The sequence below is a fragment of the Alnus glutinosa genome, chromosome 14, assembly GCF_958979055.1.
Source record: "Alnus glutinosa chromosome 14, dhAlnGlut1.1, whole genome shotgun sequence".
In the NCBI taxonomy this organism is placed as follows: domain Eukaryota; kingdom Viridiplantae; phylum Streptophyta; class Magnoliopsida; order Fagales; family Betulaceae; genus Alnus; species Alnus glutinosa.
Window position 1 is genome coordinate 2,004,624 of NC_084899.1, and position 56,040 is coordinate 2,060,663.

At 36.3% G+C, this 56,040-nt stretch overlaps 8 protein-coding genes across 12 annotated transcripts; 3 read left to right on the forward strand and 5 right to left on the reverse strand.

Annotated features, from left to right (window-relative positions):
• Positions 1–6,316: 6,316 nt before the first annotated feature.
• On the reverse strand, positions 6,317–7,674 carry LOC133856484 (transcription factor MYBS3-like). The gene is made up of 3 exons (XM_062291520.1): positions 7,312–7,674; positions 7,004–7,200; positions 6,317–6,917 (listed from the first exon to the last, which is right to left on the reverse strand). The coding sequence occupies exons 1-3, from the start codon at positions 7,613–7,615 to the stop codon at positions 6,519–6,521; spliced, it is 900 nt and encodes a 299-aa protein (XP_062147504.1). The 5' UTR covers positions 7,616–7,674; the 3' UTR covers positions 6,317–6,518.
• Positions 7,675–14,929: 7,255 nt separating this feature from the next.
• LOC133857280 (probable acyl-[acyl-carrier-protein]--UDP-N-acetylglucosamine O-acyltransferase, mitochondrial) lies at positions 14,930–18,575 on the reverse strand. Of its 3 annotated transcripts, none has more exons than XM_062292485.1 (10): positions 18,491–18,575; positions 18,277–18,365; positions 17,389–17,513; positions 17,172–17,280; positions 16,554–16,646; positions 16,332–16,448; positions 16,158–16,241; positions 15,732–15,836; positions 15,554–15,637; positions 14,930–15,476 (listed from the first exon to the last, which is right to left on the reverse strand). In XM_062292485.1, exons 1-10 carry the CDS (start codon positions 18,570–18,572, stop codon positions 15,357–15,359), a joined length of 1,008 nt encoding a protein of 335 aa, XP_062148469.1. In that variant the 5' UTR covers positions 18,573–18,575; the 3' UTR covers positions 14,930–15,356. The 3 variants fall into 3 exon arrangements, with proteins under 3 accessions (XP_062148469.1, XP_062148467.1, XP_062148470.1); XM_062292483.1 differs by having other exon boundaries at positions 15,551–15,637; XM_062292486.1 differs by lacking the exon at positions 16,332–16,448 and having other exon boundaries at positions 15,551–15,637.
• Positions 18,576–19,817: 1,242 nt separating this feature from the next.
• Positions 19,818–25,730, reverse strand: LOC133857277 (inactive protein kinase SELMODRAFT_444075-like). 2 transcript variants are annotated; one of them, XM_062292480.1, is made up of 9 exons: positions 24,959–25,730; positions 23,822–23,976; positions 23,631–23,725; positions 22,348–23,387; positions 21,851–22,011; positions 21,593–21,669; positions 21,366–21,513; positions 21,001–21,150; positions 19,818–20,277 (listed from the first exon to the last, which is right to left on the reverse strand). In XM_062292480.1, the coding sequence occupies exons 1-9, from the start codon at positions 25,134–25,136 to the stop codon at positions 20,242–20,244; spliced, it is 2,040 nt and encodes a 679-aa protein (XP_062148464.1). In that variant the 5' UTR covers positions 25,137–25,730; the 3' UTR covers positions 19,818–20,241. The 2 variants fall into 2 exon arrangements, with proteins under 2 accessions (XP_062148464.1, XP_062148465.1); XM_062292481.1 differs by having other exon boundaries at positions 24,984–25,120.
• A 6,063-nt stretch (positions 25,731–31,793) lies between these two features.
• Positions 31,794–36,449, forward strand: LOC133857279 (protein EFFECTOR OF TRANSCRIPTION 2-like). Its single transcript, XM_062292482.1, has 3 exons — positions 31,794–32,054; positions 32,446–32,814; positions 34,948–36,449. The coding sequence occupies exons 1-3, from the start codon at positions 31,962–31,964 to the stop codon at positions 36,151–36,153; spliced, it is 1,668 nt and encodes a 555-aa protein (XP_062148466.1). The 5' UTR covers positions 31,794–31,961; the 3' UTR covers positions 36,154–36,449.
• Positions 36,450–40,632: 4,183 nt separating this feature from the next.
• On the forward strand, positions 40,633–42,361 carry LOC133857632 (serine acetyltransferase 5). Its single transcript, XM_062292909.1, has 2 exons — positions 40,633–41,118; positions 41,610–42,361. Exons 1-2 carry the CDS (start codon positions 40,753–40,755, stop codon positions 42,099–42,101), a joined length of 858 nt encoding a protein of 285 aa, XP_062148893.1. The 5' UTR covers positions 40,633–40,752; the 3' UTR covers positions 42,102–42,361.
• Positions 42,362–43,803: 1,442 nt separating this feature from the next.
• Positions 43,804–45,506, forward strand: LOC133857357 (pentatricopeptide repeat-containing protein At2g15690, mitochondrial-like). Its single transcript, XM_062292598.1, has one exon. It carries the CDS (start codon positions 43,889–43,891, stop codon positions 45,362–45,364), a length of 1,476 nt encoding a protein of 491 aa, XP_062148582.1. The 5' UTR covers positions 43,804–43,888; the 3' UTR covers positions 45,365–45,506.
• A 337-nt stretch (positions 45,507–45,843) lies between these two features.
• On the reverse strand, positions 45,844–49,508 carry LOC133857358 (mitochondrial carrier protein CoAc2). Of its 2 annotated transcripts, none has more exons than XM_062292600.1 (7): positions 49,053–49,508; positions 47,522–47,607; positions 47,223–47,430; positions 46,823–46,949; positions 46,536–46,591; positions 46,334–46,456; positions 45,844–46,248 (listed from the first exon to the last, which is right to left on the reverse strand). In XM_062292600.1, the coding sequence occupies exons 1-7, from the start codon at positions 49,209–49,211 to the stop codon at positions 46,111–46,113; spliced, it is 897 nt and encodes a 298-aa protein (XP_062148584.1). In that variant the 5' UTR covers positions 49,212–49,508; the 3' UTR covers positions 45,844–46,110. The 2 variants fall into 2 exon arrangements, with proteins under 2 accessions (XP_062148584.1, XP_062148583.1); XM_062292599.1 differs by having other exon boundaries at positions 46,536–46,720.
• A 2,967-nt stretch (positions 49,509–52,475) lies between these two features.
• On the reverse strand, positions 52,476–54,693 carry LOC133857256 (thiamine phosphate phosphatase-like protein). The gene is made up of 4 exons (XM_062292452.1): positions 54,419–54,693; positions 54,208–54,329; positions 53,893–54,094; positions 52,476–52,980 (listed from the first exon to the last, which is right to left on the reverse strand). Exons 1-4 carry the CDS (start codon positions 54,560–54,562, stop codon positions 52,720–52,722), a joined length of 729 nt encoding a protein of 242 aa, XP_062148436.1. The 5' UTR covers positions 54,563–54,693; the 3' UTR covers positions 52,476–52,719.
• Positions 54,694–56,040: the final 1,347 nt, after the last annotated feature.

The following is a 56,040-nucleotide window of genomic DNA, read 5'->3' on the forward strand; positions in this document are numbered from 1 at the left end:
AAAATGGCTTATGATTCTCATCTAATCAAACCATTTTTAGTCGTCCTCTCACACTTCCGGAAAGGTAATTGTAAGAGAGTAATGCTAAAAGGTCCATTTTGTGTCATTCTAACAATGATGTAATTTTTAAAATCACAAATGAGCTTGTGATTAATCACTATTAAATTTTGATCAAATGATAATTTTAAAAGCCACCTCATTTTTTAATGGACATAAGAATAACCCATGAAGCACTTCTAGAATATATGATTCCTTATATTTATGCAGCGACAGATATTAAAAAAAGGAAAGAAATTTCTTACAAACCGGTTTGTTGAAAATTTCTTACAACTCACATATAAAATTGACATGTGTCCATTAACATATAAAAAACACATGCTATTTAAATAACATGTGATTCTTATATTTTTTTTTTAATAGCTTTAGTAAAAAATTATATACTTTTAGTATGTTTAAAGGAGATATAATTTTTATATGTAAATTGTAAAATATTTCTTATAAATTAATTTGTAAAAAATTTCTATCCTTAAAAAAAAAAAAAAAAAAAATATGGCATGGAGGAATAATGGCATGAAGACAAAATGAAGAGCAAAATGGGTGGTGGAACAAAGCATTGAAGATATATTTCACGTGCCTATTTTGTCTGTTTTGTCCGGCCAACAAGGTGGACCCCACCAAGAAGGCAATCAAAAGAGTGAAGAGTGGTCCCCTTTCTTCCTCAAAAAGCGCCCAACAAAAACAAACAAATGAATGGCAGGCCTGAGAGCCCTGAACCTCAGGCTTTGTCTTTTTTACTGCTTTTTCCCACCATTAATTAATTCTATCCAATTCTGTTCAAAAAAAAAAATAATAATAATTCTATCCAATAACCTTTTACCATAACCTTCCAACTTTGATGGTCGACCTAGCCTACAAATTTATTTATTATTTTTTTCTTTTTTGAATTTTGGAAAAAAGAAAGGAAATTAATACTTACTTTAGTCATTTTGGATCCTAAAATGGGGACATTGCGACTTCAATAATAAATTGGGGGGAGAAATTGAAAAAATTAAAATATTGAGGGATGTTATAAAAAGGATGATATTTAAAGGGGGTAAATATAAATTCCCTTTGTCTTAAATCTTTCCATCGTTTTAAGGAATGAAACATGTGTGGACAGTAGTGTCTTAATTCTTGGAAATATGTCTTGTTATGACATTAATATTTGATATAGACATAACTGCTTTTTTTTTTTATTCCGTTAAATTATCACTTATTATAAAAATTTAAGTTAATAAAAATTAATTAATATTTTAACATTTTTTTTCATATTTAAACTCTTTCTTAATAAGTAAGGCCCAAAATATAAAATTTTGAGCCTTACTTATTTATATATATTTTTTATTGTAATGGACACGTGTCGATTTTCTATTAAAAATGATGTGACAAACTAACAGAATCTGTTAACTTGGTGGACGGAAAACGGGTTTAAGGAGTAATTCGTAATTATAGTTTACCACAAAGACTCTCCATGAATTTTTTGTACCACATAAAATGATTTGTAATTTAGGCCGACCCTATAAACTAATGACGCAATTATCCCTATATGTAATTTGGGAGCAGAATTTGATTCCTCAATGGGAACATATAGATATTGTTTTTTTTTTTTTTTGCCTTTTTCATTAATGCTATAATTAAATAAAGTGTTAGTCAAGCCTACAGAAAGTAAAACCTCATCAATTAAACCTTAAAAGAGGGGAGAAATCAATTTTTTCAACATAAATAACTAGTTTTTCTTCAAGGATAATGATTCAATGCCACCTAAATATACAACTTTTCACCACCTTGCCTATGTGGCAAGGTGGTCCCTCACAACTTTTTGAGTTCTTTTATTTTTTAAAAATAAATTAAAGTGGGGGACCACCTTACCACATAGACAATGTGGTGGAAAGTTGTATATTTAGGTGGTAGTGAATCACTACTTTTTCTTTAAATTGGATCAGAAGAAAAATGAAAAAAAAAAAAAAAAAAAAAAATTGATGATGATAAGGATGATAAAAAGTAGAAAAAAGAATATTTCGATTTTAATGTCCTAAATGGAACAAAGTTTTATCTTGCACACAATTAATGTGGATATTAAATTGGATATACATGGTCATATGATCCAAATGAGTATACACCTCAGCCGATAGTTACAGATTGTAACGCAGGCGTACAATGTTTGATGAAAGGTCACTGTATTTTAAAAGTGGCCATAAATGTGACAAGTCTTATTCCTTCATCCAAACATGATTCAAAAACAAAACCCTAGAAAATACCAAGATATTTTCTTTTGTGTCGTATACTATGTAATTTTACCCATAGCACCCGTAATGGAGCCGTACATAGTCAAGTGAAATTTAATCAACAAAATAATTTGATTTATGGACAGTATCATCATTGTGGTCAAGATTGTAATTCAATAGGAATTATTACGCATAGAGGGATAGGTCCTCGTTTAGGTGTTCGATTTTTTGAAATCTGAATTCAAATATAATTTAGTGCGTGAATTTCAAGGCAAAAAAAGTTGTAAAAAGATAATTGGATAGTTTGACTTTCTGAGATAAAATCTGATTTATTTTTTAAAAACACAAAAACTGTAGCAAATAGAATCATGATTCTTCTTGTTCCCAAACATCGATCCTTAAGCATCTATACCATAAAATCCATTTTTGACGGAATGAAAGAGACATGGATATTAATTAAATGACTGGGAAAGTAAACTTCAGCCCCTAAACTTTCGCTACATTTTCATTTTATACTTTCAAACTTTAAAAAGTGGTATATATGTGCCTCCTGTACTATCAGTACTACATGTCAAATTAGACACTTGCATTTTTTTTGCCCAAAATACCGTTGAAGTTATTAAAAAATAAAATCAAAAAAGTTTGAAAAATAATTAAGGAAGCTAATACGAAAAAGGCCACCCTTTTTGGTATTTTTAGTTTTTTCTCTCTTTTTGTTTAATTTTTTCGAATGATAATTTTTTAATAACCTCAAGGGCATTTTGGACAAAAATAAAAATAAAAAAGTGTTTAATTTGATATGTGGTAGTAGTTCAAGAAGCTTGATGTACTTTTTAAAGTTTAAAGGCGTGTATATATATATATATATATATATATAATTTTTAGAGGCCAAAGTATAATTTTGCTTTAAATATGATTAAATAAAAAAAGAAAAAGAAAAAGGAAAGAGTTTAACTTTTTAAGATATCAGCTTTAACGAGAAGAAGATATCTCTTCCTCCCTGCAGAGCCGTGTCAGTGTGTCAGTGGCTTTTCCTATTTTAGAGAAGAAGACGCGTAGATGGTGAGACGTGTTTGCTTCACAGCACATGAACAAAAAGCTTTTTATTGCTTCGTTATCTTCTTCAATTCGTACAGCTACAGCCTGCAGTGAGAATGCCAAAAATGTGTCAACTTTCTGGTCACACAGTTTAGATTGTCTTCTTTATCTTGTTTTTGGTTTCCTCTGGGCTCTGGGTAACTCCAAATTAACTTGATATCAGGTTTCAAGATTCTGTCCACATGCAGAACAAGAACAAAGAATTTCATAAATAGTGAGAGAAAAAATGTTTCCGATCGAGTTACTATATATAATTGATTGAACTTTTAGAACATTCAAACTTTGAAACACAACATGGAAGATTTTGTCAGAAGTCTATAGTAAATGACTCCCGGCCAGTACTGCATTCATCAAGTCATTCTTTGATTCCGTTGAATTTGCGGTTTCAAACACTCATAATTTTACATGAAAGTAAATTTTGTTTTGTGCAATTTAAATTCTACATAAAAAGAATTAATTATATGTAGCTCAACACAAAATATAACATGTGTTAAAATTAAATGTCTCATAACAATGATAAATTTTACAAGTTATTTGAAAAAAAAAAAAAAGAATTAAATATTTAAATATAAAAAAAAAAAACCATTTAAGTTTGTCGCCTTAGGCCTCAATATATATTGAGCCAGCCTTGGTCACAACCTTTAACTGTGATTATGTGATAGTCTTCAACTGTGATTACGTTACAAATTTCAACTGTGGGTAAGTGATAATCTTCAACTGTAATTTGGATTCTTGAACTTCTTATATACTCTAACATCCCTTCAAACTCAATGTGAAAATTTGTAGAATCTTGAGTTTGTTTGTTTGTTTGTTTGTTTTTCTTTGAAAACTTGCCGGAAGACTACAACGAATGGTTGAATCTTGCTGTAAACCACTAGGGGTGGTCGAATTTCGCTGCAAAACACCAAGGGACGGTCGGATCTCGCTGCAAACATCACGGGATGGTCAGATTTCACCGTAAAACACCAAAGCCGACAAGAGAATAAAGGGAAGAAAAATAAAAAATTAAAATCTATAGGATCGAACACTGGCGTTAGCCTATAGATAATAAATAAATAGATACAAAAAATTACGTGGCTCGGTTTATGACTTACGTCCACAGGATAAAGCTCAAAGTGCTACATGTTACTCTTATTTCTTTGAGTGATGTTTACAATATAACAAGTGCCTATTTATAAACCGTCACGTCCCTTTTCAACCAAACCCAAACGCTCTGTTTCTCTCTTCACCTAGTTTTTTTCTTCTTGTTTTAGTTGGATGAGGGAGGAGGGAAGGATCACATCTCTTCCCTCGTCCAATATTTTCTTTCATTTTTGTCTTTTATTGTTTTTATTTCTTTTTATAACAGAGGTTTCTCTAGTCCTCATCTTTGATGAGGTTTTAGTCGTCGTCTTATACGACTTATCCCACCCGGAATTGCAACTACGGTGTTTTGGCTTCTCCACCGCGTCGTTCTTGTTCGCCGTCGTCCTCCCAGTGTTGGTGGCTGGTTCTTAGATTTGGTTTTTTACGAGCTAAATTTACGTTCCTAAGATGGTTTATGCCTCCCATGTGCCTCACTACCGTGCTCATCAACACCCCAGGTACTCAATGCCGTCGGATTTTCCTCCATCAGCCGTCCACGCGTGGATCCTTTACTCTGGCGCATGGATCTCACGTGTCGGAGATATCCGCTCTGCCAGCTTCTGTTATTGTAGTTTTTTGGATTTTATTGCTGTTTTTATGGTTTTTTTTTTTTTTGTTATCTTACTTGGGTTATTGTCTCCCTTAGGAGAGACTATTGTATTTGAATTTGTGTTGGCGCTTTTCTTTTCTGTAGTTTCAGTTTCGAACTTTAACAATGTTTTTACCACTTCAGCCTCCTTCGGGTGATTGTTGTTGATCCCAAGTGGGGTATATATAGGCTTGTCTTATTCTGTACCTCTTTAGCTTATGAAACGACATTGTGCGGCCCCTTAAAAGGATCTGGTCATTTATTTGTCATATTTCCTACTTTTTGTATATATTTTAGCACCGTTTTGGTTTGTTTTAGGTCTATTGTTGGGGAACTAATTCCTTTTTCTTCTCTAGGATCAGTCACTTCTTCTTCCTTTGGGATTAGGATGGCAAGGATCCCCTATGTAAACTTTTCCTTAAATCAATTAGAAAAAAAAATGTTCATATTTATAAGAGAATTAGATAATATAGATAGATTTTAACTACAACTAGGTAATTGTAGTTAAGTGATAGATTTCAATTGTAGCTATGTCACAGTCTTCAACTGTGAGTAGGTGATAGTCTTCAACTGTAACTTAAATTCTTGATGTCCTGATATACTCTAACGGAGAAGGCACAGTGCGAATAAAATGCAAAGTTGAAGCTACAATCCAGATTTTGAATGAACTTATATAGTTTGAAATTACAGACAAACATTCCAACCCCCAAATACTAAGATTCCAACTTCTAATTTCCTTCCATATTTTAATAAGCACTAGAATTTTATACTCAATTATTGGCAAGAGTGGGGAAGTTAAAGAACCTTTATTCTTGAGTTACTTTGGTTCTTTCCTTCATCTGTCACTGTTAAGACAGCTAGCAGCCTAGCACTACAAGGAAGTGAAATTTGTGGCAAATATTGCAAATTACTGCTTGAGTTCCATGGACAGAAGACACAACAGTGGTTAAGAAGTAAAATTAATGGAGCTCTTTGGAGGTGGTGTTAAAATCACCATTTATCCCAAAATTTTATGCAGAAATGATAAATTTAATCATTTAAATTAATATTCTAATATTTTCCCTTACGTGTGAGCTCAAATTCTCCCTCAACAAGTGAAACACGTCGAATATTTAACTGAAATAAGGGTGAATGGCATGAACATGTTCCAGCTTAGAACCTTTGTTCTACATCTGATCGATGAACAATATAAGAGATGCTAATCTGTCTGAGCCTGTAACTAGAATAAGAGAAAACTACATAATCCAGTAAAGATTGTTGACTAGTTTTCATAGTGGTATCATTATAGATCTATTTATTCTGAAAGAGGAAAAAAAGGGACAATTTCCCATTAATTAAGATGTACAAAACTATACTACTAATACCGTGAATGACATGTTACTTGATCCTCTTCTGATATCATTTGCATAATCACTTCCATGGATTACTATCCATGAATGTGTTCAGGTAACACTAACAGGGCCGAAAAGAAGGGGTGCCGGGGAAGATTTATTTTGTTCCGAAGGTCTTGGAGCCGCAAGTGTAAGCTCTAGATTAGGTGCTGCAATGGGGGAACTGGATTTTGCTTCATAATTTGAAGCTTTCAGCTGGGAATCAAACAACCCATACAGCCAAACAGGTACGTTCTGCTTGTGAGAAGAAGCTAATTGAGGACGGTCAGTTTCCTGGTTATCTGATTTGATATGTTCAGAGGAAGAACTAAGGCCTAGCAGAGGCAGAGTGGTGTCATGGTGAACTTCACGTTGAGAGTTGTATTGAGCAGGACCCGGATGATCATCACTTGGCTTGGAATTAGAACTTGTAGCAGAAAGACCTGACATGTTGATTTTGCTGCTCCCAATCTGTCATGTTCAATAATATATAAGAAAATAAAAATGAAATAATCCAAGGAAAATCTTTATATTAGCTAAAGAGAGGATCCAGGTACCATGTCAAAGAGGCTTGAACGTCGCTTCTTCTTGTTAAGGCTTGCTTGTCGAAGAAAATATTTCTGAGCATGGCTAGCAACTTGTGTTGGTGTTCTTGTTGTTACGTAGTGCCTGGAGATTCCCCTCCAATCACCCTTCCCTAGCTTGTCAAGCCCGAGAAGAAATGTTCTGTGCTCCTCTTCTGTCCATGGAACTCCTAAACCAAAAAATATATATATAAGAGATTGGTAAAGATTCTTGTAAAAAGGAAGAAAGAACATGTTCTTGGGAAAATTTGAAACAATACTAGGAAAGATATCAAACTTACCTTTTTTCCTCTCTTGGGGTCGGCCGATGAGACCATCAGAGAGATAACCAAAAGCTGTTCTATCAGAATTGTCATCGAGGGAAATTCTGGATGAGGACAATGATGAAGATGGGGATGATGATGAGGATGATGATGGGTACAAGCAATCCATGCTAAAACTTTTCTTCATGGCAACTGCAGAAGGTGAAGAGAGGTCAAGTTGCACTCCAAAGAGCTTAAGACCACCAGAAAATGTCCCCCTGTAAGTTGTGCAAGTCCTCGAATTATGGCCTACGTTTCCACAATGTGAGCACTTTCTGCCCATGTTCACAGGGACAACCTCAACTTCTCACAGAGAGAGAGAGAGAGAGAGAGAGAGAGAGAACACAAAATGACTAATATGTTTGGTTGTATATAAAATGATGGGTAAAGGTGGGGGCTGCACACTAAGAGGAGATGATTGGATGGACATAGTTTATTGTTGGATATTTTTCCAACTTGTGTTCTAAACAAAAAGAAATAATATATAATAAAGTAGACCTCCTCTCCCTGATATCTTTCTCTCTAGAAAGCTTATCTTACACGGGGTGGGTTTTTGCCCTCTGGAGTTATACAGGGTATATTTTGTCCTCTGGAGTTTTCTAGCATCCTACATTCTGTAGATGGGGACGCTTCCAATTTACTTTTCATCAATGCATTGCATCTATTTGATATAGAATAGACAGGTACTTATCTGTATTAACAGTTTTAGGATAATTATTTTATGATATTTTCATACTATATATTGATATTTACAAAGGAATAGGGGTTAGGTAGATAACTTGAAAAGAGAGAAGAAATATCACAGAAGTGAGAACTTTGGAAAGTGATGTTGATCAGCCAAGACAACTTTCATGGGAAATTCACTACAACTATATATATATATATATATCCATATTCCATGTTAATTATATAAAGATAGGACAAAAGAATATCAAGAATTAGCTTTGAATTTTCAATCTTGTTCTACCGAAGACCTTGGAAAGTCAATACAAATCCGTAAGATTTAATGCAGAATTCCAAAGAAAATCTTCAGAAAGTAAACACTCAAAAGCACAGATTGATTGATGATCAAAATAGTTGAATTCTCTAGCAAACTTGGGATCAATAACCCATCATTTTGGATCTTCCATATAAGTATTCACACTATAGGATTTAGATCTTGTGCAATAGGGTAATCCCGTTTGATAGCCCACCCAAATAAATGGGGGTGCAAACAAGTCCTCATATAGACTACCCTATTGCATTATTGCACGGGATCCCATCCTAGAGCTATTTGGATTGTTGGACATCTAGCTCACATCATCGATCTACTATACTATATTTATATTGTCCAAGAGGAAAAATACTAATTTATATTGTATTAAACTAGTGTCATTATTTAAATATATATATATATATATATATATATATTATGGTACTTGGGCAAAAATATCATTGTCATAAATAGTATCTAGGGCTGAATAGAGAGAGGAGAAGAGTATATTCCCTTTCCTACGTAGGTAAATATTACACATAAATAATCACAGCAAGTTTGGTAGATACCTCACCCAATTAGTTTCTCTTTGGCTAATGTTATGTTATTATCATATTGGTCAACCTTTTGAGGATGGGTCATGGGTCTCATATCATTGCATCTGGAAGCCAAGTTTAGGAATATTTTAGCCTTTCTCTATGCTTGAACCAGCAAGCACGCTCACCTGGCCAGCTATATTACTTCAGGCTCATTTGGGGTTTAAATTTGGGCTGTCCGGCCACCTACTTACTCGGACAATTGGGTCTCATATGAGCTCTCCAGAAGTTAATGCATATATTTTATTATGCTAAATGTACAATCATTTTGATTTCAGTTTTGTGCAAATATTTGCTTATGATATTGTTGAAATCTAGCTACACGGTCAATTCCACGCAAGGAAGACCTGAAATTACTTTCAAATGTCTTAGAAGCATGCCGGAATGAGTCGGCGAAGAATACGAATGGCTTAGAGCTCTCAACCGACCTAGATATCAGAAGTATCTCCACTGGCTCACCCCCGACAAGCCTCTAGTATGCTAAATGTACAATCATTTTGATTTCAGTTTTGTGCAAATATTTGCTTATGATATTGTTGAAATCTACACGGTCAATTCCACGCAAGACCTGAAATCACTTGAAACGAATGTCTTAGAAGCTTGCTAGGATGAGTCGGCGGAGAATACAGATGGCTTAGAGCTCTCAACTGACCTAGGTATCGGAAGTATCTCCATCAACTCACCCCCGACAAGTCTCTAAGCGATTCGTTCTAATGATATATTTCAGATCTTCTTTGGCATGGAATTGGTCTTGCAGATTTCACCATCATCATTTAATATGTAAGCTGAATAGCTGGGTGACCATGAAGGGACTTGAATATATGAATAACGACCCAATTCATTAAACTTGGTGAACTTTCTAAGAAGTATAGTGTGTCATGGTCTTTGGTTATGTTTGATGAACCTCGATCTTCTGGTCCTTCGAGTATCAAGAAATATGGAATTTTGTCTTTGGACCAAAGTCCGTGGGTATACAAAGACCTTAAGGTTTCACACTGTCGACCACTTCATAGTTTCTAGCACGACCAAACCAAGATCTCTCATTAAGAGTTAAAAAAGCATGAATGTGAGGTCAAATCTTATTTATTTATTTTATATATATATATATATATATATATATAATTGGGGGAATTGGAGTTAGAAGAAGAAAGAAGACTTCTTACGAGACTTGATGCAGGCCAGTTTTCGAGGCAGGGTCCATCATAATAAAAATGTCATATATTGTCAATATCGGGTGAATACAATTTTGGTGGTGTTGGTAAGCTTATTCATTTATGACTACTATAAAGTCATATTTCATGACAATTTTTCAATTGTAACATTTACAAGGTCAAAACGAGCTCTAAAAAGAAATACAAAAACAATTCTAGCTCAAGAGGTTCGGTCGATGCGTCAGTCCATCCCCTAGAGCTAGAGGCTTGGTCAATGGACAGTTGATGGTCCTTCGATCGAGTGCTATAATTGAAAACAACCCGAGACGTTCAATCGATAACTAGTCGAAGCTCGTTCGACCGTGGGGCTTCATCGCAAAGTTTCGTTTGAACGAGACTTTTATCTGTTTGAACACAACTCAATAGTTTCGTTTTATTTTACTTTTCAAGTAGGTTCTGCACTTATTTTTCTCTATAAACTTACTAAGCCACAGTTTATAATATATTTTCTTCAGTTTTCAATAAGAAACACTCTAGGAGTATTTTTTTTATCCCTTTTTCCTCAATTCCTTAATTTGATTCATGGTTTTGAGAAAACTTGTAACTTGTATGATTGTTAATTTTGCGACCCACTACACTGTGCTGCACCAAGACTGATTTCAAAAGAGATACATATATGATGTGCTAATTATGCATTGTGTGCTAAATATATACAAAAATTGATTGCAATTTTGTTTTGTTTTATTTTTTATTTTTTATTTTTTTGTTTTTGGAAGTTGTTTCCACTCAAGCCCAAAAGTCAAAAACTTTAGGAGAAGCAAATGGGCAGAAGTGTACCATTAATTTGCTGAAGTAAAAAGCACTTCACCCTAAACAAGTGTTAGATCACCTTTCACAATTTCATAATAAAGTAGATCACTTTATACTGGCCATGCTTGTTAGGTACAAATATATATAATTTAGTTCACATTACGATTCATATGCTTTCGCATAGGATGATCTCACCATTTCAAGTTTTTTACTTTTACTACCCACTGCTCATGCATTGCTAGTCTCCCTAATGCAATCCACAATATTATTAACCATCCACATCTTTTCACATTAGGTAAACTTGAGAGTAGGTGTTGGTGCACCAGCAAATAATTGATAATCATGAAACTAACCAAACGACTCGGAGTAAAACCGTCGTATCTTTTTACTTTAGGTAAATTTGAGAGTATGGGTGTACATATAGACGGATATTAACTACCTTCATTCTGCGGATAGCGGTTTTAGAGTATAAGAATAATAACAATATCCGCATACCTTTATATATATATTTCACGTGTAATATTTAGATAATTTATGTTTTTTATGTTGTAAATTTATATTATTATTATTATTATTATTATGTTGGATTACTAAATTTTTTATTTTATTTTATGTTTGCTGGCTTGATTGTTATGCTCATTAAATCATGGATCAAAAAATAAAAATATGATCTTTTGTTATCTCAAGACACGTACAACTCTTGACCACCTTGCCCATGTGGCAAGGTGGTTCCCTAGCTAGCTTTAAGGTTTTTTTCTAGAAAAAGAAAAAAGAAAAAATGTAAAAGTAAAAGTTGCAACGTGGGCAAAGGTGGTTAGGAGTTGTGTATTGGGGTGACAATGTATCATATCTCAACAAAAATAAAAGTGTTTCTTGTGACCATTGATTACCATAAATATTTTGATGTCATATACATCATCTCCTTTTATTTTTTTCTCAGTTCTACATGTTTTTGGTGTTGTATGATATTTTCAAAACAAGTTCAAAGGACTAAAAATTGGTCTAAATTATTTTTAAAAGCGCTTAAAATAGGCTAATTACCTAGTTGCTGATAGTGGATAATAACCGCAATAACAACGCGGATGCGGGTGCAAATATTGCAAATAACTGCGCGGATATCCACATGTACACCTCTACTTGAGACTTGAGAGGCATTGGAAATTTGATTTATAGTAGCTAGGGTGGGCAATTTGGGTTGGACCCGCGAACCTAACACGAACACGGCACAAGATTACAGGGTTAGTGTTTAGGCTAAACGAGTTAGCGGGTTGGCAGGTTGACTCATTTCCTAACACGATTATAAACGAGTTGACCCGCCAACCCTTTTAGTAATCGGGTCACCCACCAACTTGGGGGTTGACGGGTTCAACCCGTTTGCTTATTAAAAATTTATATGAAAAAAAAAAAAAAAAAAAAACCCATAATAGTAAACTGCATGTAAAAGTGTAAAACCGGAACCCTAAATTCATTTTGTATTGTTCTTCGCCAAGCTTGTAGTGCCTCTGTGCCTGCACGCCTTCAGCCTTCGTCTCCCCTTGCCAACCCACACCGTCATCTCCAACTTGTCAACAGCTGCTTCATCGCTCAAATGCTCCTAGAGACCATTCGATGCAAATATCAAAAACATGTCATGTGGTTTTAGCTTCGGATACATTATTAAGGGTTCTGCTGTCATTACAAGCTTAGAATCATATACACAAAATTCATTACCAAGAAAACATAAAAGTAAACACAATTCTACTTTGAAATTTTTTTAAAAAAATGTCGGGTTGTATTGTGTCGGGTTAATATGACCCGCTTGTTTAATCGTGCCGGGTCGTGTAACCCGATAGTCTAGTCGTGTTGTGTTCGGGTTACTAGTTTCAACTCGATTAATAATCGTATTGGGTTTGGATTAGCTTAATCGGGTTGGCAGGTCAAACTAGTTGACCCGAACCCGACACGTCAACCCAAATTGCCCACCCTAATTTATAAGGTTATAATTTCCTATTTCATGCAAAAAAAAAAAAAAAAAAAACACAAAAACAATTCTAATTCCAATGTTTACTTGTTCAGGACGAGTTGTCAATGAAAATTCGAAAATCCTGTTAAAAAATCTGGCACGATATTCGCTCGAGCAAGTTTGCATCTATTTTAACGGAGGCTACGCCAGAGAGAGAGAGAGAGAGAGAGAGAGATTTCTCGGTTTCTCCTATTTTTTAGGTTTTATAAAAGAGTTGTGAGTTTTATATATGCAGATTCAGCTTCCAACTACGTTGTGTTGCATCACTCCTATGTCTAATATCTTCCCAAAAACTATTCAGATATAAAATATTAGCAACCACAGGGATCTAGTCTTTTGGGTAACATGAAAAGGGGGCAAATCAATTCCACATTCAAACTGAGGATCTCAAACACTGGAGATTGATTGTATATTTACTTATCATATCATATAATATTAAGTTTACTTAATTAGCATCAGTGTGCCACTAATGAGAAAAAGAAAGATTGCATCACAGATCATAACCCGGTATTACTTATTACAACTACAATTGTTGAGGAATGTCCAATGTACATGCACTCTTGGCATCTTTCATTATAATATCATATCATTCTCAATAATGTTGCAGCATCGACAGTACTGCAACAGAAGGTTTTGTTAATGGCCAAACTACACCCTTGTTGTTGTCATTCTACAATCATCTCCCTCCTCCTTCGGTCCGACGGCCGTTAACAACTTGCAACACTCCAATCCCATATTGAGAAGATGAATAACTTGTGAGTAGATTATGAAGGAGCTCGTTGATACTTTATAAGTAATTTCAAGGAGCTTCAATTATAACTTGACTGGTTCTTTTAGAGTGATAACTCATATGTAGCTCTGAATGGTTACACAACTAATCATTTTGATAATGGAAAATGAAAAATTAGTTCTTGAGTTTTGATGGGTCCTTAATTAATTAATTTTTTTTTTTAAAAAAAAATAATATTCTCTCGATCTTAATCACTTTAAAAATTACTCGTTCTCTTAGCGTTTCCATCCAAATTATTGGCGAAGTTTCTATTGCATCCGCCAATCGCCAAAGAGTTTTTATGTGTGAGACTAGCCAAAGAGAGATTCTTTTTATTATTATTATTATTATTATTATTATTATTTAAGAAATTTAAGGACTAGTTTTTAAATGTATCAAAACCCAGAGACTAATTTTTTTTTTTATTTTCCCTTATGATGTAATATAACGCAACTGGTCCTTTTTAATATCCCAAACACACCCTTTATTCTTATTAACTAAATTCTGGCGAAAGAATAATTAAGTGTCAAATTCATCTGCGACTTCTGAATGTTGTGTCCTCTTATATATATTAATTGGCACAAAGAAAATAGTTGGTGAAGTCATATTGATACTTTGAATTTGTTTTAACTTCGTACATCATGCCTTATTATAATACTTTATGCCACAGAGAAGTGACGTTCTTTTATTTATTATTATTCTTATTTTTTATTATTTTTTTGAAAAGAACAAAGAAGAAGCGACTTTCTAACCCTACAAATAGGTGTCATTCTTTGGTCATCCTTCTTTGGGTCAAAGTAAAAAAGTATAAAATTTAGGAATTTAGAATTCTTTATTAAGACGAGAAAACTCGCTGCATTAAACAATTTTGGAATCTGTAAAAAGTCAGAGCCACTCTTTACGCCAAATCTTTTTTCGAAATTTCTTCCAATCTAATTTAGAAGAAAATTCTGCTCATTTGAGCATATTATTCATTTTAGTAATTCGACTTAAAATATATTGGTGGATTGAAATCGTCACGAAAGCATGTTGGTGATTACTTCTTTGTTACTTCTTTGCAGTATATGCAACAGAATATACTAAATATACCCCCAATGGCAGCAGATACATAGATGAATCTTTGAATTGTGGTGAATATCCAGTTTAAGTCCCAACGAAGCTATTTTCCAAGTCATAGGCATTGAAGAATGAACAATTAGAAGATGAATCTTTGAATTGTCAAATAAATCACTAACGTAGAAAATAGATTGAAAAGGTAAGAACACCATTATTAAAATATGTAGAACAATCAAAATGTCAAGAACAAGGAGAAATAGATCTACTTCCACAACATGCGGGTGCTTTAAGGTAGAATTCATATAGGTACATCACTTTCTTCTGGTTTAATCTATTTCTACTTTCTACCTAATAGTTTTGCGGCTGCAACTTTCCTTCATATTACAGCCTTAACTAATGCAAGAATTGTTCTAAAAGATAAAATGAACCGCGACAGATTCAACCTTCAAACAAAATCAACCTAAAGCTACGCATGAAAGTTGTCGCAACACAGAATAGTTGACAGCAGCTTTTGCAAACAATAGCTTAACGGCAGAGGCCGCTAAGAGAATCGGTCCAAACCACTGTTTTCACTACAATCATGCAAAAGGAAAGGAAAAAAAAAAACAAATTGCATCACTTTATGACTAAACAGAATTGGGAAACCAACACTCAGTAAAGCATGCTTTCAAGAGCCACTCCAATGTCTGAACTTGCAAATTCCACGACGGTTTTCCGCAAAAGAGTCGCGAATAGACTGCATCATGGAACAGACAGCAGGAATGTGAGCCAATTCTTCATGCTGCTCCTGCAAAATGATTTAGCTTCATTTTAAGTGTAAGCTTTAAGTGAGAGACAGAGAGGAAGAGAAAGAGGTAATACCACTTCGGCAAGACGCTCTTCCAAACCATTTGAATTCACATCAACGGGCATGAATATCTTTCTGTAAGCCATTCTCAGGCTATTTATCTAAACATTTGCGCAAAGGAATAAACCAGCTCTCTCAAACAATGTTAATTTATAACTTTAAACCATGAAAATCAAATTCTACTTTTATGCGAACCTCTGCATATGTGAATCCACGACGCCGAAGACCCTCTAGATTCAAGCCACGAAGCTCAGCTCTTTCTCCAGCTACCAACATGTACTTCGGGACATCTTGTGAAACCTTTTGGCACATAAGACAAAGAAATTAGATTTTCATGGATAATACTTAGCAAAAGTAATTGATCCAGTAAGATTTTGAGGGCTATGTAACATGGACACTGCCACTTCAGCTTTTTTGCAGTGCTCAACACATCAATATGAATGTGCTAGACACCCTTTCTGGAACTGACACTGGCCTGTGTCGCAGTTTAGTCAGCCTTGAAGTCATTGTGCCAAAGAACTCAAGTCCATGTGGGCACTAAAGCCCATGCCAGTTTCCTTGTTACACAAAGTGAGAAGGTATTATGACAACTCAAAGCTTATTATGAGAACATGATCATACCACAGAACCCCCACCAATAAAAGAGAAAGAACCAACACAGCAAAATTGATGAACAACGATGGCACCTGCAGTGTGGGCATAGTCCTACATTTGGAGCAGATTAAATTCTAATTATATAAAACATTTGAGAAATAACACTATACAAAGATGTTAAACTACGCACAAAGGACTTACTTCCACCACAACATGGCCTGCTAGAAGAGTATTATTTGCAAAAATATTATTGTTACCAATCTTGCAATCATGGGCAATATGACAAGATCCCATGATAAGATTGTTGTTGCCAATAACCTGATTATATCACGCTAGTTAAAATATGAAGTAATCTAAATTTAACACACAAGTTTCTAATCTTGAAAAAGATAAAATAAATGAGCCTCAGCCACCCCCTCATACCGTCTGATCATTTGACTTCGAAGATCGGTGGATTGAGGTATGTTCTCTGATGTCATTGTTGTCCCCCACATCAAGGAAACATTCATCCCCTGGCTAAACGATAGACACATAAATAAGACTGGTAATCCTGTACACAAAACAGTCATACATGTATTTAAGTTATGACTGTTATACATATTATTCAATACATATGAAACATAGCTTAAAGATGATGTTTCTCATTTAATCATCTTTGGCCATTTTCTTTCATTTCATTCTTTCTTTTTTTTCTTTTTTTCCTGAAAACCAAACAGAGTGCATGAGAAAGTCATATTAGTGAAAAAATATGAAAATAGCAGAACAGCATACCAAAATATGCAATATATTATCGTAAAATAAAAAAGTAGGAGGGTCCTTGGTTTTCAAAAACAGTTTTAATGTAACCTATTTGAAACAGTTTTTTTTTTTTAATAATAATAATAATAATTCCGAAGAGATGATAATACGATTCATAGACTAAGCCACATTCAAGGAGAGCAGTGAATCAAGTTGACAATACAAATTTCCATAACAGCAAACATCTGGTTACCATCACAAGTTGAAACAGATAAGTTAGCATCAATGCCACTAGAAACTAACCTTGTACTTCAAGTCTTGGCTCTTAACACCAACCACAGCATGGTGCCCTACAATATTATTGCATCCAATGACCGTTCGTCCAGGAAGATCATCACCAACCACGGCACCACTGCCTGACAAATTTAAGCATGTAATATAATTACAGCATGGAAGAACAAGACGAAGCATGCATCACCGCAACATAAACACAAAACGCTAAACAATCATCAAAACTCACGTCATCAAGACACATCGCTCCCCCAATTCTGTATTTCCAAATACATGGCTCCCAGGATACAATTGACAACCATTCCCAAGCCGTGCAGAGGATCCAACGGTGCAGAAAGGACCAACCGAAACACCCTGCATCATAAAACATCACTCTTTACGTACCCTCTACGAATCATTAAGCAGGTAAACAGCCAACCAATCCAATTGCTAGAATTTCATGGCTTTATACATAGACTTAACCCTCTATATATTAACACTTATTAACTAAGAACTAAGCAGCAGATTCAGCTCAACGCAAATTTCAATTTTGAGTACTATTACTACACACGGTCTGACAATCTAAGCTCTATATAGCCAACAGAGTATTTATCAAACAAAATTGCATTTGAAGTTCAAATCATTAACACAATAGTTTTTTTTCTTTTTTGTTAAAAAAAAAAAAAAAAAAATTAAGGACATTTTGTTAAAATATTAATTGCAAATAATTAAATTTATTCTTTCCTTTCGGTATAAGCTTTTATGTAGAGTGAACTTTATCTGCTAATTCACTTTCCATTTCAATTTCATATTCCACGTGATTGGTCGTACTTACTTACATCTCTCCTATTCTTATTAAAGGGAAGCTTGAATCCACGCAAGGGAGAGTATTAAAAATTAATTATAAATAGTTAAACTCAACCTCTCTTACCCGCCGCTTAAGATTTTGAAATAAATATCGATTTAACAACTGTTCCAGTAGAGCATTCGAATTAGAACGGCATTTTCTACTTGGTTTCCTAATTCCAAGGATGAAATCTAAAAATCTGACACAATTTAGATTTAAAAAGAAAAACAAAGAAGGAACAAAAATTGGAGTGGAATAAGAATTAAAAGGTGAAACAATAAAAAGTAGTACCCGTCCGATCACAGCATTAGGATGCACGATTGCCGAAGGGTGAATGAAGCTCTCCAACGCTTCCGCTTTCTTATCCTCCTCCGCCAAATCTTCGCACAAAAACACAAAATCAAAAATACACATTTATTATGTTAGTCTCTGCGTTCTCGAGTTGTATAGCAGAGAAACAAGCATTCAAACCAGTGCGAGAGAGAGAGAGAGAGAGAGAGAGTACAGGTGGAGAAGCGGCGCAGAGAGAGTGAGGAGAAGCTGAGAGACGAGCGAAAAGGATTGCGAAGTTTCCAGAGTGAAGACATGGTGTACCTCCCAGCGCGACTTCACTACGAAGCTGCTATCTTATAGGACGCGGGTTGGTCTGTTACGGGTTACCGGGTCAATCTGGAGCGTTCGATTGTTGGAGTAAGTGCTTGATGTACGGCTAAAACAGGAGGGTCGTCCGATCACGAAGTTAGACGTAAAATGGTCAGAAATATTTTACAACTATTATCATTTATTATTTTAATATCTATCATATCTTTTACTATATTTTCAAAGACAGATAGACATCAACATGACAAAATTTTTAATTTATATAATTTTAAAATTATAATTTGAGGAAAAGGGTTATAACTTATAAGCAACAACTACAAAAAGTTCAATAGGGATGGGTAAATCAACAACAAACCCAAACCAAATAAGTAGTGCTAAAATTGTAAACAGGAAAAGAAAAAATAATAACGAAAGAAGAAAATTGGTGTTTTTATGACCCCAAAGAGGTCATAAAAGTTTCGGTCCCCTATAAGTTGGGCAAAAGCTAAGAAATAGGCTGCAAAAGGCAGTATAGGTGTCAAAACAATAAAATATAGGGCATGACGTTCAAGAGAGCCTTCCACCCTACTTAAATTACTGTTAGGCTGAAATTACAACAACCTCCGAAAGGAAGTTGATGAGGAGAAAATACTGCAAAAATTAGAACAAGGCATACTGTCAAGGAGTAAAACACTCCAAGAACAAAAGTCTCATCCATAGAGGATTTAAAAAAAAAAAATGATATGATATGATGGTCATGTATCACTCATCACGGTTAAAAAGTCAACGGAACGAGTATGGAGAGTCATTTGATAAGAGTATGAACCTTAGAGTGTGATTCCATAAATTTTACATCTTAAAAAGTGATTAAATAAAATACGAAACCTCATAGACCACTTGAGCATTTTTCCCTATAAGAAATGGTTACTTTTAGCATTTGTTTAATATGATAGTATAGGTAATAATAATTAAAAACAAAAAAACAAAAAATATATGGTTAGATTCATAACCCATAACAATTTCTTTCGATCTAATTTAGAGAAAATCTTTGTTATCTACAATTAACCCCAAACAATCTTTGTAGTTCTTTTTTGGGTAAAACGAATTTAATGTTACATTTAGGCTACTTTTATAACCTCTTTGCTCAATGGTAGGGTTCCTAGGGGATAGAAACTAAAGAGACCTCTATAGTTGAAAGAGTTGGGATACACCCAAAAAAATAAAATAATGAAAAAAATAAAGAACTAAGCAACTTAGAGTAAAAGATACATTTCCTCACTACCAAAAATATATGAATTAATGTCCACAAGGGAATTTGCTAACCCTCCACCCCTAACAAAAATTCAAAAAAAAAAAAAAAAAAAATTGGGGGGAGAAAAAAAGGATGTCATTTACATTTTCTCGTATCCTCACAACTATACAGCCATAATTCCTACTGTAATTCTGTGTTCAAGTAATATAAGAAAGGCAAAGCAATTTAAGTCTTGCTATCATGTGGACTGTCTACAAATGGTGTCCTTCCACAAGAAACTCCCGCTCCCTCCACTCTCTTTTAGTTGTGCTGCCCTTCACTCTGCAGGAGAACGTCCTACTAAATCTCTATTGTAATGCTGCTCCTTCTCTGGTCAAAACTTTCCCCATGCTGTTTCCAAGAGGGGCTGAAGTGTGCTTCGTTGATTACATGACAATGTCACCCTCCAGCATTCGAAGCACCTACAAGCGAACAATGTGCACAGAAAATAAGGAAACCACATATGAGGAACATATAGTCAGGGGCGGAACCAGGATTTGTGCTATTAGGGGGGGGCGCTATAAGCACATAGCATTCAAAACATATGGGGGCAAAACTAAAAGAAACTACTTTCACATTGGGGGAAAAATCAAAAGAAAACTTTTGGGGGGACGAAAAATTAACTTGGGGAGGGGGGTTTGCTCATAAGAAATACGTACTTTAAGGGGTTTTTTTTAAAAAGAAAAATTGGAGCCCCCACACTTACAATTCTTTGGGGGACAGTCTTAGGATGGTAGCTCTTGGGGACCGTCTTAGAATGGTGGTGAGGGATAATATTTAAAAGCACTATTCAAACAGGGAAGATCTGATAGGGCTCAATATAGGAGAACAACTAGTACCACGAGGTTGCAAGTTAAAGATGGCTGTAGCAAGAATTTGCATGAGTAAATTTCTTCTTACATGATTTTATCTGAAGCAAATTAGTCCAGATGGAGATTAATGGGGCTTTCGGGCATAATTCTAGAAAGAACACTTGCAACCATTACCGACTTGTTCAAGAAATCACATCAATTGTAATACCAAGGCAGAGAGAGCAGCAAATAGTTTCTTCTTAAAGGATCATCAAGTAATATGACTTAGAGCATAAGTAATGCTTATTTTGTATGTATATAAAAGAGTTTGAATAAGAAGTCCAAGTCTCCAACCTGAGACATGCGAGGTCTTGAATGGGGATCCCGTCGGATGCACAAGGAGGCACATTGCAGCATGCGATAAACCTCATGCTCTAAGTAGCACTTCCTTAAGCATGGATCTACCAGTTCATGAATAGCTTGTTTTTCTAGCAAAGGTCGTGCCTGCTCCACATTTGAAACATAAGCAATGACCAAGGAGAAAACTAAAATTAAATTTATTCTTGTTTGACAAAACACGCGTGCAAAGACCCAGCAGGGACAAGATAAAATGGAAGACAATCTGTTTGCCTCTTAACTATTAGATGTTAAGTATCTTCATCAAATATTTTATTTATGATGAAGTTTTACAACTATATAATAGCTAAGTTAGCTCGTACCCATTCAGTGAGGCACTGCTGGCCTTTGGGCCGGTTTATGTCCATAACTTTCCTCCCTGTAACAAGCTCCACCAACACTACCCCAAAGGAATACACATCAGCTTTTTCTGTGATTTGGCCACTTTGAGCATATTCTGGAGCCAAGTACCTACACAGTGCCATGGTTTCTTTTATCATTGTTTGCAAAAAGCATAACCAAGAAGAAAATAACTGTTGTCTGGTTTTACCCAAATGTTCCAATTACTCTTGTGTCCACCCCCATGTCTCCATCTGGCTGCCACCTTGCCAATCCAAAATCTCCCACCTACAGTCCACATATAGCAGTCAGTTGGCACATGTTCTATTGACACATAAGCAATTAAAAGCACACCGTTGACAGCTTATAATTTGAGACAGAAGACACAACACTCATCAAGGAAAGTATACAGCTGGTATGGGTATTTTCAGGTCTTTTTTACTAAAGAGATTTCAAGAGCATGACATACTAATGGTTCAAAATCATGGGTGAGAAGGATGTTGTTAGGCCGCATATCGCGGTGGACAATACAACCGACTCTACATTCCTCATGAAGGTATCTCAACCCACGAGCTGCTCCAATTGCAATTTTTTGTCGTGCAGACCATTCTAGCAGATTTTGATTTCTTCCTGCAAAATCCAAACACCATACTTACTTAGAGAAGTGGCACCACGCGCACACAAAAAAAAATTCAAGCTCTGAACGGCTGAGTGTTGTCAGTATATTATCCACACTTCTAACAAAAGTGTATCCATTTACAATTTGGACTTCGAGGGTCAGTTCACATGCCAAAGCTTTTGATTTGATTAAACCAAAGGCCAGAACTAAGTTTTCCGACATAAAACCTTAAGTACAGATGAAATTTTTCCACACAACAGAGATGCTTGCTATTCACATCATAATAGAATTACCATTATTGAATGTTACTAAGTTACTAAAAAAAATAGGGATAGGGAAAAATTTACCATAAAGATGAGAATCCAAAGACCCATTGCAAATGTATTCATAGACCAGCAATCTTCTTCCATCCTCCACACAGAACCCAATTAGCATCACAACATTACGATGCTGTGCGCAGCTTAAGACCTCAACTTCTGAGCAAAATTCTAGATCACCTTGAGAACTAGCCAATTTGTGTTGCTTGACTGCAACAACCCGGCCATCTGATAAGACACCTCGATGTACAGAACCAAATCCACCTTCAGCCAAAAAATTGACTTGTGAAAATCCACCTGTAGCAAATTCCAGTTCGGCAAAACTGAACCACCTTGGAGGATTCCCGAATATAGGTGCCTTGTGCTGACAGATAGAACACAATGGAGGAGGGCCGAGAGGAAGATTTCTGGATAATGAAATTGCTTCTCTTACACTTTTGCGTAGGTCCAGATCAAGCCTATAATTCAGCACTCCAGTACGAGGATCTTGATCTAATTTAGACAATTTCTCCAGCAAAGCTTCAAATGTGGAGGCTAGAACCTTCCCCTCGTTTCTTTGTGAACCTTCCACCATGTGTTTCGAATATTCACTGCTGGACCTGAGAATGTTTGCCATCCATGGATGGAAATTTGAATTTGTGGAACAAGTACTCATCTTTTCACTATCTGTGTCAGAGTCACATTCATCCAGATTTTCATCTTCTTTAGTGGTAAATTGAAGATCACCCTTTAAGCTCCCACAAGTTTCGGAAAGGAAAAATGGTGAAGTCCCTAGATCTGAGCTAGATATTGATGACGTTCCAACATCAGTTGTAGTAAATGGTGACTCATGGTCTGGACTACTTGCAGGAGTAACAGCTGGTCCTCTAATCATATTCAATTGTTCAAACTTGCTTTTCAGATTTTCTGGAGATTTTTCTAATTCAGATGATAATGCACAAACCACTTCAGATTCCATCTTTGTCGAATTTACCAAATTTAAACGAAGAACCTTTGGCCGAGATTGCTTCATAACCACAAGATTGCATTGCAGCTCTTCCATGCAGTATTTCTTTTCATTTTTCAATCGTCTGTCCAAAATTCCAAAAAATAGTAATTGAACAAAGAGAAGATATAGAAGGAACCCATATAGTGGGATTTTTTTTCTTTCAAAACACATAAGATGTTTAGTCAACATCTTAAATTGAATCAACATCTTTTGTAAAATCAACAGGCTATGTTCATGTGTAATCCCCCCAGGTTTAAACGGATGCCTCAGGATGAGAAACAGTATAATATGTCATGCTAGAATACAAGGTGCATATATTGATTACTTATCCAGTATAACCCAGTTTGATCGAGCTCTCTTGGCCTCAGCAGCTACCACTCCACATGGCGAGCCACAAACAATCTTTATCCTGACTTTTATCTGCGAAGAAAAATCAGGGTATGAAATACATTAAACTAGACATGAGGTGCATGGAATTAATCGCTGACAAGAAAATCAATGTACTGGACCACCGACCTTCTCTGAGTCATAAACATCATGGAGTTGAAGCACCATTTGAGAGCATGAATCTGCAATATCATCCTTCTGGTCTAAACGGGTTCCTGTCAGAGACCACCAGTGACCAATGGTGCAATCACTGGTGAATCTTGAAAAGCCCCAAATCCTTTTACCTGAAAATGTATAGCTTTTCTCATCAATCATCAACATTTACTCCCCAAAGTCAATACAACAAGGCAGTGAAAAGTGAAGAAATAAAAAAAAAAAGAGGAAAGGAATAAGACAAAATAAGAGAATGAACAAACACCCTGCATAAATCATTTAACTATGCTGTATATATAGCTGCCGAATATGCATAATTCATTTAACTATGGATAGTATAATTTTGCTAGCCTAAATTCAACAACGCTTAAAATTTGTGAAAGCACCTGCATCGAACACTGGGGGGATGTGATACACAATTGGCGAGCCCAAGGAAGAGAGATCATATAGGCAAGTTAAGTTGAAGTTCTCCATTCTACTTCTTTAAGAGGTTCGTAAACTCAAGGACATCTCAAGATGAACGTTCAAACATGCTGTGCTATATAACCCTCATTTTAATATATTATTAGCATAGGTCAAGAACAGCTCGACACCAACAATCCAATCACTCCCTATTGACTGTAAGAATAGATTGTTATCATTGTCTTATTTCTTAGATTTTTCAAGTGACCGTAACAAAACCAATTTTGCTTTAGTCTTGAACTTTAATGCCAATGAAGTGAAAAAAGCAAAATGTGCTGCAACTTTCTCATGTCTGACAACAACAAAAATTGCCCAATACCCAGATGTTATGACTATTTTTTTCCTAGAAAAAAGAAAACTAAAGATTTTATACCCACTAAAATTCAATGGCAGATTAAAAGTATTTACGCTAGGAAGGACCATTCAATTCTATAAGATGTAATTTTGAATATAAGAGAAGTCCCCAACAAATTTGGCCAGGAAGCAGAAGCACAGTAACCAGACAGTTCAAAAGACATATCCACCTACCAACAATAAATCATAAATCAAAAGGCAAGAACAGAATTAAGTTCACAAAACCAAACAAAAGGCGATATAACAACAACTCATCAATACTTCGATTGAAAAACAAAGCAAGACTCTGAAAGTTACTTGAGGGATGAGCAGGAATAACCACCAGCAGCTTAATGCAATCTCCAGGTTGAACAATATGAGTCAAAGCCCACAACAAAGCAGTCTTTGGAATTTCCTTTGATGCTTTAACAGCAACCAGCACCAGTTTCCCACCCACATCTGAGGAACCCTTTTGCTCACCACCCTTCTTTTTCATATTCAACCGGCCAACAAAATCCTAACTCACACCACCTTCACCACACACTTCTGGCTCAAACCCAGAAGAAATTTGTTTCCTTTTTTGCTTGGTCTTCTAAACCCACATGAAATTTTCTCGATCAGATGCCACAAAGTTCAGGAAAAGAACAAACTTTGAACAGCAGAAAGTTGCATAATCACTGCAATGACTAGTAAACCAGAGACAAGTGTCTCGGAAAGCAAGAAGCTTTTGGGATGCTCACATGGAAGGCTGAACTGAAAAAAAAGAAAAGAAAAGAAAAATAGTATAGAAGACACGCACTTCAAGATACACTTTACTTGCAGATAGCTCCTTCCCTTAAAAGGAAACGTGAAACTCCAACACCTTTGGGTTCAGAAAACCCACAACAATTTTTTTCAAGCACCAAGTTTTGGTCATGGAAACTGAACCCCACTCAAGTCATAAGGAATGCATGAACCATAGAAAAGAATTAAGATGAGGTGGTGGCAGTGATAAAAGAGATTCTCATCCAGCTTGTGCTAAACAGCAAGAGAGAACCGACAACGAAGAAAGCCAAAACAAAGCGATAGTTTTTTCTTTTTTTTTTGCACGACCAAAAACAAAGCCATTAAGTGCGAAATCAGATCAATGATTGGAGCTCTCTCTCATCATTAACCCATTAACTGCTTCATGCAGAGGCATAATTATTAATTATAAAGCTTTACTTGGACCGTCAGTATCATCCCCTAAAAAAAAAAGATTCATTGTGGCTTTTGGAGAAGAGGAAATGGATTGTACTTAAAATAATTTTTTTTTCTTTTTTTTTTTTTAAAAAAAAGAAGGGCTAGAGCTTTAAGGTAGAATGTTGAGTTAAAATCTGATTTTTATTTTTATTTTAAAAAAATATTATATATTTAAACACCATTAGGCATTAACAATCGTTTCACGTATGTTTTTGTAATTTTTGAATGTTTTTAGGTATTTTGCTTCTAAATTAGAAATTAGTTCTAATTTTGTCTCTAGGGAGTCTTCGTACACTTTAACCGCTATAACTAGACCTTTGGGTCCCTTTTTTTTTTTTTTTTTAATGAATGCATGTACTCTTTGTTGAAAACAATCATTTCACCTTCCACAGCCAAAGCAAAATACAAATTACCGGCAACAAAACTTGTTAATTTGTTACTATTTTGATGGTTTGAACTCCTAATAAGCAACCCTCTCAAGCAAATGTAGATGCAAGTGCCATGTTATTCTAATTGAGTGGTGACAAGGTGTGGGGTTTTATCATTCGTAGGCTTGTTCTTTCCCTGCTGCCTATTGGATTTCCCAGCTTTTGTTTCACTTTGATACGGCAAAACTAACAATACCTGCAAACACCCACATTGAGACAAAGGGCCTATGGCTGTACATGTTTAAAAGACCCTTTTACTATGCCAAAATATCTTTGCTTTATGTCCGTTGAGTGGTCCATTGTACCAAATCGAAGAAAAAAAATTAATTTTCTCGTTAATTTTAATTTGTATAAAAATTGCATGTTTTAAAGATAAAGTTTAGTTTAAGAGATTGAAATAAAAGGAATTCTTTTTCGACTTAGTCTAAAAAAAAAAAAAACCTTTGTCCCTAACAAAATACCAAATTTTTAATCAGGGACGGAGGCAAAAACTCTCATAGGTAAGGGTTAGGGCTAAAAAAAATTATTGGTAAGAGCCAATAAGTTAAATTTTTATTTTTTGAATTTTTATTTTTTATCTTATAATTTTTATTTTTAGAATTGAGAGGAGGTCACGGCCTATACCATCCCCCTAAATCCATCCATATTTCCAACTAACCATTATTAAAAAATGTTATTTGCAAACATATGTTTTTCTCATTTATATTAATTTTTTTTTATAAAAAAAAAAAAAAAAACAATTAACTATGCAAATAGCACTGTCCTTTAACCAAGTCAACTTCTTTAGTTGCCACTTACACGTACAAGCCAAAAATTATAGACTCTGGCTCTTGGGATTTTTTTATTATCTATTAGTATACCTGCGAATTAAAAAAAAATAAAAATAAAAAAGACTGTAAAATTTGAAATTTGTGACACTTGTAGTCTTGTGCCTTGAAAAGGCACATGTACTCCAACGAGAATGGCTGTTAATAATTCTTGAAAGCCATAATACAAAGTTAAAAACAATGAAAAAGTGTTCCTGTAGTTCTTTGTGCTTTCTTATCTTATCAAATCACTATCTAAAGGATTGAATTGTTATCAAACAACTCCCTATATATATTTCCCTTTCATTGAATTTTTAATGGGGTTAGAGTGATAAGTAGCTAACCAACCAATCATACCATCAGCTAACTTACCACACACGCCAGTCTTTCTGAATGATGGTTGATTCGGAAAAAGATGGTTCAGAAATAATTGATATGATTATCTAAACTCTACTCCATTAGACGATTGCTTTCTCATGGCTCGAATATATCGGGACGTTAGGATACACACAAAGAGGTTACAACTCTGCCGACGGGTCCAAACTAAGAACCTTCCAAATCCAAACAAAGGGACAAGAATAATTATGGTTATGGGTACCACCCAAAAATAATTCACTTCCTTTGTGGCTATATGACAAGATGAAACCTATTCAATTGTTGAGCTTAGGTATGGGACCTTCCTAAGCCTAGCATTCAGATAATTTCTTTGCTTAGTGGGACCTAAAATGCGACCATAAGCAATCAGTGCCTTCTTAACCAAAACCCTTTTCTTTTCTTTTTTTTTTCTTTTTTATTTATTTTATTTAATTTTTCCTTTGTTACGTCTCTTTCTACTTCTTTTTTCTTTTTTCCTTTGAAGGAAATCTGATTCTATAATCCAATTTTATTGGATTCCATCTGCCAATGTTCACTGTGAACAGACATTGAAACATCGACCAGAAACGGTCGGATTCAGAGGCTGGCCCCTAGGCAAACCCACAAATCTGTCGGTACTGAAAATATAGACGCAAAACTCATTTTCAAACTGACAATATATCTTTTAATTTTAATACCTTCAAATAATTAAGATAATTAGGTTTAATCCCTAAAATGTTTAATTTAAGCTTAGTTTGTTTTAGCGTAAAATATTTTTTGAATTTTTTTTTTTTTTTTTTTTGTGTTTGGTGTAATCGAAAATATTTTTGGTTTCATAAAAAAACTTTTTTAGTTTTGTAAAATGGTTTTCGTTTGAGCTTTTCATTCTCAAACCGTCAAACCACATGCAAAAATTGGTGGAAGTCGCCGATTGTTTTCGGTCGTCGCTCGAAAATTATTCTCAAGAAATTTCTTGTTTCCTAAAAATAATTTTGTTAAAAATATTTTTCGACAGATAACACCATAATATTGTAGTAAAATGTATCATATAGGGATTTTGACCATGAATCTATTAATGCTATATGACTTATTACCACCTTTGAACTTTATTAAATCAAGGCATGAGATCAAGGTTTTTTTTTTTTAAAAAAAAAACTTCACAAACAAGTTACCACTTATTTTAGAAATTAAAATAAATTATGAAATTAATTTTTTAATTCCTATTATAATAATAATTTTATGCATATTTTATTTTTATTTATTTTATCTCAAAAAAAGAGAAGAAAATATAGAAAAACCAGCATATTGAATAGCTTCTTCTTTTCTTTTCTTTTTTTTTTTTTTTTTTTCTATTCACATATTGAATAGCCTTGGTAGATCATTCAACCTTCTTAAAGTTTATTGTCTACATGTGACCCCATTCCTTATGGATAGAGATCTTCTGATATTGAGATTAATTCCTTTCTTTTATATATTTTTGCTCTTTTTTTGTTCATGAGTATGTGACTGTGAGAGGGGCTCCCTTGCTGAGCAGGGAGTTGTGCTCGAGCAGAGAGTCCACCTGTGAGGCCTTTTACGCAGGCATAAACTCCTTTGCGCAAGCCGAAAAGCCATTCTCACACTTTCTCTATTATTACTCCAATCCCTTTTCTCTTTGATCATGTAATAACAGGGGATAGCTAGAGATGCATTCCTTATAGCCTAAGGAACTGTAACCTTTACAAGAAAAAGAAAGTTCTAGTGCATCTGCTTTCCCTCTTTTGATTATATATATATATATATATATATATATATATATATATATATTTAATAAAAAAAGGTTGCCTTTAATGAGACATGGCCAAGTAAAGGATAAAGAAGCAACACAACAGGGTACTTTTGTGGTCGCTTAACTCTTTCAAAAGCTTGCATTTTCAGCCGTGTGATGAAAAATGAATGCAGTGCAGCAGAAGAGGAGGGACATGGGCATTTCAGAGTCTTTATCTTTAACAGTAGAGAAATTATATAAATACATTTCTTGTACATTTCGTTTTCAAATTAATTATTGGATTTATTAAGACCTACGTATATTGGATTTTACCCCCTTTTTATTTTTGGGTTTTGCACCCCCCAAATTTTTTTTTTTCAATTTGGCCCCCCATATTCACAAGCTGGGTCCGCCACTAATGTTTTGTACGTTGTTCCATTATATTGAATATACAATAACAAACCTAGCTATGTGAGAACCTAATAATAGTTCAGAGATATCATCATAAAACATCAAACTCTGAATATTAAATATAGGTTATAATATATACATCTCATCACGTATTGAATGGAAAACAAAATTTTGGTCTGTCGAGATTTCCATGGAGTGTCCACTTTTAGGCTTGGACCTCGAAACGTACTCTTCCCATGCAGTACTAGAAGCAGGCTCTAGGTATTGAACATACGTCTTAGAATAAGTGTCACAGCCGCGGCATGCATGGTTAATTGCCTTGGTACGTAGCAGCATGGGTATATATGCCTTCTTAGCATAGGCATAGAGAAAAGTATGTTGTGGGCTCGTGTTGCGCTAGCTGTACGTTAGTTTGTTGGAGTGGTCCGAGTGGACATGGTCTAGACTCCAGCCCCTTGTGGGTTGCTCGAGCGGTTGAAGGCACAGCTTTGTTGGTGTGTGACTCATGTACGGTTAGTGTGCGTGGCTTCTTTGGTGTGGCCTGTGTGTTGGCTGGGAGTGCGGCCCAGCCCCTTCGCGGCCTAGCTTGTTGAGTTGGCCCTTGCGCTGCTGGTTGCCTGCAGACAGTGACTTGTGAGGAAGCACTAGTGTTGCATTTTGTTGTTTCCCTTGTAAAGCCTTGGTGGTTAATTGAGTACGTGTGTGATTTTGACCAAGGGCTCCATTGTGGTCCAGTGTAAAAGCTGGGAGGTGTTGCTGCGGTAAAATACATGTATGTCGGAGGTAGATAAGTTGTACAATTTCATGTATATATGGTCTACAAATGTGGGCTCAGCTCGAGCTGCGTACGTAGGCAAGGGGTCCGAAATATCTTCCCTTTGCCATGGTATTCGTGGATGGATATTGATGGAATTGCGCCAAAGAAAAGATGATGGGGACAAGAAGAATCGATCCCAAGTCGAAAGACGACGCAAGGAAAAGGAGGAGGGTGAAGAGAAAAAGCCAAAGCTGAGTTGCTTTATCGATCTGCAACCGATACTATCGGGCAATGGGAGTGCCCAAAGAATCAGAAGCTGAATGCCCTTTGCAAGGGTCTACCCAACAACATAATATTATTTTTTTCAAAAGATTATACTATTTTCGCATAAACACGTTTAACTGTTGATTGAGTTTTGATGGGTTCATGACATAATGGCTTTAAAGTGAATTGTGTCAAGAAGTATGAATACACTTATAAGCACATTCTCATTTTCATATTCAGGAGATATGAAACGTTACAACCTTGTCACTTAAGGAAATTATCAAGAGGAGTCAGATGGGAACCTTATGCCAGAGTGAACTCACTCCAACTTCGAACCGAAACGCCTTTAGATTGAGCTTATGTATGTTCTTGTGGAAGCCAACTCCATAAGGTTTTCGGTTATGTTGGATACTAGTGCCACCCACAACTTTGTGGCAGTACGCATGGTGAAAACTTAAGGACCGAAGTTGAAAAGGGGCTGATGTACCCAAACGAGATGGTTGGCAATAACGACTTGGGTGCGGAGGCAGCCGCGGAAGAGGCAAGCTGAGGCCATGAAGTTGAAGCTTTGGTGCCGCATATGAACTGCCACACCAGTTTAGTAATTGATATGATAAGTGTCATGTAGAAAAGACTTATGATAAAAGTTATAATTTGTGTTTTTGTTTTTATTTTCAATTCTCAAAACAAATATATTAACAAACAACTCAATAAAACACCCAAAAAAATAAAAATAAAAATTTACCTTAATGTAATTACATGAATACTTTTTCATAAAAAAAAAAAAAAAAAAAAAAGGTCCCAAACACTTGCTAACAAACGTAGGCTGGGAGTGGCCCACCCAAACAGGCTAAACAGCCACCTCCAGGGGTGGCCGCCCCTTCCTTTTTCTTTTTCTTTTTTAAAAGAAAATTATTGTGTACTTTTATATATTTATATTTTTTTATTAAAAAGTAATACTTGTCATGTTTTATTAGGTCTGACGTGGTAATCAAACGAACTCCATTAAATTGTAGATAAGAATTAATTCCACCAAATAAATTGTCACTTTCACCTACCACATTGATCTCTAAATTTTTTTTATACCAAATTAAGCAATTTCTATATTTGGTGAATCACGGTAGACTAAACTTGCATTTTTTTTTTTAAAAAAAAAAAACTGCTAGAAAAGAGGTGAAGTCACTCCAAAGTCTCCGCAATCATTCAACCAGGCGGACGGAGGACCTCTACGGTAACGAGTAATTTCCAATGGCCATTCGGTCCCCTCGACAAAAATTTCTCGGCGGCTACAAAACGGCGTGAATAACTGTCATTTTCTCGACGGCCAACCAAAATGGCAGCAAGCGATTTGTCCGTTGCTGCCCCCAGGTTGAAGAGGGAAGACTGTAAGCGCACCAAGCACGACTCCGTCTTCTCCAAATGGCAGGTTCAGTCTTCAAAACACACACTCTCTGTGTTTTTCAGATTAGTTTTAAATTTGAGTTCGACTTGCCCAGAATACCGATTGTTGTGAATCTTTAGACATGTTAATCTAGGAAATTGGGAGTGAAATTTAGGTGTGTCTGTTTGTTTCTGTAACTCTAAACCATATTTCAAGTACTAGCTTTCTTAAATTTCTTAGCCTACATGTTGAAAATTGCATTTTGGAACCCTGATTGTCTTGGAATTGTTTTTTTTTTTTTTTTTTTTTTTTCCGCCCCTTCTCTTAAAGATATCAACAAACATGGTGAGCATATGCTAGTTTTCATTGTGTGTGTGAGTCTCTTCAGTGTAGTGTTTTCATTTTGGGCTCATTGTGCGTGTTTCAACTTGTTTAGATTCTTGTTGGTCCTTCCGATTGGGAAGACTATTCACTGGGAAAGGAAGGAGCTGCAAAGTATAGAGTTCAAAACCTGCCCAATCGTTCTGGTCCAGGAGTATATGAGCTTGGGATTGCTGTATCTCGGGCCAGGTCGGGGCGTGAAATCAGCAAGCTTGACCCGGACAGCATGGTCACGGTTTACCTTGGTCAGGCTGACAATGTTAGGACGCGACTCCAGCAGTATGGCCGGACAGGTGCTCACTTGGGTAATAGCTACTTCAATGGTTGCCCAAATGATTCTAAGAGTGTGTGTCTCCAGAAACGGCCTGGATTGTTTGAGGAGATATTGTCAAGAGGCTACCCCATTGTGTTTAGATGGGCTCCTGTAAGTACATCTTTGCTTGGTTCGTTCAAGGGCACTGCATTTTGTAGAAAGAAGAGGGCAATCTTGTGAACAGAATGACTTTACAAAGCTAGATGAAATTTGGTCCTATAATGTACCTTTAGTGATCATAAGCTTCAATCCTTGAAGAATTCTGATATTGAAATAGTCCGTTCATTTGTGATCAGCTGCTAGAGATGTTGATAGAAACCTGCCAGTTAAAGTTTATAGGAGTATAGGAGAATTAACAAAACGTCAGATTTATCAACCTCAAGCTTTGATTTGGCGGGATCAGCAGGGTTTTGATTAGTATTTGTCAAATTTTGATTTGATTTGATTTGATTAGTAACGGTTTTGATGTCTTTTATCTATGTTTTACTAATGATAATGCATGGTCCAGATTAGTTTGTGTCAAGGATTAAGAAACATCAGATTTATCAACCTCAAGCTTTGATTTGGCGGGATCAGTAGGGTTTTGATTTGATTTGATTAGTAACGGTTTTGATGTCTTTTATCTATGTTTTACTAATGATAATGCACGGTCCAGATTAGTTTGTGTCAAGGATCAAGACATATTGTTATTTGTTACTAGGGTTATTTGAGAAGTTATATACTTGTAGTGATACTTTTATTACTATGCATAATGCATGTATAATCAGAATTTTGGTGGCTGACTTAGAATTTGTCTCATATCCTAGAAGGTGTGATGTTCTTCCTTTTCTTTTTTCCTTATCTCTTTCAAACCCTAAGCCTAATATATATCATATAAAATCTCACCAATTCCCATATCTCTTTCAAACCCTAAGCCTAATTTTATGAACCCTAGAATCTTTTGTTGACATTCTACATCAGATGTCATTGGATATGGAGTGTTTGTTGCTGTCGCCAACTCTTAAGGAATGAGAGGCCACGAGAGGACCTTAGTGGAATTAAATGATTCATTCTTTAAGACTTTCATTCTTTGGGATGCTGGCTTAGATTGTAGTTTTTCGATTTTTCATGCTTTTTTAGATATTTTCTCTGCTACTTGTTAGGCTTCTCTCTTATATACTTCAAGTGTACTTAGACTGCGCCTTTGTGTTTTTTAATAAATTTGCGATTACTTATAAAAATAATAATAATAATAAGGAATGAGTGGTCATTGGATTTTATCGTTACTTTTTTCTAAGTTGTTACTGATAGTACTGACTGAGACTAGTGGCACTCATGGGAGTGATAATCACAAAGAGATCCTACTTCCTACCATCCCCTGGAAAGAGGCCAAGCCTCATAAGTTGGTTAAGGAGTAATTTTGCTATTTCTGGATTGAGATGCCTTGTTATTAGGCTGCCCGAATGAGACAAAAATTCGGGTAGCCTAAGAGTGGGGTTGCAAGGCCCACTTGTCCAAGTCAGGTGGGTCTGACATCCTAGGCTGCTCAGTGCAGGTAGGCCTTGCAGCCCCCTCTCTTAGGCTGCCCGAATTTCTGTGTTATTCTGGCAGCCTAATAATAGGGGATCTTTATCCGCTATTTCTCTATGTTCTCTTCACCTTGATACAATATATAATGGAACCAGCTTAGCGAGATTACATAGAGTTACTTGTGGGGAACTTTAAATGTGGCTTTCAGGAAGAAAAAAAAATTCGCAACTTCTATTTTCTTTCTTAAGTTGATGTTGAACATTTCCATAATTATAAGAAGGGTGTTATCAATAATTTTGTTATTTTCTTGTTAGTCATACATCTATTTATTGCCATACATCTATTTATTTTTATTTTCATCACATACGGCACAGTGTAGTAGGCAGTCGTCACGGCTCTCATTAGAACACTAAGGCTGACAGTACTCATGTAACCTGTACTCTTATGAAGTTCTTGATACCTTCTTTAAAGATGGTTCAGGGGATATAGACCTACATATAAGCATGAAAATATCCATGCATAATCACATTCTACACACACGTAGCCATACATATGCCACTTACATCTGGGTGAATTATGCTAAATGAGTTGTTATGTGTCTGCCTGTTTGTATGTATGTACGAAGTATGTACCTACCAATGTATGTATGTTTGTATGGAAGCAGGTCTGATGCAAAATTTTCTTGTAAATGGTTATTTCGACATTATCCTCTTTTCTTTCTTGCTTGTTAAACAGGTGGAGAACAAGAGGGATGCTGAGAAAACAGAAGCTAAGCTGCTCAACAGATTTGATTACGCATGGAACTCAAGCAGTAATGGTGCACGGCGACCATATGATATCCTTTCGAAACTTGACAAAGTTGCTTCAAACACTATCCAATTTTCTAATATTGTCAGGAAACTTCTGCCTTTTGATCAGAAGCAAGTGGGCATTAGAATCAAAGCAAGCACTTGCGCTGATGAAGAGAGCTACAACTTCCTATCACGAGTTTTCAAATATAGCAGATCGCAGCCCAGGTTTGTATTGGATAGAAGTGGCGTCATTGAGGAGAACACTAGTTTTTGTGGGGTGGTCTTAAGTGATGGTTCCGTTTGTAGAAGGCCACCGGTTGAGAGAAGAAAGAGGTGTGCTGAACACAAAGGGATGAGAATTACTGGGTTCATCCCAACCTTGGATACAGAAGGTAAATCAGAGAGCACAATTGGCTCAGATTCCACTAATCTTGATGACAGAGAAGGTTACAGTCAGAATGACACAGCAAAGTGTCCAATGGTTGCATTTAAGCGTCCTGTTAGTGTGGGCTTTACTCCTACATGTGGTGTCCTCTTGAGTAATGGCTCTGCTTGTAGAAGGCAACCGGCTCAGGGGAGGAAAAGGTGTGACGAGCACAAAGGTATGAGAATAAGTGGATCCATTCCTGAGTCAGCTATGGAAGGAAACCAGAATTCATCTGCAATGTGCAAACCTGGAATAGTGCAACCTCGGGCTTCCTCAGAGTCAGAGAGAGTTGTTGTCAGCAAAGGCTGCAACACTATATGTGGGGTGAATTTAGGTCATGGGCTTTACTGTACAAGACAACCAGCTAGAGGTAGAGTCAGGTGTGAAGAGCACAAAGGGCTGAGAGTTGACGGGTTGGTCCCCATGTTAGCAGCAGAAGACAAATCCCATGTATCTGATATAGGTTTGGGACTCAGTTCTTATAATGCCTCTACTTGTGGAGCAACCCTAAACGATGGTTCTCTGTGCAGAAGGCAGCCAGTCGAAGGAAATAAAAGGTGTTGGCAGCATAAAGGCATGAGGGCCGGTAGTTCCTTCTCTGGGCTTTACTCTGGAATAACTCTTCACGCATGTGGTGTTACCTTGCAGAACGGATCTGTCTGTATGAGGACTCCTGCTCATGGAAGGAAGAGGTGTGAGCAGCACAAGGGGAGAAGAGTCTAATAATCCCCAGAAATTACAAAATTAGAGATGGACTTCCAGACGAGGTCTTCTTTAATAGGCCCATTTAACTATATTTTGTAGCTCTCTTTGTATCCTTAACCACAGGCCCTTCAAATAATGTTGTAGCTCGGGCACTCACAGTGACTTATGTATTTTAGAGTTGTATGTAAAATAGCGCTATTTAAAAGCCTAAACAATGTGTACATCCAAATTCTCTAAACTAGATGCATTTTGCTTTTGAGCCAAGTGCTTCTCCGGAGAAGCTTGGTGAAACAATGCATTAAGTATTTTGTGCTTTTTTCTCTCTTTCACTCTTTCTTTCTTTATTATTTATACCTCCATCTTTCTCTTTATTGTTTGGATTAAAAAAAATATTTAAATAGTATAAAAAAATAATAGATAATTGGATCGGGCATGCATTTAGAATGTTATTAGCTAAAAAATAAAAAATCATTGTGGCATGGTTGTATATATATTTTTTTTTTGGGTTGGGCGGTGCGCAAATTGTGCGTCATTATTGTTATTTTAAAAATAAACAAAAGAAAGTGTACATCATTATTGTTTTTTTTTTTTTTTTTTTTTTTTTTTATACATGTCCTCGTTAGATAAAAGTTTTCTATAAACTAATATAATAAATTGTCATATGTCCTCAATTACGTGAGACAATTGTTTTTGGGTTAAATATTATTTAGCCTCCTAAACTAACAATTATTTTTTATGAAGCGCAACGAACGGACAAGTATTATGATTTAGCCATTCAAACTATCAATTTATTAATATTTAGACTCATCTGTTAGTCTTGATCGTTATTTTGGATGAAAAATTAAATTTGACCAAAATGTTTCGAAAATATCCTTATTTTGTTTAATGAGAGGGGATGCGGGATGCATGTGTAGCACCCCTCGTTATCTAATAATTCCAATATTTATCACTCTTAGTTGCCTTCTCTATTACAGAATTTTTTTTAATTATTTTGTTTTGTCGTTATGTGACAAAATCAACGTCACCCGCATGCTCTAATCCTAAAGGTATACCTTTCCACTGGCATGCTTTTGGTTATATTTTATGTGGGGTTAGAGTCAAAAGTTGAAAACATATGGGCATGTGTTTATATAATTACGAAATACCCTTAATTTATAGGGTTAAATACATATTTATCCCCTTTTGCTTTACGATCTTTATTTTTTGCCCCTTCAGTTTCACTTTTTATCAAATTTGGTACTAGTGGTATATGAAAAGACGAAAATGGTACCTCCGTCTGATTTCCCGTCCAAAACTAACGTCCACCCACATCATTGGGTACCTAAAAATTTGAAACCCAGAACCCAATTCTTTACACATCGTTTCCAACAACATCCAGACAACAACATGACAGAAAATGCAATGGGTGAACATTAGTTTTGGACGGAAAATCAGACGGAGGTACAATTTCCGTCTTTTCATATACCACAGGTACCAAATTTGATAAAAAGTGAAACTGAGGGGGCAAAAAATAAATGTCGTAAAGTACAGGGGACAAATATGTATTTAACCCTAATTTATAATATATGTGACATAGGGGCACACTTTAATTTAGGGATAAATGCACCGTTGGTCCATGTGGTATGCCATAATTATTTTTCACTCCTTATGGTTTAAAAAGTGCATGGAAGGTCCCTGTGATATGCAATAATTACAAATCGATCCCTACAGTTAAATTCCGTTAAAAATTTTAACAGATTCCGTCAAATGCCACGTCAGCGCCATGTGTCGCTATCTTATTAGCAACACGTGACGCTGACATGTCCATCTTAATAAAATAATATAAATTTATTAAAAAATAAATAAAAATACTTATTTTTTTAAAAAAAAAAAATTCAAAAAAAAACAAAAACAAAAACAAAAAAAAGAAAAAGAAAAAAGGTGGCAAGGGGGTGGCCGCGCGCCACCCCCGGCGGCCTCTAGGGGTGGCGCGCAGCCATCCCTTGCCTGCCAGTTTTTTTTTTTTTTCTTCTTTTTTTTTAAAAAAATAAATAAATTTATTTATTTATTAATAAATTTATAATTTTTATGAAGATGGACACGTGTCGCCATTTTATTGGCGATACGTGGCGCTGACGTGTAGGGCTAACAGATTCCGTCAAAATGGTGGACGAAAAATTGACCCAGGGAGTAAAACGTAATTATTGCATATCACAGGGACCTCCCATGCACTTTTTAAACCATAGGGAGTGAAAAATAATTATGGCATACGACAGGGACTAACGGTGCAATTACTCCTTTAATTTATTAGGAATTTCTTACAACCTTGTCCCTTCCTGATGGATTCAGTCAGAAAGGGATTAGCATCCCTCAAATTTCCTTTGACAATTTGAGTTCTCAAATTCTTAAATATTAGTCATTCTTCGGACTTAACTGCTTATATTGTACCAGCTGTCAATTTAAAATAAATATTAAAATAATTCAAAATAAACTCACAAATATATAGACGAAAATACCCTTTGGCACAAAAAAATTCCAAAACAGCTGTATCCTAGGCCAACCGGCCGGAATCTGGTCGTCCTTGACTAGAACAGTCGGATCCCGACCGTTCCCCGGCTTGATCTGGCCGCTCCTTGGCCAGAACGGCCGGATCCCGGCCAGCTGTTCAAATCTGGCAGGGGAACGGCTTAATCCCAGCTAGCCGGCTGGCTAGTTGGGGGTCTGGTCGTTCTGGATGGGGAACACCAGATTCCAGCCAACTGGCTGGGGATCCGACTGTTTTTGAATTTTTTATGCTAAAGGGCATTTTTGTCTTTATATTTGTGAGTTTATTTTGAATTATTTTAGCATTTATTTCATATTACAGCAAGTACAATATGAGCTGTTAGATCTAAAGAAAGGCTAGGATTTAAGAATTTGAGAGCTCCAATTGTAAAAAAAAAATTGAGACAATCATAATCCGTAAGAAAGAGGGGTCCCTTCATGTTTCTTCTTCAGTGCCCTTTCTATCAATTCCACACAATTCTTAGTTCACCTCCTAGTAAAAAACAGAAAACGATAATGATGATCATGTACCTCAGTTTCTCTCCTTAAATTCCTCTTTAACTGTCATCTTTCTTCACATTTTCCTTCTTCCTTCACTGAACGAATATCTACTCTCAAAAAAGGAAAATATATATATATATAGGAGGGAATTAAATTTGAACTTGAGCTATTTTCATACTCTTAATAAACTCGTTTTGAAGCTTTTTTACTCAATTGAAGCAAGGTATTGGGGAGAAAAAAAATTTAATTAGTTAATTAGCAATGATAGTGACCTCATGAGTTGTTATCAAATTAATTAGTTAATACGCCAATATTTACAAGGGTATTTCGTAATTATATTTTCAAGTTTTTGTGGTTATTAGCATTATAGTTTCTTTCTTTCGATAACAATTACATTTGTCAAAACAGTTGAACGTGTAAGGAAATAAGAGCTTATCGGAGTCGAGCGGCAGGGAATAACTATGATATTAAGTCAATATTATTCAAAGAGAATAATCTTTAAAAAAAATAAAGGTAGCGTGAAAGAGTAATAGACGAAAGTCTCATTTTACTTGGTATCTGCCACCTTCTGTAGTCAATTTGTCGTAATTGTCAGTCACGTGTCACGCCCTCATTGGAGACTCCTCTATTGCAATGTTCCCTAGATCCCACTACTCCTATATGTGATCGCCTCGTGCTGGGATCATAGAGACAATTACTTATGTGCCAAAGGAAACTATTCAATGGGATAACATGAATTACATGATGTTGTTCTTGGTCAATTGATTAATGGACTGGGTATTGAGTACACAGCCCAATAATTGCCCCCTAATTCTCTTGTTTAACGTATGAAATTGTACAACGGAAATTATTTGTTATGGGCCTTTGGATTTTTTGACCGTTGGAAATTCTCGTGTGAAGTCTTGTCATTCAAGCAATTTCATTTATGTCGCTTCACTCTTGTCATCTCTTCTTCTTCTTGCTATGGTATAAAAAATATTTCATAAGTAAAAATAACAATTTAATTACAACATACTGTAGTCAAATTCCGTAAAAACACTTTACGAATTTTATTAGTGTACCACGTCAGCACCGATATAATTATGACACGTGTCACTCTCAATAAAAAAAAATATATTAAAAAATATAAATATATAAAACCTAAAAATTAAAAACTTAAAAAATTATTATTATTATTAAAAAAAGCAAAAAAGAAAATAAAAAAGGTAAGGGGTGGACCCCGGTGAACATAACGGTCAAAACTAATGGATGGTGCTAGTTAAAATAAATTGTCAATTTGAAAGGTCAAAACATGATATTTGTCTGTTTGTGGTGTTTTAGAAAAAATTATTGGGAATTGAGGGGCTAAATAACAATTTAACCCATTTTCTTTTTAAAATATAGGGAGATAAGCTTGTCCACGTGGCGGACAGAAGCTGCCAAGCGTACCGTGAATCTCTACACCCTCTAGCCTCGTAAATTACCCCAAAACCAGGGATAATTAGCCAACATCAGAAGATATAACTGCTATCACGAATACACACGCCCATCAATCTTGCCCTAATCGTACGCCGTCCGAATCAGAAAAACCTGCTTTCGTGCCACTCCGATAACATGCCAGCTGGCGAGCTCCAGAATCCGACGGAGAGGAACGAGGAGGAAGCGTGGGTATGGGCGCAGATAAAGGCGGAGGCGAAGCGCGACGCGGAGTCGGAGCCGGCGCTGGCGAGCTACCTGTACTCGACGATCCTGTCGCACTCGTCGCTGGAGCGGTCGCTGTCGTTCCACCTCGGGAACAAGCTCTGCTCGTCCACGCTCCTCTCCACGCTTCTCTACGACCTCTTCCTCAACGCCTTCTCCTCCGACCCCTCCCTCTGCTCCGCCGCCGTCGCCGATCTCCGCGCCGCCCGCATCCGTGACCCCGCCTGCGTCTCCTTTTCCCACTGCCTGCTAAACTACAAGGGCTTCCTAGCCTGTCAGGTACCCCTCACTCTGATGTGTCCCCTAAAAATGCTTAATGTTAAAGTTTTTTTTTTTTTTTTTTTTTTTTTTTTTTTTTTTTTTTTTTCAAGTTAATTAATGTTAAAGTTCCTTTAAAGTTTTGGTCTAGAATTAGTTTTTGGAAAAAAAATTAAATTTAGTCATTAAGATTTTTATTTTTTATATTATATTTAAAATTATGAATATCAAAAAAAATTATTTTTTAGAATTAATTATGTTTGAACCAGAAACAAAATTATATATAAAAAAAAAAAAAAAAAAGATTTCTCAAAAAATTAATGAAAATACCTATTTATTAGGTGATCAAAATTCATATCTTTAATTGTCAAAATTAAAAGCTTAAATCCTAATCTGTCGCAAAATTATTTTAAAATGTATTTTTCGAAATTTGTATAAAACTAAAAAGGGAGCCTGATGGAATTTTGTATAAGTTGTGTAATTTTTTTATGCATTGGTTGTTAACTTGGTAGGCACACCGAGTGGCTCATAAGCTGTGGACGCAATCTCGGAGGCCACTGGCCCTAGCGCTACACTCTCGAATAGCGGACGTGTTCGCGGTGGACATCCACCCGGCAGCGAGGATCGGGAAGGGGATCCTGTTCGACCACGCGACGGGGGTGGTGGTGGGCGAGACAGCCGTGATTGGGAACAACGTGTCGATCCTGCACCACGTCACGCTGGGTGGGACTGGGAAGGTTGGGGGGGACAGGCACCCCAAGATTGGAGACGGAGTGCTAATCGGAGCGGGTGCAACCATCTTGGGGAATGTGAAGATCGGGGAAGGGGCAAAGATTGGGGCAGGCTCGGTGGTTCTGATCGACGTGCCGCCGCGGACCACGGCGGTGGGGAACCCAGCAAGGCTGGTGGGAGGGAAGGAGCGGCCTTCTAAGCATGAAGATGTGCCTGGCGAGTCCATGGATCATACTTCGTTTATATCTGAGTGGTCAGATTACATAATCTAAGAGTTTGTTCTTTGTTCCACTGAATTCAGCCTACTGGCACGTTGTAAGCTTTGTAATGTAAATGATGTGTATTGAATACTCAATACGGGACCTATCTGCTGCCCGCTGGTGATAGAAACTTGCCCTGAGCGCTCGGTAGTATTTTTCCTGAAACTTTTATGGTGCGTTTGAATAATATTCGAACCGGGTTTTTATTCAAAAACCCGGAACTCGAATCCATGGTGAATAAAACCCATCTGCCTCTTGAATATTGTTTTGAATGCTGTTTGAATTTCGAGGTGATGAAATCATGAATTGACGAATGAATTTCGAGGTGCATTTTTTTTCGACTGCAGAAACCAAAGCTAGCAAAAAAAATTAAAAAAAGAAAAAGAAAAAAGAAAAATAGGATAATGGGGTGGCCTGCGAGCCACCCCAGGGGTCGGGGGGTGGCCGCGCGTCACCCCACGACCCCTTGGGGGTGGCTTTTGAATCACCACGCGTGGATTTTCGGGGTGGCCCAAAAGCCACCCCTAAGCCTTAAGGGTGGCCGTGCGCCATTCCCTGATCCCTAGGGGTGACTTTCGGGCCATCCCAAATGGATTCACAGGTGGCCCGAAAGCCTTAGGGGTGGCTTTTCGGGCCACCCTTGGGGTCAGGGGTGGCCGCACGCCACTCCTTGAGCCCTAGGGGTGGCTTTCGGGCCACCCCAAATGGATCCAGGGGTGGCCTAAAAGCCTTAGAGGTGGCTGTCGGGCCACCCCAAATAGATTTCAGGGTGGCCTGAAAGCCACCCCTAAGGGGTGGGGGGGTGGCGCTCGGCCACCCCCCTCCCAAGGGGTGGTTGCCGGTTCTCTCCTTTATTTTGTTTTTGTTTTTTAAATAAAAATAAAAATTTTGTTTTTTTAGTTTTTAATTTTTAATTTTTTAGTTTTTTTTTTTAATTTTTAATTTTTAATTTTTTAATATACCAATCATTATATACAATTTTTCATACAATCCAATCATTTTATACCATTATAAAACACTTTTTTTCAATCTCAAAAATTCAACACCCAAACACATATTCGAAAAGAATTTGAATTATATTCAACATCCAAACACATTTTCATTACCTTGAAATTTGCAATCAAATTCAGAATATTATTCATATTCGAATTATTCAATACCCAAACGCACCATTAGTCAATGAATTATCATGTTTTTGCATGTAGTAATGCACAACACAAGATATATGGGACGTGCAATATTCCAAGAATAAACTGTATCATGAATATTACAAGAAATTGCTCCTTGGGTTAATTTTTTTTTTTATTATTGTATATTTTCAAAATAAAAATATTAATAAATAATATAAACATAAAAGACGCTTAAAAATATAAAAATAATTTTCACATTTATATCACATAAAAACACTTTTACGGACTAAAAAGAAAAAATACCACGCAAAACTCATTAACAAACAGAATGGTTTTTGTGTGCCTCTTTTGAGTAATGCTACACATTATCCCCTTGTCCTCCTTTTGTCACCCCAAAATTGATGTGGCTCTTAAAATCGCCATTGAATCAAAATCCAATGGTAATCTATCATAAATCCAATGGTAATTTTAAGAGCCACATCAATTTTGGGGTGACAAAAGGAGGACAAAGGGATGATGGGTAGCATTACTCGCCTCTTTTTAGTTTTTTACCGTAATGAACGACCTGTCGTTGGCTCAAAATTTACTTACCACTTACCAGGGTCTGAGAAATTAGTCACCATATAAATCTGCGGTGCTCTGCTACTTTCAAGTTTCAAGTGCCAATCGATGGCTTCTCTGATATCTCTTCAACGGTCCGGAAACTCCGTTATCTCTTCCCACTGGAGACCTCGAATAAACTTGCGACCTCCGGCCCAGCTCTCTCTCAGCTACGCCCCATCCAGACCTCTTTGCACCTACGCACTCCCCGATGACCACGACCCCCGGGTCCATCGCCGCCGCAGTGGTGGGGTCTCTGACCGCCAAAGTGCCAGCACTCGGTCCAGCACCCAGTACAAATCCCGCCCTGACCCGTCGCTGAGCAACAAGGAGAGCCGCTCGAATGAGCGAGAAATGAACAGTAATCGGCTAAACAATGAAAATGGCAGCGACCCATTGCGCGGTGACCAACCAAGTATTGATTTGATGGGTTTGTGCGAGGAGGCTAAGGTTGAAGAGGTTGTGGAGCATATGGGTCGAGGTGTTGATGCTGATTATAGTGTTTTCTGTGCGTTGTTGGATTCGTGTGGGAATTCGAAGTCGCTTGAGGCTGGGAAGAGGGTGCATGAGTTCTTGAAACGGTCTTCTTTTCGTGGTGAGGTTGAATTGAATAACAAATTGATTGAAATGTACGGGAGATGTGGGAGTATGAGAGATGCACGCCGAGTGTTTGATAGAATGCGCGACCGGAATGTGAGTTCGTGGCATTTGATGATTAATGGGTATGCAGTCAATGGGCAGGGTAGTAATGGATTGTTGTTGTTTGAGGAGATGAGGAAAGCGGGGTTGCGGCCCAATAGTGAGACCTTTGTGCTGGTTTTGGCAGCATGTGCTAGTGCAGAAGCTGTGGGAGAAGGGTTATATCACTTTGAATCGATGAAGAACGAGCACGGAATTGTTCTGGGGATTGAGCATTGTCTAGGGGTTATTGATGTTCTTGGGAGGTCTGGTCATTTGAATGAAGCAGAAGAGTTCATTGAGAAAATGCCGATCGAGCCTACAGCGGAGGTTTGGGAGGCTCTTAGGCATTATGCAAGAATTCATGGAGATATGGAACTTGAAGACCATGCCGAGGAGTTATCGGTTAGCCTTGATCCTTCCAGGGCCATTGCTGACAAAATTCCAACTCCTCCCCGGAAGAAGCATTCTGCAACTAATATGCTTGAGGAAAAGAATAGGTTGAGCGAGTATCGGTGGACCGGCCCTTACAAGGGAGAGGCATATGAGAAATTGAAAGGTCTGAATGGGCAGATGAGGGAAGCAGGTTATGTGCCGGATACAAGATACGTACTTCATGACATTGATCAGGAGGCAAAAGAACAGGCTTTGATGTATCACAGTGAGCGTTTGGCGATTGCTTATGGTCTGATTAGTACTCCACCAAGGACAACGCTTAGGATCATGAAGAATCTAAGGATTTGTGGTGACTGCCACAATGCAATAAAAGTAATGTCAAAAATTGTTGGGAGAGAGTTGATTGTGAGGGATAACAAGCGGTTCCATCATTTCAAGGATGGCAAGTGCTCTTGTGGGGATTACTGGTAAGTGGTAAAGGTATTTAGACCTTGATGTTAATGCTCCTCTCGTGGATATGCTACTAGATTTTCCCCCAACAAAAAAAATTGAAGTTTCATGTAAATGTAATGCCCATTGCTGCTGCAAGGAAATCAAAGAAATTTTGGTCGGAGATTAGGTTGTAAATGTAATGATGTTTCATTGTACATTATGTTTGTATTGAGATTCGGTTACCTTTTACTAGGAACAAGTTCAATAATTGACCAATTTGTTATGAGAATAACTTATATATGGACCCGGCATAAACTAGGCCATTTGTGCCCTCTAATAAGAGATACACACGTCAGTGTGGAACATTGTCACTGCGGGACAATGTTCGCTGACACAAATATCTATTGGAAGTATCTATATTTGATCAATTAGAGATGTGCTGAAATGATAATATTCTCCACCGAGTTCCATGAGTGCTTGAAATCATAAGATGTAGTTGCTGTTCCTTGACATGAACATAAATAAATATCACCCTCCTAGATTTCAATTACCTCTTCAAATGATTGAATGCCAAATCAATGATGTCTGCTATTTTAAGGATCATCCTCTTATGAAATCTGTAAAAATTAGACCTTGAGGGAGGTCTTTCTGGAGGGATGGACTATACATTATGTGCTATTGTACAGCTTGAAAGAATGGAAATGTACAGATGAAAAAAGGGCCTAGGAAGCTCCTGATGACTTGTGTAGAAAACTGCTCAAAGAAAAAATGAGTAAGAATTATTATCAAGAATGAAGTGATGTTGGTTCGCTGCTACTTGTGCTGGATACCACTTCAATAACAGCTTCATCTCGTGATGGAACACTCAGGTATGATTTCATCATATCATATACAGTAAACCCAATGGCGACAGATGGTACAACCTGCAGCAGACGCACCGAAACTCAATTACCCAGAGACCAAAAAAAAAAGATATGATAGAGAAAGCACAATGACTACGTTTCCCACCTTCAAGTAGTTGATGCTCAGCCCTGAGAATAACTGTTTCCATCCTTGCTTTTCAGCGATCATAACAAGGGTTTCTATTGTTCCTTTTATCTCGGCACTATTCGATGCCAAGTGCCGTTGAACCTGTTATGATGCTTGTTCAAATTTACAACTGATGTTCCACTTTAAAGTATTATTCAAAATATCATTGTAAGTAATTAACCTGCATTTGCCTCCTGACAACATCAAGAGGGTATGTGAAGGTCTGACCCAATAAACCTGCAACAGATCCACATACAAGTTTCACCATAATATTTTTCTTGTGCTCCTGAGGGACATGGCGTTTCATCTCCTCATAGCAGTAGAACTTCAAACCAGCATAGGGGAAAATTCCATAAAGTGATGGAGCTGACAATGTTTCACATGTTGTGTAAAAACCTCATAATGATATTAACCACAGAAACACAGAATGATAGCAGTAATTGATGAAAGCAGTTTAGAGATGCATACCCACACCACGATAGAGACCTCTAATCCCACCCTCGTTACGAGTCTTTGAGAAACAGTCAAGAATTCCTTTATAAACCTTTCCATTTGTCAGTACCGATTGAGCATTCAAATTTGATGAACCAACAACCTGCAATGCCAAATACAATTTATTTGTCATTTTTTCTCAAGTAAGAGTAAAGAGCAACTAATTCCTTTCAAAACCCGGCTGTCCTTTCTGAAAGAAAATGCTGGGACTTGTGAACAAAACTCACACAACAGGATCCAAACCAGTGGGTATATCTGCAACAATGATCTACCCCAGAAGACGTGCCAAAGGAGTTAGGCACCTCTCCAATGACTCCAACTCGTTTATGAGAGGGAGGATGGAGTTTACATTTTTTTTTTCTTTTTAATTACTCACCTGATAAGCTAATTTAGTCCGAACTAAATCAAGAGGATAAGTAAAGAGCACAGCTGTTCCTCCAGAAAATGATCCAGCCACGAGATCAAGCACGGGGCCTCTCCCCACGTCAGGAAAAGCGAGTATTATCCATCTGCGGTATTGCTCATAAGTCATGTAATGCAGTGCTGCATAGGGAACAATTCGAGCAACACTAGCCCCATTACCTCTGAAAACAAATACCACAAAATAAATAAAGGTTCACAAACAAAATGGTTCAGAAACAACCTCACAAAAATAAGAATGATTCAGGGATCCACCTGTAAAAACCCATAACCCCTTCTGTCCTTGCAATCTTTTTGAAGGAACCAAACAGCCCTATGCTCTGGAATTCTGCTTTTCTGGTCTGAAAAGGACCGATAAATAAGTTCTCTTTTAACTTTCAAGGATGATCTATTTATTATTGGACCAAACCCCATCTTCAGTGGCAGTATAAAGCTAGAAATGTACAGAGTCATATTTCCCAAGGGAGAATCAATGCCAGAATTGCTGATCCACTATCCTAATCAGATAAAAGGATAATCACCTAATGGTTGTCCCACCTAAGTAAACACATAAGTGGAAAGCCAATGTTTAGTAATCTAACCCAAAAGGAAACTTTTTTAAACCCATTTATTTGACAAAAGCAACTTTCATAAGAGCCAATTTTGATACTCTCTCTAAAATTGATTTCGAGGCCTAAAATCACTTTTTGGATTGATTGTTAACAAACAGATCCTGAGTGGGATCCTCAGAGGGGTAGCTTGAACATGGTCCTATCCTTCAACGTTTTCTGCATGAACTACTTCTCCTAAGACTCAAACTCATGCACACTCATGCTTGGCTGCCTGAAACTTTACAATTACACCAGACAATGGCCACTACCATCCGAATTAAAGATATATGACATTTTCAACCAAAATCATCCAATACATAAGTAGATATTTTCTATAAATATCCAACATAATACTTTGTACCACTATGAGTGGATGAGAAGTTACTAGGTTTTCATGCAATACATGATCTAAATTGGAAATACTTTCATGAAGAACATTCTTAAAAGTAGACTCTTAATTTCCAACCAAAACTTTTATCAAAATAATTGGGAAGTATTTTTTTAGTTAGAATCTAAGAAGTTTATTCTTAGAACAAACCAACAGAATCAGGGTCATGCTATAAGCAAGAAAATAAGAAGATAAAGCAAAAGTATTGAAATAAACTATGGCATTTATACCTGAGTTGATATAGAAAAGATTAGGGTTCTATTTAGTTAACTCGGGCACATCACAATTGTCAATTGCTAGTTGACTTCATGGTATAAGGTTGGGGCCATGTTCCAATTTTTATGGTTTCAATTACAATCTCCTGGACTTGATTGAGCAGCTCATACATAGATAATTATGTCCGAAGTAAACTTCACATATTAGAAACCCTCTGTTTAATTACAAAGAAAGCAAATAATCCCCCACTCTGTAATCGCTTATTGGGTGGGGGGAGGGAGGAACTTGAAGCAATTATTTGAAAAGGGGATCAGACTGTTCCAAGAATAAATTACCACCTCAATCACACACCAATTGTTTATTCCAAGATATTTGCAACAAGCGCCCCCACAAAAACCCTCCTCAGAAGTCATTCAATTACAGTCAAACGCAGTCATTTGTAGTCAAACCAAGAGATCCAAAATCAGAATAATTTCTGGCAAAAACCCATAAAAAATAACAAAATATAGAGAACTAAACAAGAAAAATAAGAAACCCAAAGCCCCAATTAAAAGAAAACCAAGAATCATAATGAAACTAATACCAATTGTACCTGAAACAAAATTTTGACACGCTCGAGGGGAGCAACCACGGTCTTTGCAATCCCACCAGCAACTCCCCCGGCAACCAGCTCCTTAGCAAACACTGGCATGGCCTCTATAACCCCATCAAAGAACGTACCCATATCTCTTTCTTCCCTCTTCTTCCCCATTCGCCAACCCTTTATGGCAGAGAGAGAGAGAGAGAGAGAGAGAGATAAGTTTCAGACGAAACAATGATATCTGGTCTGCTACGCAACAGTACCGTAACGGGGAGTGGGAAAAGTTGAAACGTTTCTGAGCTGTGAAAAGTTGTGGACTTTATATATGTTTTGGGATTCTGACAAGTCAGAGAAGTTCACGCTTTCTTAGATTCCGGTTGTGTAAAAGATGACATGCATTGGTTGCAGAGTTCTGTTGAAGTGGTTCCGGTTCAATTTTGTCTGCCATGGTATTGGCGTGCCAAGGTTGAAGTCTCAGTGAAGGATCTTACAATCAGATCTTTTTATAGATTTTTTATCGTTAATATTATATTAATTTTTTATAGATTTTTTTAATGGCGAATATATTACCATATATTGAATATATTGTCATATTATTTAAAAATATTACCGTAAATATATCAAAACAAAATCGTGACATGCATTCCAACACTTGAATGATGCTCAATTCTATATATAAATTCACATAGGATAAAATGGTAAAAATAAACATATGTGAGTCTTCTTATTAGTTATTATTGATTAATAATTCTGTCTTTAAAAAAAAATAAAATCAACAAAAAAGGTCATATGTTTTATTTCCAAACTCAAGCTTCTTAGAGAGAACGTTTAGAATATATGCTTTCTATATTGGGTTTATATTTTCTCTTTATATTATTCTTTTGTATACGATGCGATTGTAATCAAATCTTTGTATTGTGATTTGATTACCTTATTTGTATTGTCTACGCTTATCACATTTTTCTTATAAATGGTAGTCATTTGCATCAATAAATAAGAATAAAATGTAGTCTTATCAGACTCTTCTCTTGTGATAAACGTAAATGTCTAACATCAAATTATCCGCAAATTCTTATATATGTTTTCTCTTTCTTTCCTCTATTTGCTCCCATTTCACATCACAAAACTTCAACAAATAACCATTCTAAATTTAACTAGACTAATAATAGGCTAACAATATCCGTGGGAAGAATTAAGGGATAGTAACCTTTTTTCTTTTTGGTAAAGGGATAGTAACCTTAAAAAGTTCTTATTTATTCACTTCGTGTTATAAATAGATTTATGATAATCTAACCACAATTAAAAGAACAATGCCCTTAAAGTTTTAAATTAAAAAGGAAAGTGTCACGTGATAGTCCACATTCTAATGGTTGATATTATAATTTGCTACGTGGACTGCCATGTGACCGACTACATTTTAGTGATTAACTTGGTAAATGCTACGTGGACAATTTGTAAACGTGGTAAGTCTCATATGCACGTAACAATCCACCTTTTAGTGGTTGAGGTAGTAAGTACCACATAGACTGCAATGTCGTTCGGTAAAGAATTTATAATAAAACTTTCAATATCCATGGCAACACTCAACTAAAAAAAAGCCTACTAATGACCCAATCTTGTGAAGTGACCGGGAGGCACTGAAACACGACTATGGATGGTGACTACAAAGAAGTTAGATTCCCTATAATCCTTAGCCCAAAGTGCAAGAGATTGTTTGGGCAAGTGCCGTAATTGTAAAGGCAGGGAGAATTGTTGAGATCCTCAATTATATATAGGGAATCCGAATCTGAGTATAAAGTTCAAAATGAGGAAAGATCCGAGTCAAATTGCACTAGCTATTGTATGCTTGGCATTCTTGTTGAATCACAAGGAAAGTTTGTTCCACGGCTCTCGCCTTTGCTAGTGGGTTCCTAGTTGGCCAGTTAATAAGGAAAAAGATGATTATATAATATCTTATTCAACACTTGAATGGACGAATTCCCCACTTAAAACTGTAGGATCTAAATGATTTTTTTAAGGAAAATGTTTTTCTTACTCAAAGATTATTTCAGTGAATTACTTAAATCTTCTTTCCATAAATGATGTCAAGTTAGATGATCTTGGCTGGTCAATTAATCCACTGTAAAAACGAACCTCAAATCTGGATTTCATGGCTTGATCTGACTGAGGTGCTATGATGATTTTGGCCACTAAAACCATCCCAATTGACCTTTGTCACTAAAACCATCCCAATTGCCTTGAAGATCTATAATCTGAATACCTTTTTGGAAAACCTTCACAAGTTCTGCATTGTGAAAAAAGTTTCAAGTTTTGAATAGCCATGGTGAATAAAATTCAAAAGCATTTATTTGAAGATTCTCTCTGTCCTTATCGTTATATTAAATTCCAGACAATCATTATATACATCACCAGCTTTCATCTATATTGTCACAAGTATATTGTCGACAAAATTACCGGGATCTCATGCAATGAGCAGCCTCTCACATGAGGCTGTACCGACTTAGACTATCTGAACACCTGTCTAAGCAGGTGAGGCCTAGACAACCTCTCACATAAGGCTGCCCTATTGCAACCTTATTACATAGGATATAAAATCATATGACAAACTCCCACATTTACCATACACATTGACCAACAAATTCCGAAAATTCAATCTAGTTCTATCCCATTCTTGATCACCTGCCATGATTTGCCTTCCTCTCATTCAAAGACCCTTTTAAAGCATAGCTACATAGCACTCTCCAGAATATAGCCTTAGCCTCTCATTGCTATCTGAAATAACATTAGCTAACAGAGGCATTTGGTCAAGCAAGCAAATTATGATTTGGTAACTCTCTGTGTGTGTTCTGAAAGCACCCACTCAGACAAGGTGCCAAGTTTTCTTCGCTATCAATGAAAGACAAACTGGTCTATCCTTAATGGTATAGCAGTACTGAAAGAGCACAGGATTCTGAAACAGAGTGAGGCTTCACTGGGAGCTTAACAGAGTGGCATGGTATTGAGCAAACCTTTTGCAATACATGATCTCCAAAACTAGTTGCTGGGAAAAAGAATGAAAACAACAACAACAAAAAAAAAATGAAGCTTCACGTTTGAACCACTTCACCACACATCGAACAGACAAGGTTGACAACTATGAAAATTATTTTTTTAGATTTGTTGCAGCACACTCTGTAAACTCTATAACTTCAAAAGTCATCAGGACAAATCGTCCCTGTAATATTGTATAATATTGCACCAACCTCATAGTCTAACTCAGGTACATTCAAAACTTTTTTTCTTTTTTCTTTTAAGGGTGCAAGTACCAACACTCAAAGAACAAAAACGATTCCTTTGCTGCATAGCAAACACTTGGTTATTGCAGGCATCTTCTAATTCAAGACACATCTCTCCAAAGAAAAGAAAAGAGGGAAAACGCTTAATGAAACAACAGTATAAGAAGTTATAGCTCTTCAAATATTTACTCTTTTGTCATTTAATTATGAAATCATGCAATTACACAGGGAAAACGATCTCATAGTAAATGCCCTTTTTCTGCCATTGACACAATTCGGAAGACAAATTGCAAGTGAGGAACAGGAAGTGTTTGAGGGAGTCCCTCCTGGTGAGGATTCGCAGTGTCTCAAATTTGCAATTGGATGAGTTAAGACTGATTGGCCTTACCACTGCTGATGTTTTCTTAGATGACAATTGTATCAATAAGGTGTTGTAGGACTCTCTCCAGCTCCTCTCCAGTGCTCCATTCATGGACTTGTGCCTTGATTAGTGTTGGATTGCTACAAATACGGTTCCACAGAGGATAATTCTTCCTTGGCATCACATAATCGCTTTCCCCAAGCTTCAGAGTTGGGCAATAATCGCCATTACCATCTCCAAGGTAAATGAATCTTTTTTTGCCACTTTCAGAAACAGAAGCTTGGATTTGGCCAATCACCAGACCCTATCACGGAAGCCACACAATCAGAACCAGTTTTAAATGGAAAAAAGGTGCTACTATCAGAAGATAAAAGTAAACCCTTTTTTACAATCCCCCAACGCCAAAAGTAAAGGAAATACGAGTCTTGTAAATTGTAAACTGCTTAAGTTACAAGATGCCAGAGACGATATAAATGATATCAACCGACTTTGTTCCATATACTCTGCAATGGAGAGGCATTTCTTGTAGGAGTGAGGGAAGGGAAGGAGGGTTTGACACAAATATATGGTTTTCAACCAGAAGCAAAAAGATTATATTCATCCAAAAAATATTAAGTTGTGCTTTCAAATCCCACTCAAACAAAATTGAAAAGCCACTAGTTCCGTTGGCCTCCTATTCCCCGTTATCTTTCATTAGTAATAATTTCAGTAAATAAATATAGGGATCATACTCGTGGCCTCACCCTTCGCCCCTTATTTAAGGGAAAAGAAGATGTCATTTGGTCCAAAACTAATCAATTGTAAGAATGAACCACAGCCTAAAAGAAAGTAGCATCCTAAGCCTTTTTTTTCCCTCTCCGTCAACGATTGTGGAAGGTGGGTTTGATTCAAATGAAGAATCCCTCTATCTGGAATTTACCATGATCAAAGTATTTGTCAACTGGCTCAGCTATATGGAAAACATTAGAAGCTATTAGAGCCCTTTCTCAGTTTCTCCGATTAAAAGTGGAACAGAAACGAAGTTCTTCTCTTGTCTATGTTATCAAACGAGCTTCAATTACTACAACCAACCAATCAAACAGTTAAGGGACTTGCAAACATTACAATATAACGTAATGCCAGCTATACCTCCAATACAACATCCAAAATTAATTACTCATATAATATGGATGAAAGAAAATTTCTATCCTTTTTTGGGCAGACATTGTTATAGTACCTTGCACATATGTGAAGGGCACAATTTGCAACCGTGAGGAGATGAACTTGAATCATGAAAGGGAAAGATCCTAAGCCGTCCCTCTTCATCCACAAAACTTGGGTTTGTGTAAATCACAGAAAAGCACCCCAATAGACCATGATGCTCCAAGATTGCCTCAATGTAAAACCGGTTCGCATCGCTAATTACAATCAAGTCACATCTGAAACAATAACAAACCACAGTTGCCACCATAACAACCTTTTACCATCAACCATTAACAAGTAGCAATTCCCACTAACAACAATGAGCTGGTAAAAAGAAAAAAAAAATTACCCAAGAGCATGAGCTGCTCTAATAGCCGAGACAATACACGGGTCCAACGGAGTCCGTTTCAGGCACTCCATAATGTCCTCGGCAGTTTTGCCTTGTAAGTGTAGCTCCTTCATCATCCTATCCTAAAATCAATGAACAGATAAATTTAACGAAAACCCGAGTGGGTGTTCATGTGAAAGATATTGAAAAGAGTGAAGGAAAGTATAGAAACCATAAGAGAGTTCCAAGGCAAGGTAGAGCGGAGCTCGTTGAAGAGGCGGGTGAGACCCATCTCTGTGATTACCCAATTGTCGCTATCACCGTCGATGATCGTTCGGTCAAAGTCAAACGCCACCACCGCTGTTGCTCCCGCCATTCTGGCCACCGGAGCTCGGTTTTTCGGGCGACCAAAAGATCAAGCTTATGCCTTTGCTGAAGTTATATGCGCCGTCAGATTATGTAGAGCCTCTATCAGTGGTTGGATACGAGGATCGATAGATTCGATAGCTCGCGTCTCAAAAAAAAAAAAAAAATCAAAAAATTAGTTAGCGTTAAATTTACGACACCAAAACATCGAGGGCATAACACCCCTTCATATGAGAGTGGGGCCCAATATGTGGGGAGCTATCCTCATGTGAAAGGATGTTGTGTACTTATTGTTATAGTGTAGTGCAAAAATCAAATCCCCTTTACATAACAAAAAGATAAAAATGACCTTAAATTTTTTTGATAAGATAAATATGTTCTTATAAATTAAAAAAAAAAATTTAAATTTAAAACTAAAACTAAAAAACTAAAAATAAAAAAATAATTTTTTTTTTTTAAAAAAAACAAATTAAAAAATTAACTAAAAAAAAAAAGAACGAAAAAGAAAGTTTATTTTTTTTTTTAAAAAAAAAAAGAAAAGCAAATGATAAAATAACTTAAAATGATAAATAAAAAAAATAAAAAGAAAAAGAACATTTTTTTTTTAAAAAAAACGAAAAAATAAATGAAAATTACTTCTTTTTTTTAAAAAAAATAAATAAAATAACAATAAACAAACCAAAAAAGAAAAAGAAAAAACAGCTTTTAATTTTTAATTTTATTTTTTTGGTATAAATTTTTGTTATTTTATATTTTATTTTAATAATTTTATTAGTTTTTATTTTATTTTAATAATTTTATGAAGGGTATTTTTGTCATTTGGGGGACATTGACATTTTTTGGTAGTTTAGGGAGGAACATTGACACAATTGGTAGTTTGGGGGTGCATTGACAATAAAGTGGTAGTTTGAGGGGGTTATGTGTACTTTTTCCATTTTTTTTCAAACTAATTATTGGATCTGTTTTCTTACATGTAAATCCTACATATTTAATGATTAATTTTTTTTTAAAAAAAGTTAGAATTGTACAGAAGTTATAAACATATCATATATATGAGTAATGTTTCTTACACAACTCTCACACAACTTTTGCACAACTCTAACTACTTTTTGTTATGATCAGCCATTGGATTTGTTTTCGAACATGTGGGTCCTAAATATTCAATGGTTGATTTTAAAAGAAAGTTATTAGAGTTGTGTAAAAGTTGTACAAAAATTGTGTAAGAAACATTACTCCATATATATATATAGAATAATGATAGTTGTACACCAAGTGTACAACAAATGTACAACACCCCTTCACAAGGGGTGGGCCTCACAGTGTGTGGGGGCCACCCCTTGTGAAGGGTTGTTGTACATTTGTTGTACAACTATCACTCCCCATATATATATATATATATATATATTTTGTTGAGAGGGGTATTAGGTACACAACTTGTGCACAACAATCCATCGTATGGATTGTTGTGCACAAGTTGCAAATATTATT

What these genes read in the sequence shown, in the direction of transcription:
- LOC133856484 (XM_062291520.1), bottom strand. Translation starts at nt 7,615, where the DNA reads ATGGGCAGAAAGTGCTCACATTGTGGAAACGTAGGCCATAATTCGAGG. An exon ending in ACCCCAAGAGAGGAAAAAAG is followed by an intron (nt 7,201 to 7,311) that starts GTAAGTTTGATA and finishes TTTTTGGTTTAG; the next exon opens with GAGTTCCATGGACAGAAGAG. An exon ending in GTTCAAGCCTCTTTGACATG is followed by an intron (nt 6,918 to 7,003) that starts GTACCTGGATCC and finishes TGAACATGACAG; the next exon opens with ATTGGGAGCAGCAAAATCAA.
- LOC133857280 (XM_062292483.1), bottom strand. Translation starts at nt 18,572, where the DNA reads ATGTCTTCACTCTGGAAACTTCGCAATCCTTTTCGCTCGTCTCTCAGC. An exon ending in TCTGCGCCGCTTCTCCACCT is followed by an intron (nt 18,366 to 18,490) that starts GTACTCTCTCTC and finishes TTTTGTGCGAAG; the next exon opens with ATTTGGCGGAGGAGGATAAG. An exon ending in GTGGATTCACATATGCAGAG is followed by an intron (nt 15,638 to 15,731) that starts GTTCGCATAAAA and finishes GCAAATGTTTAG; the next exon opens with ATAAATAGCCTGAGAATGGC.
- LOC133857277 (XM_062292480.1), bottom strand. Translation starts at nt 25,136, where the DNA reads ATGAAAAAGAAGGGTGGTGAGCAAAAGGGTTCCTCAGATGTGGGTGGG. An exon ending in CCCATGATTTTGAACCATTA is followed by an intron (nt 21,670 to 21,850) that starts GTATGTCATGCT and finishes TGTGGACTGTAG; the next exon opens with GTGGGAGATTTTGGATTGGC. An exon ending in CAAGACCTCGCATGTCTCAG is followed by an intron (nt 20,278 to 21,000) that starts GTTGGAGACTTG and finishes GTTCGCTTGTAG; the next exon opens with GTGCTTCGAATGCTGGAGGG.
- LOC133857279 (XM_062292482.1), top strand. Translation starts at nt 31,962, where the DNA reads ATGGCAGCAAGCGATTTGTCCGTTGCTGCCCCCAGGTTGAAGAGGGAA. An exon ending in CCGTCTTCTCCAAATGGCAG is followed by an intron (nt 32,055 to 32,445) that starts GTTCAGTCTTCA and finishes CAACTTGTTTAG; the next exon opens with ATTCTTGTTGGTCCTTCCGA. An exon ending in TTGTGTTTAGATGGGCTCCT is followed by an intron (nt 32,815 to 34,947) that starts GTAAGTACATCT and finishes CTTGTTAAACAG; the next exon opens with GTGGAGAACAAGAGGGATGC.
- LOC133857632 (XM_062292909.1), top strand. Translation starts at nt 40,753, where the DNA reads ATGCCAGCTGGCGAGCTCCAGAATCCGACGGAGAGGAACGAGGAGGAA. An exon ending in AGGGCTTCCTAGCCTGTCAG is followed by an intron (nt 41,119 to 41,609) that starts GTACCCCTCACT and finishes TTAACTTGGTAG; the next exon opens with GCACACCGAGTGGCTCATAA.
- LOC133857357 (XM_062292598.1), top strand. Translation starts at nt 43,889, where the DNA reads ATGGCTTCTCTGATATCTCTTCAACGGTCCGGAAACTCCGTTATCTCT.
- LOC133857358 (XM_062292599.1), bottom strand. Translation starts at nt 49,211, where the DNA reads ATGGGGAAGAAGAGGGAAGAAAGAGATATGGGTACGTTCTTTGATGGG. An exon ending in GTGTCAAAATTTTGTTTCAG is followed by an intron (nt 47,608 to 49,052) that starts GTACAATTGGTA and finishes GGTCCTTTTCAG; the next exon opens with ACCAGAAAAGCAGAATTCCA. An exon ending in AGGTCTCTATCGTGGTGTGG is followed by an intron (nt 46,721 to 46,822) that starts GTATGCATCTCT and finishes AAACATTGTCAG; the next exon opens with CTCCATCACTTTATGGAATT.
- LOC133857256 (XM_062292452.1), bottom strand. Translation starts at nt 54,562, where the DNA reads ATGGCGGGAGCAACAGCGGTGGTGGCGTTTGACTTTGACCGAACGATC. An exon ending in AGAGCAGCTCATGCTCTTGG is followed by an intron (nt 54,095 to 54,207) that starts GTAATTTTTTTT and finishes TTATTGTTTCAG; the next exon opens with ATGTGACTTGATTGTAATTA. An exon ending in GCCCTTCACATATGTGCAAG is followed by an intron (nt 52,981 to 53,892) that starts GTACTATAACAA and finishes CTTCCGTGATAG; the next exon opens with GGTCTGGTGATTGGCCAAAT.